The following is a 72089-nucleotide window of genomic DNA, read 5'->3' on the forward strand; positions in this document are numbered from 1 at the left end:
ATGTAACCTTTATGAAGAAAGGTATTGAAGCAGTATGGCACGTGATTTGTACTTTCTGCTGAAAGAAAATATAGAAATAAAATTTGAGGCATGAGTACTTGTGAACATCGAAATCAGGGAATAGACCAAGGGGTGCGTTGTTGCTTGAATGTTTGAACCAAGGGATTCAAACCATTAAACTTTCAAAATGTGAACAAAGAGCAAACCAAGATATCTTAAGATAGCTTTTGTTGACCAGTCTACAAGATCTCCGATCAAAACATTAAAACACTTACATAACAGTATGTGTTTCATTCAAGCGTATATGGCACAACATGCGTGGTTGATACCATTTGCTGACTATTGCTAGTCACCTTGGGCGAACCACGAGTATGTGGTCGGCATCATTCGCCCGGTTTTTTTTTTTCTTATGATTGAGACAGGTCAAAAATATTGCTCTCAGCATAGTGTTGAAGATATTTTCATGTCTGATTTCTAACACGATTTTCCTATTGATATTCAATATTCAAACTTCGGTGATGTGAATGATAATAAAATTAGTCGTTTAACATGAACAATTACAATTACAAACTATATCTATTCACAAACTTGCACATGCTGAAGTACTTCGCTTTTGATGAAGAATTTAAGAGACATTCGGCATCAAATTATTTCCTTCTTCCGGAAGAAAAAAAATTCCGGTAGCTCGTAAACAGCGGAGTTTTCATCGAGCAAATAGAACTGTATTTACCCGACACTGTATTGTACTCGTTCGTGTATACTTGAATGGGAAAGGTCCCATAGCAAAATCACGTGACTCGCACCGTGTACCTTTCTGTACACAGCTCAGCTGTGAATAGGTGGATTTACACCCTCGTTTCTTCGACTGACCGCTAATTGATCCCCTGTCCCCCTTTTACCAACTTATGCACACAGTAAGCTTTTCTATTTTTTTTCTTTTTTCTTTTTTTTTAAACCTGGGCGTGTTTTGTGCCTCGAATCCAATCTCCGCCTTGGAGCGTGAGTATAAGCAAACTATATAACCCTCTTATTAGGACCAGTTATAGCGGGGGTATTGTGTGTTCAACTCAATTTGAGGGCAAACAAAATGATCAATGGGCGAACAACTCTCCACGGTCGAAAGGATTGGAAAGATCAAAGGGGGCAAGAAAAGGTGTGCGAGGGCAAACGAAGGCGGGGCATAAAAGGGATGAGCCCATCAAACTTTAACAGCCTTCGAATCCAATGAGCGGCTTCTGATTTGTAAAAGTGGCGAACTTTGAGGTTAATAGCGGCACCGAGACGCCAAAGTGGTCCAATTTGTCAGACGAATGAATCGTCCTTCCAGCGGCTTTGGGTATTTATCCGGTGGCAATATCATTGTTACATCATTTAATTTGAAGTAGAAGAGATATCTATATATGCATCACTCATCTCCTCTCTTGGGTCAAGCCGGGAACCTCGGTTTAGTGTTCAAGTTGACTTTGATGAGAAGAATAAAGTAGACCCGACAAGGCGGTGATAGATTTAGCAAAGTCGGACAGGAAATTATAAATATAATGCAATTTTAGAGTGGAACACGTCTTCGTGAAGCAGTGATACTGTCAAGATCACATAATAATGCCAATAAGACAAGCCGATATATTATCGTCTTTTAGCTCTCCCGTTGCATTGCACGTCAAATGTTTAAAATCATTTAGATATCTAAATCATTCAAAATTAATTAGCAACAGCAAACTCGCCCAACTTCGTTTTACAAAGTTATTATTGTTCTAAGACAGTTTCAATTCAATTCAAACATTTTTATTTCCATGAAAAGTAATACAGGGTAATATGATATCATATAACGCTTTGCATGAGCAAAGAATTTAAAATCCTTAAAACTTCAATAATACATAATACAATCATAGTAATTTCAACTTTATTTTTCAATAAAACGTAATGCACAAATAAGCAAGTTTGAACAAGAACAAGTGATGTATACGGGATATATTTTTAGACAGGGTTTACAAATACAAAGAAATTTAGTAAAAAAATTATATACAAATGAATGGAAGAACTCAAGTCGAAGATTTTGTACTGTTCTGCTATGTTGACGTTGGATAACATTGTTATTATGATGCTGACGCTATAACATTAATTGGCCAACATTAAAGCGTATTCTGGTATCACACGTTGGGTGTGGTCTTAAAAAAAGGAGAAAACTTTCACTCTCACACTTCTTTCGTATCTCACTTAGATGAGTCGAGCGACAGGTGCCGGTTAGATCTTTGTCTACCATACCTATGTCATCATGATACTGTACGTCCACATTAAAATACGACCCTTGATTGTCCTTATATGAAATAATGATTACGGACATCCAGCTAACTTTGTCCAGTGAAACATCCTACTCAGGTTTTCCACTGTAAACAGCTAAACGAACAAACAATTAAACAAAGTAAACAAGTATCTGGCAAACAAACAAAAGCATTTTTTTTTTGGGGGGGGGGGTGGAGAGGAGGCCAGTGTCTCCGTCAATTCTCCCTCTATGATTGTTTTTTTTTTGCGCGTATTGTTGTTGTAGTTTTGTCAACTGTTGGCACACTCTCTGATATAGCGAGATTCAATCTTCATTGCTGAAAAATTCATTAATACGCAATTCATAAGTCAATGATGCATAAAGATTGCCCCATGAATATCAGAAGAATGAGTTTACGGGGAATTGCCTTTCCTTCTTCTCAGATCAAAGTAAAATGGAGAATTGTCAACATGAAATAAAAAAAGAATAAAATAGATGTATATACGTGAGTCCTCAGACGGTATTACCTCGCCTACTTACAGCTGTCTCACTGATAAGTCGACTAAACTTTTTTTCGTCTCTTTTTTTTTTTATTCGAGAAATCCCAAAGAACTAGTTCAACGTGATGAATCTCCAACAGATGTTATATCTGATCTTGGCTAGACGTCACAGGTTAAATGTGTTCGACGAACATCGTACACGTTTTATGTTGTTGTTATTGTTGTTCTTATTTTCCATGTCATTGCTGTTGTAATTGTTGTTGTGGGGGTGGCCAAAATTCCGTTTCTCCGTAGGTCGACGGCATGTACGGTGACAGATAGGCGGTCGTGTCCTAATAAATCAGGCAATTTGTGACTGTTCATTTCGTATCAGCCTCGGCTTATCGTCAGCTCGTGTGACATTAGACTTGGCAATGTGGTACGCACGCCGTAATGGGAGCGGTGACCCTGAGTAGTCTATCGGTATCTATCTATCTATCTATTTACCTACCTACCTATACCTATCTATCTATCTATCTATCTATCTATCTATCTATCTATCTATCTATCCATCTATCTACCTTTCTGCTATCTCTCTCTCTCTCTCTCTCTCTCTCTTGTATTTAAAGACATAGCAATGAAGCATGATGTCCTCGTTTACTAAGTATCGTTGATTGGATTATAATTTTCTTCTACTACTACTACTACTACTACTGCTGCTGCTGCTGCTGCTGCTGCTGCTACCACTATTACTACCACTTCTTGCTGCTGCTGCTGCTGCTTTACAGGTCTTACTATTATATTTTGGACCAAAAATTAATCCTCAAGTGATTGGCCGAAAGAGTTTCACGTGATTATATACAATTTCGGTATTTTTCTATGCTGGCCTGTTTGACACTCCATTATATTACTATTTGGAAAATGACGTCACTGTTTATGACGACGCTTTCCAAATAACGCACTATTTGTGAAACGACGTCAAAAAGAAATTGCGACATCACAATGCAATCGAATCTGACATCGCGCTCTGCTTCGTATGGTAGCTCTGTGAAATGTAACAATTTCTAACAAAGTAATTGTGACATCACAAAGCAATTCCGACATCGCGCGCTGCTTCGTATATTTTACTACAATGTACTACTATGTGAAATGTAAAAATTTCTGACAAAAGCAATCATGACATCACAAAGCAGTTCTGACATTGCGCGCTGCTTCGTATGTCGCTCTGTGAAATAAAACAATTTCTAACAAAAGCAATTGTGACATCACAAAGGAATTCAGACATCGTGCGCTTTTTGGTCGGTCACTTTGAGAAATGACACATTTATACAAAAGAAAAAAAAGGAGAAGAACAAAAACAACCGTGACATCGCTCCCTGCTTCATACTGTCACTGTAGGATCTCTCAACAACATTGCATCCACCACACGACTTCTCGCCTCACATTTCCCCTTCTTTTGTTTTGAATTTTGATCCAAAATGTAAAACAAAATGTAATCTGCCTAATTTCGAGTTTCTGGTGAGAATTATGGACCTTGCATGGTGTCTACAAAAGTACTACAGGTACTGGTATTCATTACGGGGCTGCGCCCCTATCTAAAGCTCCTCAGTGAATACTGAGTAGGCCTAATATTTTGGAGTCATGCACCTCTGCTCATATAGTTTGAACCAGAAACTCTCAAGGCAAAGTATATTGATTTTGTGTACAATTATACTACTACTGTTACTACTATTACTGTTACTACTATACTACTACTACTACTACTACTACTACAACAACTACTACTACTACTACTACGTAACTATACTACTACTACTACTACTACTACTACTACTACTACTACTACTACTACGATACTACTACTACTACTACTACTACTACTACTACTACTACTGCTACTACTACTACTTTTAACTACTACATGTTATTATTTACTACCTACTACTGCCAGTACCACTACGATTACTATACACCTATACTTCTTCTGTATGAAATTAAACTCTGCCTCTCTGTTAACTCTCCACCACTCTGTTCGGAAGAAATCTTACTCTGATAACATGTGACAAAACCCAAATATCTCTTAACTTCATATCATTTCCCGCACCCTTCATACCGCCAGTGTGCTTTCTAATCAATTTTTACTACATCGACTCATTTCCAGCGTGATGGAGCCACTTTGTGAATCTACACGGGCGTGGAATGAAGTTGTATATTTCATTAGCTCTCCACCTGTCGCATAGAAACGGACAAGCTGTGCCACGATGTTGCTTTTGTTGTTGTCTCATATCTCCAGCTTGTATTTGATTACACATGCATAAACTCCATGACAGGATGATGAAGCCACTTGTGAATCAACAAGCGTGGAATTGATTTGCGTATTCCATTACATCTCTTTCAGTCACACACACACACCACACACCCACACATGCACACACACACACACACACACACACACACACACACACACACACACACACACACACACACACACACACACATACACACGCACTGATACACACACACAGACACACACACACAGGCACACAATTTGAATATATATTAACTGTTGCCGTTACTTCCCTAAACATGTCTAAGGTCGTGTGATATCGTGAAATAATTCATACATTTTCTATCTAATGGCTGATTTTATTATGAAGTGACAGTAAGTTCGTTGATGAGGTTTTTGGTTGGATTCACACGTTAATCCATCGATGCAGACTGCTTCTTCATGGCAGGGAATGCAACGAGATGTGTCTTTTGACAACGCAATTCGCGATGCTCCATTTACCATCAAGCGTGTTACTGCCTGGGCTGAACACTTAAGCTTGCGGGTTGATGTTTAAAGGACCCCCTGTCAACTCACGTCCATGTTGACTTCCACTGATGGGATTAGGTCTAGACAGAACGCATCATAAGTTCTGGGACTGTTTAATCAAAATATTAATCGCGGATTTCATTCATTGTTTGTTTGTTTGCTTGTGTTTTTTTTTGTGTCTGCACCCACTAAGGTCCACCCCTTAAACATCATTCTTGTCTTTCGTGATTGTCTTAAAAAGTAACAGCATCAAAGAGGATATTATGCGCTTTAACCTGAAACACAAATGCACAAGATTTTTTTCCTCAACTCTCATTTTAAAGTAATGTAAACATTGTGTTCTGATTTTTTATTCTTTTTCCGTTTGTGAGTGTAGTGTGTGTGTGTGTATTTGCGATATCTCGTGAAAATCTCGTGAAAAATCATATTCCCTATCAGGACGCATTCAAACGAAGAAATCGTCTTGTATGTACTTACATACATTGCTTTTTCTTTTTTGTTCTGTCATATTCACACTCCTATTCGTTACAAATCTAAACTTTGGTTTCGTCATTTACTTGAAGGTATAGCTTTGTGTTATCTCTTTTCTCAGATATCACTGCATTTACTTTTGTAGCTAGTTTTTATGTTTCGAATGGTATATGTTTATCATTTTGATATTGTTTTGTCCAGAAATATGTATTGTATTTTCACTTGGTTGCTGTTGTGGAATTTGAGTAAATGAACTGAACTGAACAGAGTAATAATTTCAATTCAATTCAATTCAAATTCAAGTCTATGTGGTTGGTTTTGAATAATGTTTACCGAACAGAGCAGTGCACTATCTAAAGGACAAGTTCACCTTCATATACATGTGGATTGAGTGAATGCAACAATATTAGTAGAACACATCAGTGAAAGTTTGGGGAATATCCGACAATCCGTTCAAAAGTTATGAAATTTAAAAGTATCTGCGCAATCACTGCTGGAGGAGAAGACTACTACAGTGTATGGTGTCATATGCATACAACGATATAAGGAAAATAAAAATAGAATTTCACAAAACTTGACTTTTTGAATAAGTTCACATTTCTTCGACTTGTTACTGACGTATGTTAGGGGTAATATTATTCCCCCTGACTTCTGAAAGAGAGAAGTCTAGTGTTCTTTTGTTATGTGAGAAAAGTGAGAACATCTTGAATTTTCTTTATGCTTTCTTTATATTGATGTACACTTATGACATCACAAATTATAGTAGTCTTCTCATCCAGCCTTGACTGAGCAAAAACTTCAAAAATTCATAACTTTTGAACGGATTGTCCGATTTTCCTCAAACTCTCATTGATGTGTTCTACTAATATTGCTGCGTTCACTCAACCCACATGTATGTGAAGGTGAACTTGTCCTTTAAAGATCGGCGGTGTGAATTATGTGATCTTACATATGTATGGTTATAATCATCGACATTAGGTTTTGGCTTGTGTCACACAGTTGCCCATGCATTTCATATGAATTTCGGCAAAGTTAGATTCGCCTTTCCGGCTTTAAAGGGATATTCCAGACGATTTTCATAATTTCACATCATGTAGTACATAAATCGAGGACTCCATGTATAGATTTTTGGAATTTATTGTGGTTCTTGAGCAGAGAAACAATACTTTGAAAAACCTTAAACAGATTACACTGAACAAGGATGATGACATAGGAGGTTCACATAATTATTTCAGAAATGTAGCAGTGTAATTCCATTACAATACCGCTTGCTTGCGAGTTCACCTGTGTATAATCTATGCATGCCTTCTTCTTTTGTTCTGCTTCCTTGAGCCCCAACTCATGCATTCTTATGGTGGCTCTGTCATGTCATCATCCTTGTTCATTGCAATTTGTTCTAAATTTTGAAAATATTCTTATTCTTCATCCCAATTATCAAAAATTCTAAAACTCTGTCCTCAGTTTAATTAATTTAAATTAATTTATAGTTGTTCAAATGAAAAAATCTGAAAATCATCCGGAGGTCTCCGTTAATTACCTTAGCAAAATAAAGAATGCTAGTTCTGTTGTATGTTGTTTCGGCTTTTAGACGATAAAGTACCTTTTCAGTAGGTTCCATCATATTTCTTTAGCATTTTCAGATTCAAACTTTCATAGATTGACCACCATGCTCTATATGTTTGCTATATTCTGTTATGCTTCCTTGATAGCTGGATATCTTGTATAACAGTTGTATTTCATTTTTGTCATATTTGATGTATTTTTCACAGAGAAATATGAAAATAAATTGAAATAAATCATATCAAATAAGGTTAGGATACGCACACATCGTAATGTACGTTCACTACTCTGCTATTGTCAACATTTAGACAAAATGTTCCCCTTCACCCCGAAACAGGACTGTGGCCTGGGCCTATATAAAATGCCATTGACTCTGTGCGTGTACGACTAGGTTTGTTGTTTGCAATGAGATGGCTAATCAAATTGGAATGGACTAAGGCGTGGCGACGATCAGTCACAATCAAATCGTATAACGTGCGATTCGATGAAGAATTGTATCATAAAATCAAATCTTTTTCAAATTGTCTTCTGTATTCCATCATTTCTTGTCTTCAATAGCGACATAATGAAATATTTGTATTTTTTTTCGACAGTAAACTGCGATAATATCTCACTCTTTGAATACGCACCTAAAATGGTTGAATGGACTCGGTGCTTCGATGGAGTTTTAACACTAATCTAGAAAGATGGCGGTTATTATTCATCCTCGTCCCCTCCCTCCCCCCCCCCTTCTCAATTCGACGCCGTGAATGGTCTAAGCTCCACAAAATATAACGAAACACGGTCTCAGTTTCAATGGGGCTTTCCTGCATACTCTCATGTTAAACGAAAATCTACAAAGGTATGGGATAAAGGCTTGCAAAAACACAGAGAACAGCAACAACCACGATAAAAACAACACTATCGTTATACCATCGTTATTTGGTTGAAAAAAAAGCCGGCCCATGGCGTGGCCGCTGTGTGTTTTTCTTTCTAAATCTCCAATCCGCGATTGTATGACATTGCTGGTAAAACGAGCTCAAACTAAACAACATGGCATGAATGCCACTGACTCTTGGTATAATAGCAACATGATTTGCTCTGCCCACCCATGTTATTTTATTTTTCTGAAGACTTCGTTGTAATAACTGTGCCCGGGTGGGAACTGCTATATAGAATTCTTCAGCCCCACCGCCCCCCCCCCCCCCTCTCTCCGCCTTCCTTTGTGACAGGTGTCACGATAGGTTTGGAGGCTAATATATAAACAGGGGACTAAATGTTATAGATCACCACCGGCCAGATGTCGTGCGAAGTTCAGTCTGATGCGGGGTTTTGAACGTGAGTTGAGAAACGTCCAAGACTGAGGAGAAAAAGAACCCAACACGAGGAAAGAGAGAGAGAGAGAGAGAGAGAGAGAGAGAGGCAATGTCACATATAGTTCGTCCAAAAAGGAGTTTTCGGTTCTGACGACGAAAGTCCCCCCCCCAAAAAAAAAAAAAAATAAAAAATAAAAAAATAAAAAAAAAATAAAAAATGCGAAAGGTGAAAGAAAATGTGAGGGCTTAAAGGGATTGTACTCTCTAAAAAAAATCGAGTGAAAATTTTCACTCTAAAAAGAGTGAATACAAAAAAGAGTGAATTTCGAGTGAAATTGGAGTGAATTTTGAGTGAAAATGCTCATTTTCACTCATTTTGGAGTGACGTCAGGGATCATTCGAAGATTTTGGAGTGATCCCTGACGTCACTCCAAAATGAGTGAAAATGAACATTTTCACTCAAAATTCACTCCAATTTCACTCGAAATTCACTCTTTTTTTGTATTCACTCTTTTAAGAGTGAATATTTTCACTCGATTTTTTTTAGAGAGTATAGTTTTGGTTGAGACCTAATTTCGGATTTCTAACATTTTTTTTTTGGTGAGATAATGAGAAACATCTTATGAAATATGAAAGAGCATGTAATTCCATGAGGAATTCAACGTTTATTTGATGAAAATTGGTTTTGAAATGGCTGAGATATCCAAAACAGAGCGATTCTAATGAAGTGTGGGACCCACCTTTTATTACGATCGCTTTGTTTTACTTTGTTTTTGGATGTTTCATTCATTACAAACCCGATTTTCATCAAATAAACTTTGAATTCCTCTTAAAATGGTATGCTCTGGACTATTTCATAAGTGTTTTGTTGGTATCTCGCAAAAAGTTAAAAGCCCAATTCTCATTTCCACCAACTGAATCATTGGGACAAATTTACGAATTATGGTGAAAGTTGCTGCATGCTGATTTTTAGATTAAAGGTGATCCCATAGCGCAAGAAAACTACATGTACTTGCAAAGCCTCATATCTCCTTGCACGTATAAAATTTGAATTTCTTTGTGTTCCACATTCAGTTCCTCTTTTAACAGCATTAATGACAGTTCGCTATACAGAAATCTCATCAATAGTTATGAACTTTGGATGGGAAAAATACAAATAATTTCGACACCAACAGAGCAAAGTTAGCACGCGTCACTTACAATCACATTTCGATTCAGGAAAGTTTCTAATTATGAGCGAGTCGGATATCCGAAGAAAGAAAGAATACATCGCATAATTAATTTAAAAAAGCAAATTAATCATCATAACCATGTATGTATATGAGCACTCTGTGTGCGTGTGCATGTATAATGTGTGTGTGTATGTGTCTGTCTCTCTGTGATGTGTGTGTGTGTGTGTGTGTGTGTGTGTGTGTGTGTGCTTATGAACAAAACAGTTAATGTAGGCTATGCGATCAAACAGGAAATTAAAACGTTAAGTTAGACCGAGTTACACAGATCATGGAACGCGCGCCTTCAGACGAATGAACCGAGAAACTTCAAAACTATAAAGTTGTACTAATGGTAAAGCAGTGGTGTTTGAACGAAACATATGCACACACATACCTACGAACAAAGACGTAATAACGACAATATCTGAACCTATCAGAGAAACGGCTTTTTTCAGCTATCAGTGGACAGAATATATTTTTTCCTCTGTCTTAACGAGAAGACGTATTTGGTTTTAGAATCTGCTAATAGTCATTCAGTGTTCCGTAAACAACGAAGTGCATGTAAAGTGTATCTGCTGTTATAACAATATACAGCCCTAAACTTACATCAACTCATTTTTTTTTTTCACTTGACTTGAATAATAAGTGTTTGCTCGTTTTTATTTTTTTTCCCGTTTCACATGGTTCCTTAACTGGGCAATACAGACTATGAAGATATACAAAATAGTATACTTAGACATGCCGATATCCACATCGACATATCACTATCTCGGCAAGTCTGAAGCACGTACACACAAACACACACACACACACACAACAAAACCGCAAACTGTGTGTGTACGGAGTTGGGCTAATGAGAAATCAATACCGTGAAACAATTACATGATTTGGCGACATCATCTTATAAAATAGCAGCAAACGCAATTTTAGGTAAAGCGATAATTAGCCCTCCAATTAACCGACCACGTCTCTTAATTGGGAAATAATGAGGGAGGGGTGCACCAGAATAATTGATTCACAAGAGAAGGAAAACTGATAACTTAAAGGGATGGTACAGTATTGGTGGAGATGAAAATTGGGCTTTAACTTTTTTTGCGAGATACCAAGAAAACACTTATGAAATAGTACAGAGCATACCATTTTAAGAGGAATTCAAAGTTTATTTTATAAAAATCGGGTTTGGAATAGCTGAAACATCCAAAAACAAAGTAAAACAAAACGATCGTAATAAAATGTGGGTCCCACACTTTATTAGGATCACTCTGTTTTGGATATCTCAGCCATTTCAAAATCAATTTTAATCAAAACGTTGAAATCCTCATGGAATTACATTCTCTTTCATATTTCGTAAGAGGTTTCTCACTATCTCACCAAAAAATGATAAAAAACCTGAAGTTAAGTCTCAACCAAAACTATACGATCCCTTTAAATGGGAGTATTAGGGCTATTCTGACAAACGACAAATTCACCGAGAGGGCGTTTCATCAATAAGAAACTAATGATAAAGCTCTCTGCAAGACATTATACCGTGCCTGAAGTGTCGTTGTGTGTAAGTTGCTCACGTACTCATCGTTTGCTGGTTTACCGGATCGACAAAACGTTGTGTGACTGACACACTTTTTAAAGTGTAATTCCATTTCATGTTCTAGTGAAAGTTCTGACTCTAGTGAAACAATAGTCAAAAATTTATGACTTGTACTTTTTTTTTCAAATTGTTCAACAATATGAGTTGACAAATGTAAACTTTGTATAATGTATTGATTTTTGTTTGATGGAAATAAAGTAAAATTGAATTGAATTGAACTGAAATTAAATGAATTGAAACAATGACAAAAATGCCATTGAAATCGAAAATAAAGGACATAAATCTGATTTTAAGGTTTCACATGCCTTTAAAGAACAGTTGTCATTAGTGCCAACCATGCGGAGTTGAAGATAATGAGGATATCATCGCTCCCCTCCCCTCCTCACGGAAATATTTGATTGAATAAATCAATAAATCAAATCAAATCAAATAGGTATCAAAATATATTATATAAATATTTATTTTCATAACATTAAATCAAGAAGAAAACATGTATTTTTCTCTTCATACCATTGTTGTGTTTAAATGACCCAACAATAATGAGTTTTAGGTGGAAGAAATATTGGAATTTGAAAAACATTAACTTCAAAATTTGAATTTCGCCATATTTTGATATAGTGTACATGCATGTATGTATGTACCATATATGTATGTATGTGCATACTAGTATGTATATACGGATATGTACGTATATAGTACACACACACGCACACACACACACACAAACACACAAACATATATATATATATATATATATATATATATATATATATATGTATACATGTATAGCTACCCTCTCTATATCAGCAGATTCTCAGTCTGTCTAATTGTGCCTGCATGCCTGTCTCCCTTTCTTTCTCTTTTCCCCCTCTGTTTTCTTTCCCTTCTTGTCTAACCTTAGCCTCTCCATCACCGTTTGATCTAGTGATGACCGAGAAAATAAACTGAGCCCGGTTCCAATCCCTGAAGCAGATCTTTTCTCATGCTTTAAACGAATCTGGCTCTCATTTTGGGACTACATGCAATTTCGAATAACACTATAGCTCGCCGAGACTTGAGATAACAAAATATAACTATCGGTGACTACTAGTATCTTGCCCATTCCGTTCCTCATAAGGATGTAGAATTCACATATAATTATAATGAGCTTCTCTACTGTTTTTCTTGCCACGATTGGAAGATGTCACCGGCATTAGGACAAATCCAAGGGAATTTGGGACATACATCTCTCTGCTTTTTTTTTCTTGGCTTAATCATCGTGTGAATTGAGCTGAACTTTGTATAATATGTCGTTTTGAAGTAAAGAGATGGTATATATATTTATATCTATGTTCTGAAGCTACATGTGAGATATCATAACACATATACATCAAAGGAATACGGTAGACCTTTATCATGATGCATTCATAGCCCGTGCATGCATAGCATCATTATAATATATCTTATTTACCAAAACTTACCCCGAAATCGGCCCTAATGTTATCCGGAGGGCCATCACTATACACGTATTACAATATTGGCAAAGGTTGTGTTAGAAACATGCATTCTAACTGATAAATAGGCAATCCACTATCTATGAATTCGCTACTACACTCATGTATTGAAACAACTTACATGACTGTTTAATTGTCTAATTTTGTGTCTATCACTATGATTTGTCTAAGCTAAAAAACCACTATTACATTTTCGTTATGAGGTTAAAGTTCATAAAACATTGAGTTAACGAGGTGCACATGAATATTTTTGTATAATTCGTTTAATATAATTCATAAACCAGTCTGCTTCCTGATCTAGTCCATTTTATTTTTAGAAACCGAACAAAGGCAGTACTCACATTGTACTATCAATGACTATGAAATAATGAAAGGTAGATAAGTCAATGAAATGTTTAAATTACTATGTAATAGTAGCGATCATTGTTATAACTACATTCCGCAACAACCGCTCACCCCTTCCCCCGTCACTGAATATACGCCATGAAGTCTTTCTCAATGAGGCACTCTCTAACAACAACCGATTAATTGGCACTGTTTTAAAGTGACTTCTGTGGCGTTCGAACACTAATTAAGTAATCAATCACCGCGTTCAAGATATGTCTGTGGATGTTCTCAGTCATCCAGGTTAAGTACACTGATATAGTTCATGCTCAATTACCGCGTTGACATCAGGGACCGCTGAGCAAAACGCCACTAAAAATTGTCTCTCATATTCCAATGCTTCAGCATGGCCAGGACGTTGAAAGGGTGGCAAATATGATTCCAGCTGAGTGCCGATAGTATGCATAATCACCACCCCACCCCTCCCATATTCTAACAAGAACAAGAAAAGAAGAAGAATGAATACAAAAGCATAATAAAATCAATTCGAGCAGAAAATGTCCAGCATGACAATCAGACTGCAAGGTGGATGAGACAGGCAGCTACAGGGCTCGCCAAATTTCGAAAGGCGCGAAACCCGGCGCGAAACCGTCTCGATCCAATTTGCCGGATTCGCGGCTGAGAGATTAGATGGGCAGCAGACTGATTTCCCGGGAGATGACGACTATGATTAGGATGATGGCGGGAGGAAAAAGAAAAGAATACAACCCCAACTAAATCGATTGAATCTGAGAGGACATTCTCACTTGGAAACATTCATCTGTTCCCGGATTCACAGCTGACGGCATGCGTGCGTTTTTGTCCTAAACCTGTGACATCTCGGATTCAAGATTATGATCTGCATCACTACTTTTCTCTTTTCTTTTTGAGTTCTTAAAAATTTCAATCAATGTTTTCAATACAACTATATGAATTAGTGGCCTATCAGTTATACGTACTGAACAAAGAGGTGCTCCATGGGAATTGAGAAGGAAGCATAAAGCAAACAAACGACTAAGCGAACAGAACAAATTTACTAATTTCCTTATCTAGAAATGTCATCATCGACATTTCTGTACAACTGTAGAGTAATTTGATGCGAGCGATATGATTTCTTCGTATTTTGAAGATAATCATCAAGAAATCATTTCAGATTGTGAGCTCTCTTGTTATGAAGGTTAGTCAAATCACGGAGTGAAGTCTTCCTTGAATAAAACCATGACAGTGAAAAACAAAAGATCACACAAACGAGTAGTGTGATTGTTTTCCATTTTCTCGTCATCTCACGTTGGAAGGATGGAATTCTAAAACGTACGACCATCCCGCCCATCTGTACGGAAGACGCATTCCTTTCACACCCAATCCATGAACGGGCAACGATGCCATAAAAACATGAAAGCTGCAGGGCGGGAAAAGAAAATAATATGCATTGATGACTACCACTCGAGAAGACCTCACACACGCAATCTCTGAGAACATGACGTCGCCTCGAAGCTCTCTCGTTCAGCCGTGACAATAAACAAATCGGGATTACGTGAAATCTGCCATTTGACAGGGAAGAATTTACTTCACGGGAGGACAAATCCGGGATTACCAAGATGCTGAAATCCACTGCTGGGGCAATCACTTTATTTTTATTTTTCGCCACACACACACACACACACACACACACACACACACACACACACACCTCTTTTTGTTTTATGATATTCGTTATTTGAATTTCATTTAATATCAGGTCTATGTTAACAACGAAATCAATATGAACAAAAATAATGGCAGCTGTATTCTTTTCTCTTGTGCTGCTAAATCATTTTTCCAACAAAAAGTACACACACACACCAGCTGCACACGCACACACACACTTTCTTTTATATGTCCATAGGACAGTAATCTAAACTGGCATTTCTGTACAACATTATTATAGGTGATGACTGGCGGGGGAGGGAACATACCGAATTTGAAATGCTATTTCGGGAGGTTATAAGTCCCTCGACTTCGTCTCGGGACTTATAGCCTCCCGAAATAGCAGTTCAAACTCTGAGGATGGAACGTTTGGTACATGTTCCCGACAACAAAAGTCATCATCTGTTATATTATATTGGTTAGTCAAATACGTCAACGTCAACCACCAGCACAACACACTCGATCGCTCGTTCGCGTATTGCAGAGCCAAATTCACTGTGCGCGCGCGGTCCTAGGCCTTCTGTCATTTGTTACGTGAAAATGTTTTCCCATAGGAGATCATTACAAGAAATGGGCGAACATAACGAATATGCCTCCATCACGTGACTGTGTTTAACCAGTCACTAACTGGTATTTGACTGACCCATTTAATATAACACAATGTTCTCATCACTCGGACACAATCAACAAAGATATTACACACACACACAAAAAAAAATGTAGGGCCTACATCCTTACTGTGCACTTTTTTTTTTTCTCACGCATCGAATGTAAAAATTGAAGTTTTTTTTTTCTCTCTCACCAATATACATATATATATATATATATATATATATATACACACACAAACGCATACCAACACACACACACAAACACACGCACACACGACACACATACAACACACTAAATCACACACACAGTCACATTCGAAGGATTTTCCTCATTAGCAAGTTTTATATGAGAAAAGATATTACAGTGGTTTGTGCAGAACTCCTGTGGTAGGGAAAAAAACAGAGGAATAATTCTTTTTAATAATTATTGTTTGCCTCGAATGATTATACTGATCTCATCTCATCGTCCCTTCTGCATGCATGTACAATTTCAAGCCATGTTTGATTTCTTGGGTATGTACATAGAACAAAAAACCCCCCCCCAAGAATTAAGAAGCATCTAATGAAGCACGTTTATAGCGAAGCATACTACTTGTTTTTACTCAATTTTTGTTTGCTTAAAATTGTTTGTTTGTTTGTTTGTTTTGCTTGGTGGGTGGGCTTGTTCCTTTTCTATACTTTTTTTTTTTTGGTTCAGTATGCATATCATGGCGGGATAGGACTTGTTATGTGCATTCCCGACTGATTTTGACAATCGCATTAACAAACATTATTTTGATCAGCACGTGTGTCCTTACGTATGACAACAGTAAGCATAATAAATTAATTGACACGTGCTTAAAAATTAATAATCAAAAATTCTTTATTTTCTGTCTGGCTTCTTCCATACAAATGGCGGAAAGTGAGATTAGGGCCTATAGGCCTATTTGCTAATGTTATCATGGACTATGGGAAATGATGCTTCATTTCGTGGACGCCATAAAAGTGCCTGCATGATTGCACAAAGAGTGGCTGTCTTGCTTGGATAATCTTGGTGATCAGACTGATGCCTTTCTCTGTGTTCTTTACTCACGATTATTTCGTCTGCAATGCAATAGTTTATATCACATAATACATGTAACCCCTTCCCCTCCCCCCCCCCCATGAAAATGTGATGTGCATACTAGTAATAGAAAGAAAACGCCATCATGTATACACAGCTCAGTGCGTACCCAGCACTCTCTCTCAAGCTCAGTCGGAATTCAAGGCTCAAAATGTGAAGACCGTTTTTTCTTTTTTCTTTTTCTGTCATGATCCATCGTCATTGGGTCACCCCCCCCCCCCCTTCAGCGAAAAGCTAGATCAGCCACCGCTTTGAAACTATTTTGTATAATAGATCTGCTTGCTGTGACAAACTTTTCACTGGTTCTACTCACAGAATACTAGTACATCGTACATTGTGTACTATACATGCCTCACTGGTAACTACCAAAGATGTAGTGGATTCTACTGCGGCTGCCTTAAGGGCCGTTCACACTGGAGCGGTTTTGCGGCAGCGGCAGCGGCAGCGGCGTGCCGCAAAAATCCCTCGCGTGTTGTTCATGTACAACCGTTCACACTGGAGCGGTAGCGGTGACTTTTCAGAGCGGCAACCGCAAGCGGTTTTCTCGAATCGCTCCGCAGAGCGATTTTTCTAGTCTGCCGCTGCGGCGAGGTTGCTATTGACCAATCATAATAGAGTATAGTTCGTGACGTTATTATGTGGGTGGGGTCATAAACTTCAGCTTGAAAAAGCTAGAGTCTCGCGAAGGTACAACACGTCGATCGAAGAGCGGAACGAAGACGTCCAGAAAAGACAACTTTTGTACAATAAACTCAATTATGTTCACAAACACACTCCTGAGGAAAATATCGAATTGGAGACCATTGGTGATGAATTCGGGCTAAATGGTAAGTTGCTCGTTTGGTTTTCTCAAGGTTTTGCCATTTGTTTCGACCCTTGACAGCGGTCACTCTCTTGCAGAGGCTACATTGCAGATTGTAACTTTCCACGTATTTTGCCATAGACGCAGACTCGCCAGCGAAAGAAAGCAGTCTATCAATATCACAGTCCCATATACGCCTATTTATGTCTGATATAGTATTCTGCCAACGTGGTACCGAAGCCTTGAAGTCTAGAGTAGATCTAGAACTACTAGGTCCAGTAGGAGCACTCCTACTGTCCGGCTAGTTCCACACCTACTAATGACCAGTAATGAATGGGGTCCATATGTGGGAAGGGCTTCTCATATGATAAATGCCTATGGACCACAATATGGGCGATTGCATACCGGTAGGCAGGCGGTAGGCCTAAGATTATAAGTAGTAAGAACATCCTCATTTAAAAAGAAAGAAAGTACTAAAGAAATGTTAGTACTGGTTACGTAGGCGTATACAACCTATTTATTATATGCTTCTTACTAGACTAGACACTCTAACGTTAGTTAGATATGTTTGATATCATAGAGTATTTTTGAATTATTTCTAATGAAATTAAAATAATGTAGAGCATCTACACTAGGCCCTGCCTAGGGAAAATTTTGGAATTAAAGTAATTCGTAAGTAAAATTTTGGCATAAATTAATACGGGGAAAAAATGATCAATGATAAACGGCAAATAAATTCAAATAAAAACAACAACAGAAACACCTAGCCTCTAGGCCTGATACTCTGATACTTTATAGTACTGTTATTGTTGTTAACATTAGACATAGTTTCTAGACCTAATGCACGTTAGGCCCTAAAAGGTATGTTCTGGGTATTAACTCTGCCTCTTCTAATCTATACAGGCCTAGATCTAGGTCACGTACTACGTAGGTGTTTTTGTACTGCCATACCGCCACCGCACTGGTATAATAACCACAACTTTGTCCATTGGCATTGCATTGGCATGACAAAGACGATCTACTTGAATTTACTCGCGTTCAGTCTCGCATCATCAGACAGGCAGTGAAGTAGGACTGATTTATCTTGTTAGAAAGTGAATCAAATCCTCTCAGGCTGAGTCTGACCAAGTTAAGGGTAATGTTTTTAGATATCACTTTAACTGTAACTGTACTGTAGCTGGTAAGCATGTGCATTATCTTGTCTTGCCTTTCCAAAGATGCCCACATTTCCCACAATCAATAGACTTGGACGGTTTTCTTCAATGTAATATGGTATTAGGGTACCAGCTATCGGCAGGGTACATCGACACCCTACGTATCATGGCTGTTTGCGTATAGAACAAAGAAAACAGTAACAGAGAAACGAAAATCAAGCCAACAAAACAAACTGAACACGTTTCACTTACACATCCACTCAGCAACAACGCATGACTATGAAATTCACATGTATTACCTACAGTTGTATGGAGGGAAGGGGTGCAGATCGTGAGGTACCCTTTTTCAACCACGCAAAGAAAATGCATCGCACGCACTAAAATTGCATAATTTTACAACGGAGATTCAGAATCAACAGAACGGTCACGAGATTTGAAACTGCAGTATTTACAGCTTATTTGAGGAAAAACTTAGGCGAATTTGTTTTATACTTTTGGAACAAACGAGCTGCAAATTCATAGGGGGCCGATAGGTGGTACCCTCATTCATACAATTTAAATGCCAGTGATGCAGTGGTTAGTTAATTGCTGACCCTTGACATATTGTATCAAGGGTTGAAGCAGCCACTACTTCTTCTGGGAGGCTGTGCCAGTCCTTTGTGTTCCTCGGTAGGAAAGATGACCCTCTGTATTGTGTTCTGCAGGTAATTCAGTGCGTTAATTCATGTTGGTAGCAATACCAAATGTATGTTTTCATGAATAGTTTCATTGATAAAAGCACTTGGCATTTTAGTAGCACTTACACTGTACTGCAAAATGAGCGATTTAAGAGCAAAAAATCAGTATCAAGAGTTCAGGCAATCAATTCCTGCATGTGGTGTTGGTTATGGGGGTGAAGGGCCAAGGTGCTTTTTAAAAGAGACCTGTTTATATTACATTTTTCTTTGTGCTGAGTAAAAAGTTCCCCCTATTCATGTAAGGAAATAATGTTATAATGCATTGTATAAACACATCATTTGTATAACACCTCACTTGTATGAATATCATTTACCCTCAGGTAGACAGTGATTGAATCTGCTTCCCTCCTATTCAGCACATGCGGAAAGACCATGCAAAGGAGGCTGCATCCCTGATCAGGCTTTGATGCAAGCTCACTCATTGACTGGAAAACTGTGAGTTTCAGCTTTCAGGATTTACTGAAAGTGCATTATTCAAAAGATTGACATTCTAGGTACATTTATACCATAACCATTGTTCAGAACTTTACCTTACTCCTGTGGGGGGGGGGGGGGGGGGGGGGGGGGGGGGGGGCAAAAACAACAACTTTTATTTTGGAAGTGATGGTACATGTATTGCACCGTACCTGATAATTCTAATGACAACACAGGTACATATATTTTGTATGTCACCTAGAACTAAAGAGTGAACTTAACTTAAGAGTGAAATTTCTGTGAAGGCACATCTTTTAATCTTTACCCTGCCCCCTTCATTCCAAGGAAATGTACATGTATGTAGATTCTTCTCTTTCTTTATAATGTATATGGCAACATCCCATACATTTGACAGCTATCACAATATGCAGCATGGACCAATCAATCATTTTAATAGTGTATCAATATCATAGTGTACCATAGGTGCCTAGGTCTAGTAATTGGCCCATACCAATTTGATCAGTTTCGAGAGGACATGAAAATGCAAGTCAAATGTAAATTTGAATATAAAATTGTCTGTCACTTTTATTTATTTTTTTTTTTTTTGGGGGGGGGAGGGGGGGTTGGTCCAAAAAAAAAAATGACTTTAGACAAAAGTTACACTTCTTTGCAAAGATAGTTTCTGGTTTGTAATTAAGCTAGACATGGTGAAAAAAACAAAAAAACAAACAAATAACACCATGAAGGCCAGAAATTGTGTGAATTGTTCTGTTGTGATCTGTATCTTTCTTACAGGCCTATACTACCCTCCCCATTCCCTTCTGAAAACAATTTTTGCCTCCTGTTTCCAGATATCATGTTTGACTCACTCCTGTATGTGCATAGTAGATCTTCAGCTTTAAAGAATGACCCTTCTGATCTTGGTCACTCTTGCTCCTAGTTTGCTGGAGTTGCTAGTAAATATATGATACAAAAATTACTGGAAATATCATGTGTATAAAGGCATAAGAAAATAGTGTACATCAATATGTCTTCAATATGTTAACACTGTTTCCATATGCTTGCCTTTTTCATTCTTCCAGGAAGGACTGTTTTAACTGCTCATACGTGGTCGACACAGAACATCCGCAGTCACAGCCCTTCATCCTTCTTATTGGAGAAAGCAAATTGTACCCTCTTCAGGTACATGTATCTGCAGTTGTGGAGCACAGGGCACAATCCTCAAGGCATTGTGGGTGCAGCTGATCTTGTCTTCAAGTTGATCTTCGTTCTAAATCGCAACTGCTGGCCACATTGCATTGCAGTGAGACCATTTTAAAAGGGACTCCTGTACAAACAAGGAGGATTTGTAACTTTGGCATCCATCCCTTATTTTCTAAATTTGCCGAGTCAATCATAATGCAACCATTTATTCATCATCTCCACCCTTCGCGTATCAAGTCTGCATAATAAAACAGCATTTGCTTGAGAAGTACATACAATGTTATAGGGAAATAGGCACTGACCTTTAATTGTGGTTTCCTCATATCAGTGACCATTTTATTTCACAAGCCATTTGCCATATGGATATTGTTGTATTTTTGACTATACACCTGTACCATGTATGAATGATAAGGTACATGTATATTGATACTATTAGTGGTCAATGCTTCTTTGAAACATGTATTCACTTTTCAAGGAGTTTAGTTTTACTTATGATAATGTAGACAAGTATTGAATATGTGAAAAGCTGCTAATTCCATTATTACACACCATGCCCACACATAGTGTGTACAAGTTGACAAGGGATGTATAGAGCACCAAACTGTGACATCGCCATGGAAACTAGTTCTAAATGACCTCACCTGACCCAAATATCTGTCAACGCTATTGTTGCTAACCATGCTTGCACCTGGTTCCAACCCAAGTTACAACAACTCTTGCTTTTTTAGGAGCTGACCTAGAACTTGGCATATGTGGCCACTATTGCAATGTGGTATGTAATTAATGTGTTGCCATGGTAATGAAAAAAAAAAATCTATAGAAAATTTAACCAAAATATTGTGGATCAAACTACTTTCAGTCTTTATAATGTGAATGGTAATTTGAAAACACAAGATATAATTGTCTTCAACTGGCATCCTTGAATCACTTGAGTAGTGAAGATGTACCCCAAGCAATTTCATCTATGTTCGTAAGAAGTGATCAAGTTCTTCATGATTATCATACAAGGCAGGCTATTGTGCATCACTTCGCAGTTAGAACTCGACTCAGGAAATGTGATAGCATATACATGTACAGGCCCACAACACAAGAATTCTTTGCATTGCTCCCAGGTAGGCCAGTAGCCATCATACTATTCAAACATATGAAATTCCACCTTTCCACTATGCACCTACATAGTACCTGTCACATGTGTGTATTTGACTTTGGAGTATGCATGGATGCAATATTGTATTCTGCATGGCAATGAGTAAAATAATTAGCAGTAGAGCAAGCACTTTATAGTGTACCTGAAGCATGTTACTACAGATTTTGGAAAGCTTCAAGTTTATCTTGAAACCCAAATCTATAAATGTTGACATGGCATCAAATATCATTTTCATTACATGAATAATCTTGAACACTCAGTTTGTACTTTCCTTGCATTAAATTAGTATTTGATGTCAGATAACTCATAACGGGTCATTTGCACTAAATGCGTAATATGTTGCTATTCTGTTTGCTACTTGATTTTGTTATCTGACTAGCTAAATTGAACCATGTAAGCACCTAGGTGCCCATTTTTGTTGTATTCCTTTGCTTATCCTGATTTTCTTATGTTTGTGTTTGTAACTTCAATACATGTCCATATCATTGTAAATCTCAAGCCTCATCCACCCCTATGTATCCGCTCTTTCTTGCTCATTTCATTTGATGAACTCTGTTCTGCTCTTTTCTCTTAATCCTATTCTCTCCTATATTTTCCCTGTCCTACATGTATATACGCGCATCCGAGCAATTGCCCCAGAGGGCAATTACCCCCTGGCTAAATACTGGTTAGTGGTAAGGTAAGAGTAAAGATTAGGTTCAGGATTAGGATTAGGATTAGGGCCAGGGGAAGGGTCCGGGGTAATTGCCCAGGGGGTAATTGTCCTAGACCCATGTACATGTAATACAAGTACTTTTTGTTTCTTATTACTTAGAAATATTGGTCCTTACGAGGTTTGAAAGGTGAAATGTAAACGACTGATTTGTTTTATGTTGTAAAGTATGCATTTCTGCTAGGAATTTGCACTGAATTAATTCTTCTTCTTTATCAGATGTAGGAGATGAGAATAATATGCTTATAGAAAATTGGTCCAAGATACAAATTACATTGGTGTTAATTATCATACATGTACTTCAATCATTCATAAAATCCAGTACCATACTACCATTACTGTATTGTTTTGACAACTCATGTGTATCCATTCAGAATTACAAAGTTGCTCATAAAGTGTCAGATCTTGTGAATTTTCATTTTACATGTGAATGTGCTATATTACTTCCCTTCGCAAATGTTAACAGTATATGTATGCACTGTACTTTATTTCTGCAACAGACTGCCATATTAGAGCACATCAAATGAAATTGTATGTTACAACAATTGTCCTGAATTAGCGTCTCAAGTGCTAAATTTGACATGTGTGGTTTGTATGAGTGTATGTACATTGTTTGATGTGTATTTCGAGTGATGTTTGTCATTTACCGATATAAGTTGGTTAAAATTCCTGTTAACTAATGTTTTCATTCAGTGGTTGAATTAATCAAAGAAAAGATTTAGTGCAATTCCACAAAACTTGCTTAAGATAAAACTGACCTCAGTTGGCTTTTGGTAATCACTTTACCCAACAGTTGTGTGGTTGTGTGGTGTAATACAGTCTATGTATGAATTTGAAATCCAAACTGAGATCGTGTGTGTGTGTGTATGTGTGTGTGTGTGTGTGTGTGTGTGTGTGTGTGTAGTTTTTGTTTTTGTTTGTTTGTTTGTTTTTTCTAAGAGGATGCAAAACTGCCATTATTTCCTTCCCCATGCATGATATAAAACACATGTTGTGGAGAGTGAAAATGCTACTCTTGTTTTTCCATAGCTGGGAGTACAGTATGTGAGTGAGTTTATTATGGGCCGTTTGTGGATTACATTATACTCTACATACATAGATCTAGTAGGTTTGAGTAGGAGAGTGAATGGTAGGCATATTACCTAAACATCCCCTCACCTTTGTAACTACACTTCCAGAAAGAGCATGAACTGTGACAGAAATCAAATCAAACAACATTTCATCCGTATAGAGTCCATCGGTAAGTACAGCATGTTACGTACACGAAGAACACGCGACGGAAATGCGAACAACGAAAAATTTTCAATAATCATGGGAGAAAATGTATCCAAGGAGAGGTGGAAGCTGTCTTGAGTTGATTTTTTTTCTTTCCTCTATTTCTCCTTTCTTTTTCTCTCATTTTTCTATTGTGTGCTTGCCTACATTTTTTCCTAGGACGTATCTCCCTATTAAAGCATATGATCGGTTTTTTTTCAGTTCCTCCAACACATAATCTCTATACTTCAAATAAAATTGTAGGGTACATACTTTAGATTAATTTTAACTGTATTCTGCGATTTGTTTTTGTATATCAAACATTTCTTTCTCTTTGCTAGTCTTTAATTTCTTTTGTAACTATAGTTGTTAATAATTGTTTGATGTTTAGGTGTATGCTATGATTTTTATTTGTAGAAAACGTATAGGTCATACATCCCCCAAACGTGCGCTAAACGTTCGCGAGAATGTCTCAAAAGGTACGCGAACAGTTTGCAATTACGTCGTAAAATGATCGGAAAAACTTCGCAGATTTCGCGTAACATACTAGTACGCGAGACATTCTCCACAGTTTCGGAGTCTGTTTGGGGTTTCACGAACATTTTTCGAACATCGCGCGTGTCTTGCGAAGGTCTTGCGCATATGACGAGGCTTTAAAGAAACTTTCGAGAACAACTTACGAGCAAATCACGACCAAGTGTGCGGAAAAGGTTCGCAGAAAATTTCAAACTTTTTTGAAATTCTCGCCAAAGTAAAAACGACATTCGCGAACAATTGACGACGCTTCCGAACCCTCACGTTCGTTTGGCGATCTTTTGCAGACCAAAATGCGAATGCTGGATTTTGCCATTCGCGTCCTTCGCAAATCGTTCGCGTGCTCCGTGAAATCCCACCCTAATAATGATAATACATGTAATACAGTATACATTTAATGTGCCAATTCCACATGACTAACGTGCTCAAGGCGCAGTAGGAAAAGTGAGTTACATGAAGTACAAAAATCATTTCACAAACATGCATATGCAAATGAATGACACAGTTATGATGATTAAAAAAAATATATATATATATACTATATATATATATATAAATATATGTATATATATATATATAAATATATATATATATATATATATGTGTATATATATATATATATATATATATATATATATATATATATATATATATATATATCATAATACCGGTATACTATTCTATGGTAAAAGATTGGAATGACAAGTAAAGAAGTATGTTGCTGGTTTTTCTTTTTTTTAAAGAGCTCATCTTTCATACAGTTGACTACTTTGCCGACACCAGAAAAAAAAAATACTAGTCATTTTCTCATTAACACGAAACAAGATAAGATATCATTACTTTGGATGCTGACTAATTTTGTAACAAAAAAAAAAACAATGAACAAACAAAAACAAGGAAAATGTGACATTCGCAGATCATATTTGAGATATTGAGGTGTTGGATGTACATATTTTATGTACCGCCTTCTCAGTATATATGGTAGTGGTGCGATGCAATGATTTCTGCCTGCATACCAATATCAGTAACACAAGGAATATTTTGCAGTTTCATTGAACAGTCTGTGTTGAAAGTTTATGTTTTTTTAAGCAAAAAGTTGAAAAGCTGAGATTCCAGTACTGATTGTCTAATAGTCTTCTTGCATGTTACGTATACTTGATTTCCTTGATTGTTTGTTTCGTTTTGGAAAAGTGATTTTGCAAATTCTCAGATCCATGGGGAATGTATTCACGGTAAACATCACTGTGCATGATAATTATGTAATTGATTACTATTAAACTGCAGGTGCCAAAGGGCAACAATCTGATTTGCATATTACGCGCGGCAAACCGCTCCAGTGTGCACAGCGTGCCGCTGCGGCAGAGTTTAGCGGCAAACCGCCGCCGCTGCCGCTGCCGCAAAACCGCTCCAATGTGAACGGCCCTTCGGGTACGATGAATATCGCCCTCATCGGTGACTGGATCTTCGTTGTTGATCGGCGGACCTTTTGAAATCGGAACAGGCAACGGTTGCGAGTTGATAAACGTAAGTAATTTTCTTCTTTCTATACTTCTGAGAATCCCGTAAGTCGATTTATGCATGTGCGAGAAATAATTGAAACATATTTGCTACTTTATGTTTATTTGATAAGTGCTGGCTTGAAATTACCCTAAGCAACATAAATGTTGTCGTGCTTTGTCTTTTATGGTCCCACCCGTTCGGTTTGATGTATGTAGTACGTCACTCGCCAAATCAACAGTAGAGTTCTATAGGTAACACCTTCGGCCTTCCCACATCTGTACATGTATGGTTAAATTGGACCTACTACTCATCGACCGCCTAATGTTTATTTGCTTGATAAGAATTCAACACTGAAATTCACGTAAAAACTTGACCTACGTGATTGAGAAAATCCAGCACTATCAAATGCCGATGGGCGTTGTTCCCTTTTCGATTCGAAGTTTCAGTGCAAAAAATATCGCCGTCGAACTTGCGTGGCGTGGCCTCGTTTCAGCCCCCCGCGGTAACGCTCCTTATTGAGATCGACCACTGTTTTTGCATTGACAATGCACGCAAACCGAGTTGTATTTAACACCGTGTTGTACGAAGCTGTTTAGAAACTTCCATAGACATTACATTACGATTCGGTGAAAATGTTCATTCAAAATTTTGTCCTTGATTAATTTAAAGGGTGTGTACAGTTCAGTTCGGGAAACCCACTCACAAGGGGGGCCCCTCCTTATAAGTAACCCGTCTCCCTTATAAGTAACCCCGTCCCCCTTATAAGTAACCCCCGGGGCACCCCTTATAAGGAGTCTCCACGCTTTTTTGCAATGCAACGCGAAAATGAAAGGACTGCGGCAATTCGCTTGATTATGTCCATAAAGCTTCACAAGTTTCCTAGTTACTCACGAAATTTGAGCAAAATCGGTTCGAGGCATCATATCTAAAATCATGGCAAACGACCCATGCGAATGCTGAAATGCGAGCGATTACTGGCGTGAGTGTCGCCAGGCGCGGCTGCGCGGCAATGCTTGAGTGCAGACGTGGCGACTGAGTACGTACTCAGTCGCCACGTCTGCACTCAAGCATTGCCGCGCCACCGCGCCTGGCGACACTCACGCCAGTAATCGCTCGCATTTCAGCATTCGCATGGGTCGTTTGACATCGCATTTAAATCCATGATTTTAGATATGATGCCTCGAACCGATTTTGCTCAAATTTTGTGAGTAACTAGGAAACTAGTGAAGCTTTATGGACATAATCAAGCGAATTGCCGCAGTCCTTTCATTTTCGCGTTGCATTGTAAAAAAGCGTGGAGACTCCTTATAAGGGGTGCCCCGGGGGTTACTTATAAGGGGGACGGGGTTACTTATAAGGGGGATGGGTTACTTATAAGGAGGGGCCCCCCTTGTGAGTGGGTTTCCCGAACTGAGTTCTGGTCGAGGTGAAGATTTAGCTTTTAACGTTTTGTGAGATACTCAGAAACCACTCTATGAGATGTCAAAGAGCATGCGGTTCTAAGGGGTGTCAAAAGTTTATTCGATGAAAATCGGTTTTGAAATGGCTGAGATATCCAAAAACAAGGTGAAACAAAGAGATCTACTGATAAAGTTGGGGCATGTCGCCTTTTATTATTAGCACTTTTTTGGATATCTCAGCCATTTGAAAACCAATTTTCATCAAATAAACGTTGAATACTTATTAAAATTACATGCTCTTTCATATTTCATAAGAGGCTTTTCATTTTCTCACTTAGGAATGTTCAAAACATGAATCCCTACCTCAATCAGTACTGTACAGTCCCTTTAAAACCATGAATGAACAGTGAATTTTCGCGTTTTCCCACACCATCCTCATCAACACTACAGTCAAAGCCAATCCATTTTTATGTGCTCTGCGCGCAGTGAAGTGCGTACTACAGCGGGGTGTTCTGTGCGCCAACACTAGGCGGTCGGTTTCAATAAGGGCGGTCGCGATATGTAGTAGGGTTAGGTCCTACCATACTTTATCTACATGTATTTGTAAAGCAAACAATGCAAAATAATCGCCTGACACCTACCCATTTACTGTGTCATTGACGAAGTTTCTTTACCCTAACGGTAATTAGTTAAATACACAGATATTTTTCTAGCTCTACTCTCCATTGTTTGAGACAATATTTTAAAGAAATAAAACACTTGTCACTGTAAAAGATGGGATGCTACCACCGCGGGTACTGGACTTTGTTACTGTTATCAAGAGACTGTCACATACTTAATAGTGCTCTAGCGTTCATCAGGCAGGAAGCAATATTTATAATACATACTTGCCAACATTTTCATTTGAGAAAGTGGTAGAATCCAGGATGCCTATGCGAGCAGCGCTAGCTTGAATGTTAATGAAATTTTTCAAAAGCAGTAGTCTACTGCCAAATGTGGTAGAGTTGACAAGTATGATAATATAAGCCCGAGTTGGCTGACCTTGAAAGTAGGGCAGAAAGGTAAGTTATAAAATCAGACAAATTGGAAAGTCTAATAAGAAGTAAGAGCCCCCAAAACTACTGTAGAAAACATCAGTTGAATTTTACAGTAGTTATCATTATTTGAGTAAGCTACATAGTACATCATTAAATGATTAGATTCAGATCATAAATGTACAGTATGCTATTAGATTCAGATCATAAATGTACAGTATGCTATTTATTTACATGCAGTCTTCAGAATTGGGCTAGAAGAGGAGAGCATGGGTGTGTCAACAATGCTTGAATGTTACACTCACTGTACATTCTATTATTACTTTCCGTCTTCTTTCTACAGCACGATGAATACACGAAAGAGAAAGTCTTTGTCTTCGGTAAGAATTTTTTTAATCAATCTTGCAATATTTTATCCTCCTGTTATGAAAACTCAGCAATGTTTTGAAACAAGCTGACACTCTTTTTTGTAACACCCCCCCCAAAAAAAAAAAACAACAACAAACAAACACAAACAAACAAACAACCAATCTAACAGGAAGATATTACAAGTAATTTCTTCACACCTTGCACACCAATCACTTGAATATTTATTTTTGAATCCTGTGAATTGATAGGCTCTCTAAATGTTAAAAGTTAGTTTGAATGAAATCCATAGCATATCAGGGACCCATCTGAAAAGGTCTCAAAGAAACATGTTTATTTGGCAGTTTAATTATGAGTAACTCATCTGAAATGGCATTATGCAACAAATTACAATCTCAATACAAGTAGCCTTGTTGGCTGTGTGATTGTAGTCATTCTCAGTGTTCCTTCAGCCAGTTCTCAAAGAAACTTTGCCTCTGCCAGAATGACCTGCAAGAGCACCAATTGTGTGTTTCCCCAGTTGAATGTATTTTCCTCAGGTGTACCAACCACAGAAACATTCATTCTTTTTCTTTCCTCACATACATGTGATATCAATATATTTGTGTTATTACCATGTGATGTCAAATATTTGTGTTATTACTTCTGTCTCTCAGTGTTCTCCCTGTGCATTTTCTTATTATTATTGATAATGAAGGAGGTATGCACTAATTGATAATTGGTGTGATGATAATTGTTCTGTATTTACATAGTTGTACTGGACAAGTCACACCTGTGCTAATGCTATACATTAACATTCACCATGTCCAGATTTTGAAGACACAGATGTCCCCCTCTCGGATGGCCCTTGCTGACCTGAATCCAAATCTGAACGGGCCAAGTGATGAAACGACACAGTTTGAAATGTAAATACATCAAGAGAGCTATATCATTTCTTTGTTGTGTCTCTTTTTGCATGCACTACCAATGTACAAACTTGTATGCATGTAACTGGTTGCATGGATTCATATACAACTTGTAGCATGTACATGTCTGTGTATTTTGGCGAGGCAGTGTGATATTATAAGCTGCAGTTTATACCACACATTGAAGTATCATGCAAGTTTCCTCATGAATATGTACCAGTATGAGAGTATGTGTTCACATATGAATAAGTTTATATGTCTGCCCCTTGCATCTCAGGCACTGATTAGCTTTTCACAGCATTTACTACAGCAGACAAGCAGATTACATACATTTTTAGAAAACTTAGGAATATGATTGCTGAATAATCATGAACATTCCAGAACATGGAAACTTATCTGAAGATTGTGAGAGACAGTATTTTGACAACCCTAACTGAATGCCAGAACCGATCTTGTGCAATTCGTAGCAGTGGCAGAATTCTTGACATCAGATTCAACAAGGTCTGAATGTACATCACGATCAAAATCAGATGTTTTAATGGTTCACATAAGGAAGCTGCAGAGAACAAACACAGTGCAGAACACACACTGATAGTGCACTGCTCTACAGCTGTGCAGAGATTTATGTCTATGCATAGAATGATGTTACGCTCACCAAAGATGGGTGCTTGGAGTCTAAAAACGTGATGTACAGCAGTAAGTTTTGATTTGCGATTTCTTTATGGCATGAATGGTTTCAAATAGATGATATTGATACCCTGCTTCAGGAGACCTTTCCCTTTGCTGTGACACCAGTTTTAAAAATAAATATGATTAGTTTGTTACTATGATTATGACTACCTCTAAAGGATTGATTATTCCTCTGCCTTGTCAGGGAACCCAAGAAGAGGAGGAGATCCTCACGGAGGGTCAGCTTTGCAGAGACATACCAAGTGAAGTAAGTTTTGCTTCTGTTTGGAGGTAATGCAAGGACTAAATCACTCACCATGCAGCAGATATATGCTAATGCAGAGACTCCAACTCTCCCGTTTTTGACGGGAGATCTCCCGCCAAAAACCCATTTTTGCAAAATCTCCCGTTCTCCCGCTTGAGATTTAACTTCTCCCGCCCTGGCTCTGTGTCTCCCGTTGGAAATTATTTCTTACTTATTGCTATCGTATGTTGAAAAAATAAGCCTTCGATAGCACCAGAGAGCATCCAGAACCCTAGGAACTTCGCGCTTCGCACACATGAACTTGGAGTCTCCCGTTTGCTAGGGGTTTCGGGCGGGAGAATCTCCAGATCAGAAGGTGCTTGGGGGTTGGAGTCTCTGCTAATGTGACAAATACCCTGCAGGTGCATCAAGAAAATATTGAACTAAATCATACACAAATGTGTATCAATTTAGAAATATGAATATACTCTCTGCCCATTCATTCTGAGTTGTGCTTGTGCCAGTGAAATCTCAGATCAATGCACAGTACCGTAAAATGAGGTGAATAATTGTATTCTAGACAAGATTCATGTTAAAAAAAAGTCACTCCATTGTTGCTAAAAAGCATTTAGAGTTTTGCAAAATTGTCCATAGAATTTGCCCACTTCTTCCATGCTACATTTGTACATGTACACTCTCTGTTCTGAAGGGAACATCTACAATGTGGTTAGGTGAAAATAAGGAATATGGAGATTTAATCAACTATTAAACTTAGCCACTTTAACCCTAACAGGGCCGGGGTGGGGCGCAGAATCCGCCCCCCCTCGACGTTTCGCTATAATTTTGTAATGCCAGAAGGCCTCATTGCGAGGCTTCTTAACTTTCTTTGTTCAAGTCTCGCGCAACTTTTGAGACCAAATTTGCTACGTCCGCGCATGCCTTTTTGAAGCCACGCCCATTTTTGTAACAGCATGTTGCCCCAAAATGGGCACAATTTTGTGATTTTGTGTACATTTCCTATGGAAAACAGTGCTCTGTCATGAAAGTCATAAAACCTGATTATTACAATTAAACACTTTCATTGATTGATTTTATGCTAATTATGGTAGAAAAGTGGTTAGTGACAATATTCAATAAAAAACAAAGAAAAAACAAGAGTTGAAAAACACAGAAATACATAAGAAATTCTGAAAACAATAAAATACATAAGAATTGAAATGAGTTTTGGAAGTTTTTGTGATGTACAATTGTTGAATATGCTAAAACAGATTTACAGACCAAAAAGTAGACTCTCAATGCGTTTAATTAGGCTAAAATATGATCTTGAGCTTAATTTGCATAATTAATTCATTAAAATTAGAAATTGATTGTTTCAAAAAATCTTATAACACAATCTTGTAGATTATGGCATGCGTGTTGCGATCACACCACTGATGGCCGAGATCTTGGGGGGGGGGGAATCTGCCCCCCTCCGGTTTTAGCATGGCCAAAAAAGCCTGGCCTGATTAGGGCTAAGTTAGGACCCAACTGACCATGCAAAATATTTGTATTCACAGTATATTATCTCATACACGTAATGTGGGGAATTTTTAGGCTATAATGATTCTCAGTCTACACTGCACTTCGGTTTTAATTTGGTGCATATGATGCACATGTATGATGTATTTTCATATCTTCTTGTTGTGGTCACTCTTACCATGATAATATCATAATGCATAATGCAGGATATGTTTCTTTTTTTTTCTGTTAAATGAAAATGAGATGTAAGTCACCTAGGAAAATTTGCAGAAATTGCTACACAGTGTGATGCTCAAGCTGTGTCACAGGATGTTGGCTGAATCTTGAGTTGAAAATGGATTCAATTTTGCATGCTTTGTCTCCAGGGAGTTTTTGAAGGACTCGGAAGCAAAGCAGTTGGGTCTCTGGAACGACTCCAACGACAGCGTCAGCAACCCAGCATCAAGTGGCGAGGACAAGTAAGCCCGTTTCTTGTGTGGCGTCCAGCTGTTTGGCGGAGGATTACAGAGAAGTTTGCTGCCAAGTTTGACAATGGGTTGACGTCATCATCACATCTGATGACATTGCGTTAATGCTGCTGATATTTTGTTAAAGAACTTGTTGCAGTAATATTGATCATAATGTAGAAAACAAAACATATCTTCAAACACTCAGTGCTAAAATTTCTCTCTGCACTGTAAGATTTTCCTTCAGAGCAGTGTTTTAGCATCCTTTTCATTCATCAAATACAAACATGCAATGATTATAGTTTAAGCTAAGTTGTTGGAATGCTTCATAATTTCTAACTTGAAATTGAATCATATTGAAACTATGACACTTGCCCTTGTCCAGAAGGTCATACTGTATACACTTTATATTTCAGAGCATATCGTCTTGCAAATCTGATAATTGACAATTGTACAATTGTTTGAATTCCCAATAGAGAACCACGTTTTAATGGAAGTATTATCCCTTGACAAGAATAAAGTTCAAGTGATTTCCAACCCGCTACTTTTCTGATTTGTTTATATGGCAAATGTCAGTTGGCTTGCAAATTTTATGAGAGAAAACAGACTGTGAAATAAAATTATACAGCATGATTTTCTTTCAGAGTACTTCCAATATTCTCTGTCACAGTGCTCCTAGTCGATGAGTACTTGTGATACCTTGTTTGTGATGAATTGTGCGTTATATGTTTTGTAATCTGTATTCCAGGAATTCAAGTGCACCACCAAGTGAGCCAGGTCCCAGTGAAGGAGTGTCCGTGGGACCAGGCCACCATATTCAAGGTAAGTCAAACTAAGGGTTACACCTTATTGGGCTCCACACTAATTTGTCGGCTGAGATTGAAAAGGGTGTTAAGTTGCCTTGAACACTATGGGTTTAGTGGCAACTTCATGCCCTTCTCATTCTCAGCTGACAAGTCTTTCATTTTTCTCTGGTGGCCGTACAGGCCACTAAATGTCTTAAAATTAGAAATTCTGATGGTCCGAAATAAAACAGACACATGACAGTCAATTTTGAATGTTGAGTGCCCTATCGCAACACCAAAAGATATCCTTTGTGGAAATTTGTTGGCCCTACATCAATTTTTAGTGACTAATTATGTGATGTGTTAACTGTTTTTTCCTATCTCTATGTAAAGGCCTTGAGACCCTGCTGTCTGGACCAATCAAACAAGAGGCTAGGACAATGACACTGCTGGCCATGCAGGAACCAAGTGATCACCCTCCGGACGCGCAGACCCTCAGGTGAGGAAAATGCACTTCCGCACGATGCATGTCACGGCTCCCAAATCAGATCGATATTCTGTGAGCGTGTGATGTCATAATGAGTTACAGTTGGTATTAAACCCAGTGTTAGTTTGTTAAAGTGACATGCACCTCAAGGACTGTGTATTTAGCACTTTCTTTACAGAGCTGGACTGATGAAAATTAGATTTGGGCTCATAATCTGACATATATTGTCATTTGATGCTAGCCAGAAATAAGCCAACAAGTTAATTTTACTACCACGGTAGTTAGTTTTGGATAAGTATATGAGAAACCAGAAAAAGCAGACTTTTGTATTTTAGTATTTCATATTTTTTCTCTGACTTTGAGTTGGATTGCTTATTATATGGAGTGTTCAGTTTGTACTGAGTAGCTCTGTCTCTGTGTGCAAGATATGTACGTACTGGAAGACGGTGACACATCATTAGATAAGTATGCAATTTATCAATGCTTCATCTATGCATAAAAAGTGAGTAAATATGAAGTACTTTGTGGTTAAGTGGTTAGGCCTCATGCTATTAATGACTAGGTCCTGATTAACATTGATTCTTCAGGAGAAAAACATCAGACCGATCACAATGGAAAAAAAAAAGATGACAATAACATTGTGGCATTAGCACAAATAACTCTAATCAACAACTTTAGAATATCAAAGCTGCTTTGTTACCACCATCTTGAAAAAGATCAGATATTGGGTTGACAGAGATGAAAATTTGCACAGTTATGAATGCATATGTGTTACATGGTAAAGAAAGACAAAAGCTATCTGTGTGCATTATCCCTGGCAAAAGCATGGAAACAACTGTGAATCTATGACATTCTGAAATATGCTTATTTGTTTTTGTTTTTTCCAGTCATGGCACTGTGAATCATCTTCCACTAAAGCCTGAAGACGACTGTTCACTGAAACCACTCCAAACTGACAGCAATGATGGTGGCATCACAAGCAGTTTTCTGAAATCATTTATAGCGGCCAGTCCAGCCACGACAGAAAGCTGTAGCACCAGCGACTTCCTCGTAAATGTACCAGTGGAGAAACCTTCCACGCGGGTGTCAAATGCTGCCTCGAGTTCAATGATGGGTGCTCTGTGGTCATCTGAGGGTGCGGCTCAGCAGCAGGATGGTGGTGATGAGGAGGGGATGAAGCCGGGAGGATTCAAGAGCAGTTTCCTCCAGTCCTTCATTGCTGCCAAACCAGAGGATGGACAGGTGTCGTCCATCGGCAGGCTGCAGATGGATGCGACCAAAGTCTTTGAGCAGGGAGATGTTGATGGAGGAATGGAATTCACAGCTTGTCTGAACTCCACTGCAGCCAGGGGCGACGGAAAGAGATGGAGAGATGCGGATGAGAATGCGGGAGAAATAACCAGAATATTCGGAGGTGGACTCGGAGATGTCAGTGGCATGGATATGACGACTTGCATTGGCGGCTTCGACACCACAGAGTGCAGGGAAAAGCTTGAGCACCCAGCGGCAGAGTCAACGAGGATCTTTGGCAATGAGCTCACAGACAACATGGACTTGACAGGTTGCCTGAGGGAGTCTGAGGACACTGGGAGGAATGGGACCCAAGGGAGAGTGATGAACACAACCACATTCGAGAAAAGCATGGACTTCACAGCTGTCCTTGGGAAATTTTCAAAGAGTGATATGTCAAACTTGCCTGATGAATCCACAGGAAAACTGCTAGGTCGAATTGATGCTTTTCTCAATCCTCAGGAATCTAACGAGGCTGAGGCTGCACCACCTTCCAAGGAACCTAGCAGCTCCAGCGAGACGGATGCAGCTCTCTACAAGCCAGACCATGCAAGGAGATCGGTCGTCCTGGATACAATACATGAGGTGTCCTCTTCCACAGCCTCCATGCTCAATGTGACGTCGGGGGAGAAGTCTGGTGCATCCATCCTGGCATCACTTACATCCTTGGATGTTTGTCCAGAGGGAGATGACATGGAGATGACCACATGCAATGCTGTGCCACTTAGCCTCAAGGATGCATCGGAAGCAGAACAGACAAAGGTGTTTGAGGGAGAGGATACAGAAGCCATGGAAATGACCTGCGCTCTCGGCGGAAAGGTCCAGTCAGTTGTATCGAAGCCTCAGCCAGTGCCAGTGGGAGATGCAGGGGACGAAACCAGGGTGTTTTGTTCTGAGGATGCGGCTGCGATGGAAATGACCTGCACTGTCCATGAGCACGTTCCTGCTGCAATTCACGAGTCAAGGCGTGGAGGAAATGAAACCAGAATCTTTGATTTGGAAGATACGGGTGCCATGGAAATGACATGTACCATTAGTGAGCAAGTCCTGCCCGCAGAGACCAATCCCATGTCTGCTCAGTCCAGAGATGTGGGGGATGTTACTAGAGTGTTTGACTCGGAAGACACTGCTGCCATGGAAATGACATGCCCTGTTGGGGGACTGCTTTCAGCAGGGAGCAAGAGTCTGTCGCTTTCCACGTATGAGAAGACTCTTCTGCCCAGAGACAGCACCTCAAGGTGCCACTCTATGGATACGACCAAAATGGAATTCACGGCATGCTTGGGGCACTTAGGGGAGGGATTGGCTTACCAACTTCAGAAGAAAGGCGAGAGACAGGTCCAAGCTGATACGTCTCTCCCTGCAGATCATCAGACAAAAGATGGTGGGGAAGGAGAGCAAACATGTTTCTTTGACAATGAAGATGCTGGCAAGATGGAAATGACAGAGTGTCTCAGTCAACATGAGATGAATAACAAAGCAAAACAAGCTAACTCCATGAACCTCAAGCCTAATACAGCTGCAACTTCTGAGAGTCTTTCCCAGTCAAAATTTTCCTTTGGGGAAGAAACAAGGTTTTTCAGATCAGAGGCCACTGCCAACATGGAGATGACTGAATGTCAAACAGGACTTCTACCAGAGATCAGTCTGCCAAGCTCTTCCACATGTCCACTATCCCCACCGAAAGCAGTGATGTCACCCGACCGCACCAAAGTATTTCAGGCCGATGATAACTGTGGCATGGAAATGACAGCAAGCTATGGCATAATTTCCGTTGGAAGTCAGTCAAGCACCAAGCCGGATGCTACCACTGCTGACAAAGAGCCGGAGAAGACCTGTTTTTTCCAATCAGAAGAGACGGCCTGCATGGAGATCACCGAGTGTCACACCTCAAAGATTCCTCTTCAAGGACCTGTATCCATACCTCAGAGCCATCCAGCTCCACACCTTGGCAGTATTGGTAGGTCTGCTGATGAGCACACAAGAGTCTTTGAGAACGAACACACTGCCAACATGGAGATGACTGCTTGCATTGGTTCTCTGCAGAGCCACGAGGGAGCGGCCCAGACATCCGGTGTACGTGCCGCCGTGGAGCCGAAACCCTCTGTAAGCAGTGATGATCATACGCATTTCTTCCAGTCTGAGGATACAGCCAACATGGAGATGACAACCTGTGGAGGTGTTCCATTGAGCCATGTCAACAGTAAGGCTCTTCCCCAGGCTGATAGCCACTCATCCAAAGATGCCACGAAGCATTCTCTGTCAGAAGATGAAGCTACAGCTGCCATGGATATCACAGCATGCCAGGATAGGGTCAGTGCAAGTTCTGTACCAGCAGCCCATTCGTCAGGCTCCTGTTCACGTGTCAGCAACATCCACACAGACCACACCACAGGCAAGGATCTTACCAATGTTGGTAATCTTGAGTTGGCAGCTACTGGGCTCCTTAGTCGTTCCATCAGAGAAGACACACTTGATGCACAACTGACTGGTGTCCTAACAAATGAGACTTCCAAACAGCATGACAGACTTTCTTCTGATGGAAATCTGGATGCCATTGGTGAGATAACACTTGATAAAACGTCAGACACATACACTCTGAGCAGCCCCACCACTGGACAGGAGAAACAGCAGACAAGGTCAGACGAGTCCAAGCTTTCTATCTCTATCAGCAACGATGGCAGGAGATCAGATACCTTCACCATCGAGACTGTGTGCCCAACTACAGAAGGTGAGGGCGAAGGGGAGAGGGGACCAGGGCTGTCCAACTCAAATCCTGTGCAACCCGCTATGTGCCATAATTCAACACTGCCTGAACTAAGAATGGAACCCAAAGCATCATCCACCCTGTCCGGTGATGGCACGAATCCAGTCTCTGCGGTTGATGGAGCAGAGGTGAACAAGTCCCTCAAAGACAGCATCCTTCCGGACTGGGTGTGCGAAGAGGACGATCGAGGCATACTGGAAGAGCTGCCCATCGACAACGATAACACAGAGGACCTGTGCGTGGCATCGTTGGCCAAGAGAACATGTCTGGATGAATGTAAGTTTTGTGACAAAGATACACTGTTTTTTCTTTCTTTTTTTCTATGTTTTTCCTCCTTCAATGTGCATAGAGACACTAATTGATTTTTTATGATATGCACTATATAAATATGTTCTATTATCATTATCTTTGTTTGTTTGAATGTTTCATTTCCATCTGAGAAGATGGCTGGATAGCCCTTATTCAACTGCAATAGCTTGTCTGCCATGGGGTTCAGTTAGATGTATGGCAGGACCACTTTAATGATATTGTAGAATGCAATGGACATTTTTTTTTGTGTCCATTATCCACATTTTCTAAAAAAAAGAAGTCTTTGTATTTTGATGCATGCAAAATACTTTCCCACCCTCTCCCCAGCGGCCTTCTCGATGTCTCAGCTGAATGCATCCGCGTTGACGTGTGACCTGTCCCACCTGCCCAGCCTCCCCACCACTGGTCCCGTGTCCCTCTCCACGTTCCTGCAGGAGTTTGGCGACTTCAGCGACCTGCCAGAGGGAAAGCCCAGCATCATGTGTCCTCGTAGGGTAAGATGCTTCTCTCTGGTTCCTCAGGAATTTCCCACCATATCCACCGCGTGCTATCTCAGTGTTACATTTACAATGCGATGGCCCATTGATTATGGTGCGACATTGTACACATCCAAATCTCTCTCCACATCTACCACAAAATACCTCAATATATCAATTATGCTGTACACTGGTCTATTGGTTAGGGCAGCAGACATATGATAAAAGGCCCTGAGTTCAAGCCTGGATGTTAACTCTTTTCAGCTGCTTGTAAAATATTTTTCTTTGTCTTTGTTTGCCTGTTTAGAAGATTATTGGTATCTTCAATGGAGCAATCAACTTTTTCATTTCAACATGTGAACTTGTTGAGTTACACACCATTTAGTGATTTATATGTACATTGCATTTTGATACTTGAGGCATGTATCTGGCCTCAATCGTGTTTGGCTTGAGTTAGTGTAATAAATCAATCACTTTGACAATGTAATTGACAATGTAGAATGTGAAGTGGTCTAATGCCAGAAGGGTTGCAGTGAATGTGGATGCTGTCAACTACAGCTTTATCATTTTGAATGTGTTTCATCATCCGATCACAATAATAGTCTGAAAGAAAAAATGACCAGCAAATGAAGGACAAGCCAGCTCAGCTACTGTTTCTGTAGTCATACACGTGCAGCGTTTAGCATTAGATGTAAACTTCTCGTTCCATGCCAGTTTGATGAGCCCACAACGCCTGCAGAGCAGCTTCAGTCATCTTGCATCACCAAGCCCAAGGGGGAAATGTTTGAGTGGGCCATCAACTTTCTCGCCCCTTCCACCAAGACGTGAGTGCAATTTTACTCTTACCATTCTCAAAGAGCTCATTCTTATCCTTTTAAAACCCTTCCTTTTCCGTAACAATACCCAAAACAGGAGTATGCACAGTTTTCATATTTTGCCGTTCTTTTGAAGATGCTGGATTTTCCAGCAGAATTTTGTCATCTGCATTGCCGCAAAGCAATCTTCCTATTACATCAATCCCATTGAAATCTAAATACTATTGTCAATGAGTGACTTAAAAAATGGAAAGAAGAGCCTTTTTTGAATAATGCAAAAAAAGTGCTAAGCATATAAAGCAACTTTTCAGGAGAATGTTCACCTGGAAATACACATATACAGTAGGACTTCATAGAAAGCATCAAGTCTCAATTGTGACAAATCACCTTTTATGCAATAAACCTCTTTGTTTTGTTTTCATCTCCAGACTTTACAAGCTAATCTGAATGGTGATGAAATTGAACCAGATAAATTATGAATGTATCCTCATGTAAACCATCATTCCCTCATCCTTGTTAATGAAGCATTATCAAGTTCAAATCTACTTTTGCTGTCAGTAGATGCAGTCAATATTTCCTGGTAATACCTTGTATTTCTTATTTCAGACTAAAGGAAGCAGTAGCGAAACAGGAGGCTAAGTACTCTGAAGATACCCCTGCCATAATCACAGAGATGCAGAATGCGATGCCAGAAAGGGTGAGAACAACTTTTTCCCTTTGATTTTTTTTTTGTGTGTGTATTTTTGTTGGCAGATATATTCCTGATGATGTTGAAATCACATGGAAGAAAGAACCAATTCCACAAATTTCCTGTAGCTTCAAATTTCTGAACATCATCTGCTGATCATCAGTTTTCTTCACCAGTATGTTTGAAGAGTTTGAATGAAAAAAAAAAAACAAAAACAAAACAAAACAAAGCACCAATATACCCATTTTTATGAACTTGAGAAAACATAGAAAATAATTTTCATCTTTTTTTAATTTCAACATATTTTGACAGGATAATAAAATCAGCAAGTGATTGCTGTTTCACATCAAGGTCCTGTACAATCCAAGTTCATAGATATAAAATCACATTTTGAGATATAGAAAACAGGCAGGTTTAAAAGGGCTAAATGCCCAGTTGAAATCACTAATACCTATAACCAGATGTTAAAAATTACAAAAAGCATTGTAGTCAAAAATAGTTATGTTTAGAACAATTATCAAAACATGGCACATATGTAATCCTAACCATTACAATATAAGCTTAAAGATACTCTTCTGGATGGAACTTGAATTCGCCAGCCCTCAATAACAGAAAAGCAAAAGTATATCAGGGTCAACAAAATGTTTACGCAAGAGGTCATGGATAGAATAGATGGCAAACAGTGACACCCATTCAAACTCAATGATAAAAAGCTTGTACCCATACCACACATTCAAGCACTCATGCACATAAACACTACACAAGACAAAAGTTAAGGATATCACTCATGCACATAATTCAGGTTTGTACTGGAGGGCACATTGGAACAAAAAAAGTTGAAAAAGCGTAATGCTATTAAAAACCTACCCAATTAAACAAATAAAAAAATAAAAAATAAAAAAATGTAACGCTGCCAAATCAGGGCATTAAAGTGAAATCAGTGAAAGTACATTTTCTTATACAAAACTTTGAAATTTGTTAGTGACTTTGATTTCTTTAAGACAACATTCGTCTTAAAGAAATCTGTGAGTTCCATAGCCTTTTAATACCTCCTGCAGATCTAAAGCAGCTTTTAAAACACTCAATATTCAGCTTAGGTGGTGCCTGAACGAGACTGTTGAGGAGGGGGTGGAGTAAACTGTTGGATACTAGGCAATGAGTTTGGGCACTGACTTCTCGCGGTACAGGGAGGCATACAATGCACAAAGTTGTAGGTTGGCTATAGGGAGGGATACGTGCATTCTTGAAGATGATTGTTTTGACTTTGCTCATGTGGTGCATCTGGCATCAGAGGTTGTGTCTGGTATTGCATCAACAGCATGTTGAATCCTTTCCATACCCATGCACAGCTGGTCTACACGAAGGTGTAAACTATTGTATTGCATACAAATGTGTTTCATGGCTTTACATTATTTTGAGAACACAAAATGTCACTGATGTTCTGGTCTTCATTGTAAGATGGTATGCACTTCACAAACAAGCTGTTCCGTGAAGACTGAAGTGAGTCATTGACACTACATGAGGTTGTAATTTGCAAAGCGAAATGGCGGCAAATCTCAGAATTTAGATCTGGATATATCTGTGCCAGTTCTCCTGCGTAGAAATCGGTCACAGAAAGTTCGTCAGGCACTGTGCTATGTACCTTCAAAGTGAGATCAATAGAATACAATGAACTGTCGGTGGTAATACCTTTCCGAAGTCGTATTTGAAGGATGAGGTGCCTGGTTGTCCCAAGCACTTATTCGTCCGCAGAGGTTTGAGTTTCACTGTGGTGCCATGTATAGAGATAATGTATCAATGAGTTCGAAATATGTACTCTGTTTTGCTCTAAACTTACAGAGTAATGCTTGATGATGAATGTCATAGAGCATGAACCTCACATTGTAAAAGTTAACTCTCAGTGTCCAGTAATCATAAGCAGAAGAAGGTATGGCAGTCCAAAGTAACGAGATACAGACAAACGATGTTTAATTTTGGGACTATGTAAAAATGAGTACAGAAATTACACACAACGTGGTAAAGAAAATATCCATAGTTTAATGCATTAACCCTAATCAGGCTGGGCTTTTTTGGCTATGCTATATCTGGGGGGGGATTCCGCCCCCTCTTCAGATCTCGCCTATGGAACGCGTGATCGCGCCGAAAATCGGCACACGCGACGCCCGCGACGTATACTATCAAAATGTATGGTTGCTTTCTCCGAAAAATTGTTCTTATATTTTATATTAATTAATTATTGTAATTTATGCATAAAATCAGTTTTGGGCTCTAAATCACTTATTGTCCCCGCCGAACGAGTTCGAGCAGGGGACTATGAAACGGGCTCCGTACGTGTGTGTGTCCGTGTAGGCGTCCGTCCGTGTGTCCGTGTGTGCGTCCGTGTGTGATCAAAATGTTCAATTTGCTACTTCTCTGTCATTTATGAGCCGACTTTGATTCTGTTTGCTTTATATGAGAGCACTACATTGGAGCTTTTAAACTTCTACACAGAATTTCAGTTGTGACCTTTGACCTTGACCTTTGACCTATATTGTACATTTTGCTACAAAATGCTACTCCTTCGCCATTTCTAACCCGATTTCGATTCCGTTTGCTTTATGTGATGGCACTAGTTGAGGGCTTCAAAACTTCTACACAGAATTTTGACCTTTGACTTCTTTGACCTTTGACCTTGATTTTTTGACCTGTATTGTACATTTTGCTACAAAATGCTACTCCTTCGCCATTTCTAACCCGATTTCGATTCCGTTTGCTTTATGTGATGGCACTAGTTGAGGGCTTCAAAACTTCTACACAGAATTTTGACCTTTGATTTCTTTGACCTTTGACCTTGATTTTTTGACCTGTATTGTACATTTTGCTACAAAATGCTACTCCTTCGCCATTTCTAACCCGATTTCGATTCCATTTGCTTTATGTGATGGCACTAGGTGAGGGCTTCAAAACTTCTACACAGAATTTTGACCGTTGACTTCTTTGACCTGTGACCTTGATATTTGACCTATATTGTACATTAGCTACAAAATGCTACTCCTTCGCCATTTCTAACCCGATTTTGATTCTGTTTGCTTTATGTGATGGCACTAGGTGAGGGCTTCAAAACTTCTTCACAGAATTTTGACCTTTGACTTCTTTGACCTTTGACCTTGATTTTTGACCTATATTGTACATTGCATGGCTACAAAATGCTACTCCTTCGCCATTTCTAACCTGATTTCGATTCCGTTTGCTTTATGTGATGGCACTAGGTGAGGGCTTCAAAACTTGTACACAGAATTTTGACCTTTGACTTCTTTGACCTTTGACCTTGATTTTTGACCTGTATTGTACATTTTGCTACAAAATGCTACTCCTTCGCCATTTCTAACCCGATTTCGATTCCGTTTGCTTTATATGATGGCACTAGGTGAGGGCTTCAAAATTTCTACACACAATTTTGACCTGTGACTTCTTTGACCTTTGACCTTGATTTTTGACCTGTATTGTACATTTTGCTACAAAATGCTACTTCCGGCGGGGACATATATTACGCACCGCGTAATTTCTACTTTTCCTTGTTAATGCTCTAATTAAGCTAATTTCTTTTTTTAAATGTTTCTTGTATCATTCTCCTGAGACATAGGATAAAAAAAAATCTGTATCGAAATTAATTTCTTATGTATTTGATTGTTTTTTGAATTTCTTATGTATTTCTGTGTTTTTCGACCTTTTGTTTTTGTTTGTTTTTTGGCCAAAATTTGTCACAGACATTTTTCGAAGCTTTATTATGCTAAAATGAATTAATTTTGTCCATTCTAAGTCAAGATATGAATTTTTATGTGAATTAATTGAAAAAAACACAATTTGCATTGGATTTGTACACAAAATCACGTTTTGGAGCAATTTTGGGGTTGACAAATTTTTTTCGAACGGGCGTCGCGTCAAAACGGTAGGCGCGGGCTCAACAATTCTGGTCTCAAAAGTTGCGCGATACTTGAAAGAAAAAAGTCATGAAACATCGCGGCGGGAGCTTATCGCGCTGCGAAGATATTGCGCGAAACATCGAGGGGGGGCGGAACCGCCCCCCCGAGCCTGATTAGGGTTAAAAGATGTTAAAATGTTCCCAGAACAGTCAATCCACAATGTATACTAAAATGTAAACATCCGATATGAAAGATTTAAGAAGAAAGATAAAATGTGAAAATTGTGAGCTAACCCTTAGGAAATGTCGAACTTGTTGCACATGTCACATGTCAAACATGTCATGATTAAAATGTATGTGATGAATGTAATATCTTCAAAAATATTTCTGATTATGTAATGAGTGCAGTATCATTGAAGAGATTATTAAAATTGTTCCCTTTTTGATGACTGCCTAAATACCCCCCCCCCAAAAAAAAAAAAGAAAAAAAAACACCTTAAAAAAATAACTTTAAAAATGGCATTATCTGTTTTTGGATTCAAACTCGTCATTTGTTTTATCCCTATAACAAGTTATTTCAGCCAAGACTGTATTCCCCCTCTCCTGCGGGATAGTTTGGCTAAAGCAATATGCACAGCATCTATGGTATTCATTCTCCTATGACATGGCAAGTGTCATTCTCATTTACATAACATACTCTCATGGAAATCCAAGAAATAAAAGCTTTTCCTTGGAACTCATTGAGAGAATGATAAACAACACAAAAACTACAAAACATACTGACATCAAATCTTGAATAGGTAATTTCAATTCAAAATTCAATTAATTTTTTTTTTTAAGTAATCAATTAAAGAACACAAAATAACAAGTTATATAAATGAAATGACAATGAAATGAATCAATAAGTAAATAGTATTTTAAAACAAATATCCTTGTCATAACAATGAAAGGTAGGTTTGAAACTTATTCAGCAAAAAAATGGAGGAACCCACCAAAAAAAAAACCCAGAAAAAAACCAGTGCTTGTAATGTGTCAGTCTCTCTAAGGAGAGCCAAACAAATGGATAGGGAGTATTAGAAATATATTTATGGATATAGACATACTGTATAGCCCACAACTCAAGAAGACATACTCTGGACAGGACACAGTTACATATGATAACATAAGCAGTGACAGGACAATACAAAGACAAAGAAAGGATAAATAAATGCATAATTTTTTGGCTCTGAGTTCTGGGTTGTGAAATCATCAAACATTAAGCAATTAGACCAGACTTAAATGAGGATGATTACTTGGATGTGCAGGGCCTCCCTTTAGGTCATAAAAAAAAGAATGAAAAACATGTTACATGTTCTCAATGTATGTTCCAATCAGGTGTACAATTTGTAGTTTCACCCCCAAATTCTATGATTGTCAAGTAGTAGCTCCCCTTCATATGCACCCCCTTTACGTAGAGATGGCTTTTCAGTCCAAAGTGTGTGCTGGGGTATGTTAAAATGGATAAAAGCATGTAAGGACAGCTTTCTTTCCTGTATTCAGCACTCTTATGTTCTCTCTTCAAAACTTGTGAACTGCAGATGGCGGCCATGCGGCGACAAGTCGTCAGTCTGCAGAAGTACTGCACCCAGTCCACCAAGGCCAAGCTCAAGAGCTGGAGGTTGAAGATGACGAAAAATGTCCAGAGCTCCATGGAGGTATTTCACCGTGGCAGAGCTTGGTGCTTTGATTGGTCGTGGTTAAAAGACAAAAGTGGCAGTATTAGGAAGCACCACCATTTGAGAAAAGTAGTGGCAGTGATAGCAGAGCTGCCAAGTATCCCTGATTTTAAAGGAGGCCCTCTGAAAACATAAATATATCTCTTCATGTCATGGTACACTGTAACAGAATATGAGACCCTTCGTGATTTGGAATCATTTTCATCTATTGACCATTAGCTATAGGCCTTAGCTATGTTTTGTTTTTATGCTGCTTTGTAGTGGCTAAATTTTTTGCCCTTCAAATTCATGACTGTATTCTCTGATGTTTCACATACATTTTGATATGCTCTTTTTTTGTAGGTCTGGCTCATGGTTGTGGTATCAGATTACAATTACTGATCACAAGTCGAGCAAAATGATAAGATTCTTTATTCGTCTCTGTGTTAGCCTTTGGCAAAAAGGAACGTCATTTCTTATTATTACAATATCAAATATGTTTTTGTTATGAATCACTAATGCAGTTTCTAGTTGGTAAAACAATGAAAATCATTGCCCTTTGGGTTTTAGCCTATGCCAAAGTGCTTGATCTTGGACACTTCAAGGTATAAATTACAGTACTTAACTCCTGGGAAGACTTTTAACAGTAAACAAGTAAACAAGTAAATCTTGGGTGTCAGGGCATTGCCTAGACCTGCACTATTTAACTTTTTTCATCCCATTTTTTAGTTTTAGTTTTAGTTTTAGATGACATTCTGGCCCACTTGTGAAAGCTTTGTGGCCCACAGAAAAACAAAGACAAAAAAAGAATCCCATCCCCCGCCAAAAAAAAAAATGAAATACATGTACATGACATTCGGTTTCGCAGTGGTAGAGCCAATGTGAGTGTGGCATGATATGTATCTTTTTCTCTATGGCAGGATTCTTGCAAGCGTCTGGACAGCAAGTTGGCCAAAGTCACTGAAAGCCTCACCACCATCGAACAATGTGTGGAGGACATCAAAGCCTGTGAGTCCTTGTGAGATGATAACTGGGGGCTTCATTCTTGTGTTTTCTTGTGAAACTCTCATTCACTTGTTTCTCTGTGACTTTTTTCCCCCTCAAAATAAGTACTCCTGCATTGGCAAATACCCCAGGCCATATGTGCTACTGTACCTGGGTCAAGATGGACAATGTTAAGAAATAAGCTCATTGAAGCATGCATGCACTGAGGGGATTTGAACCTAGATCACTCTTAAATCTGTTATGTCAAAGGGTTAATGCCCAGTGTAGAGGAAATAGAAAAAAAAAGTAATGAAGTTGTCTTGTATCAGATTCCAAAGTGAGTGGCAGTTTGATGTCACTGTAAATCTAGAAACATTTGCGGCAAAAAACTTTTGCAAATGGGAGCCGATGACCTCTTTTTGTGGCATGAACATTTCTTGAATTGACAACTGGCATTCAATACATTCTGTAAGCAAAAACTTTTGCAAATCTCAGCTCCTTGCAAAATTTGTGAAAGTTTCATACATTCAAAACTTTCTGATTAACAGTATATGTTTGTGACAAGCATCAGGCACCAAAAAGATAGTAGTTGGGACAATGCTGATGTTACTATAGTATGTGTATGTGTTGATTCATGTACAAATAGTGGAGGCTACCCTCGACACTACCCTGGCAGACCTAGAGCAGATCCATCCTCCATCTGAGGAGGAGAAGGCGGAGCTACTTGAGGGACGGGCCAGACTGGAAACCATGACAACAGCGCTGAGAGAGAAGGAGTCGTCTGTGAAGCATGCTGAAAAGTAAGAACTGGATTTCCCATGTCAGTAATCCCTTGGACAGTTGTCCCTTTTATTTGGTGTTTTGGTACATTGAATTAATGACCAAGCCTATACAGTGAGGTGGGTTTGAGGTTCATGCCCCCACGAGGGCCACCATAGTGCTTAAATCCTTCAACAAAATTCATTCTCCACAATGTGTCTTCCTCCCTTTGTGTAAGTATAAATAGCCAGTAGAAAGTTGACTGCTGCTGTAGTAAGTTTTGTTGTGTGCCAAAATGTGGCAGCTGGGCTGGAATGTTTCCCCTCATGGAGTTAAAAGAGTGGCCTGTAGGTGTTAGGATAAATTCCTGTGATCAGGGTGATATAATTATATTACATAGTGCTGTGAACACCACATTGAATTTGAAATATATACATATGTGAAAATCAGGTACCTAGGTAATAAGCAAACAAACAACTACCAAAGCAAAACAAAACAAACAAAGACTGACATAAGTGTCAGTAACTTCCTCACACTATGTATCCCAAGACAATCAACCCTTGATGCTTGTTGTTGGATGATTGTCTAGTAGGCAGAAATGAGTTGATAGTGCTAGATGGTTAGCAGTCAGTCAACTGTCCAAGAATCTTCTTGACAGGTTTCTTTTCTATGATTTTCTGTTTGTTTACAAGGGGACTCTGACTTTCAACATTCCTTTTCATCTTTCCCTCCATGTTAGAGTTTTATTTCAAAACTCTCCTTGCCTTTCATTTCCATTTCAATAAAAAAAAAAACAGCTGGTACTTGCTGTGCCATTATTGCTTCCAACATTTGGATCAAATCCACCTGCAAACCTTTAGACACCAAACTCAGCTGACGTCTCTCCCTTCCCAATAAACAGCCCAGCCTGCCCCAATCCCTGTACTTGTTCTGTCACAGATATACAGAACTTTGTTTATATGTAAAAAAAAAAAAATGATTTAACTGTCGTGATGTCAGAAAGCTCAGCAGAATGCTGTCAACATGCTTAAAGATGTCTTTAATACAGCATTTCATAAGGGTGTGTTTATGCTGAATTTGCAAAGGCAGAATTAGTATTTTGAAACAGTGATCCAAAATGCTGTTCACATGAGTACTGTAAATGCTCACTTGTTTCAAGCTCAAGAAAGAGATAATTTCCTGAAGATGCATTGTGCATTGTTTAAAAACTGTAAATTGCTATTGCAGCGAGCTGTTCAGCATACATGTCCACTTCATGTGACCCAAAAAAGTGTTGAGATGATGTCAAAATAAGCATCTTTATATGTGATTTTGTGTATATGCTTCCCTGTTAAACACATTTAGAGAAAATTGCCATTCGTATTAAGATGCACCTTTTTGTGCATTTTGAATCAGCATGTTGAAATGCTGTTTATATCAAAATACATTGGGACACAACCGTGTTCAATAACTAAATGCTTTTCAAAATTCTGATTATAGCCCCCAAATAATTGAGCATTGACCCACTGAAGACGAGTTCGAGTAAACTCGGGTTGGTGTCTATGGGAAATGCACGTTGTAGCAAAATCAGCCCATCCTCAAGCAGTAAAAATTTCCTCACTTGAATGAGTATCCATTTTTTATTTTCATGAATCTTGCAGTGAAAGAGGGACCCTTGAGACAGAGAAATCACGACTGCAAGGAGAAATTAATGAGCTGGAGACGGAGAGGGAGGATCTGAGACAGTGGGCGGGGAGAAAAGAGGATGGCATCAGTGAGATGGAGACTGAGCTGGCGAGAGCACGGCAGGAAGTCATCATGATTCAGAGGTAGAGCATGTTGATTTTTATATAGGCAGTTAAATTTTCAGACCTTCCAACCATTCCTAATATGGAGGAAAGAATCTGAATTTTGACCATTTCCAGCTCTTGTTTCAATGAAAATTTCCTATTTTTCTCGATAATTTTACTACACACTTCTGTGTGACCTGCTCTTTTTTCCTATTTTTGAGTCAGTTCATCCCTATTTTTCAGTTAGTCAGGTTGGGAGGTCTGCATTTTTGCTGTGTTTTGCTTACTTCACCCCCTTCATAATTCTTAATCCTTTCTGAGCCAGGAACTTTGAACAATGTGTACAACAGTATGGAGTTTCCTGTGCCCGTCGCACTCAAAATATAGAAAAGGTTTAACAACGTGCATCCTTGCATTTTCAAATCCTTGTCAGTGCTTCTCACAGCATGGTTGTGAGGGTGCTTCTTTATGGCACTGAGCAAATTCCAAAACTGACTACTGTACGAGATGAAATTTTCACATACAGATATTTTCGCGAATTGCTACTTGGAGGACATTTTGGCGTGTTGTTTAATAATTTCGCGGTTGCGAGGGTCTAACTGAACTTACTTACTTGTGCGTTGTTATTTTCGCGTGTTTTTTTTTTCGCGGTTCGCGGTTGAACACATTCAAATGTCTATGAAGTAAATGTGATGCCCTCAAACTGATGAGATTGCGTTGGCACTAAGGGGAAAAGAAGAAGGAGAAGAAAACAACTTCCCAAGTGTTCAAGAAGTTAAAATGATATCATACAAACATATTTGTGTTGGGATCTTTTTTTGTTTATTTTTTGTTTCTTTGTATAAGAGTGGCAGAAAATGCATTGCCATGGTAACAACATTTTGGCAAGAAATCTACATGAGGTGTAAATGCTTGTGGAGAAAACTATTTCTAATGTTTTTAAACTCATCAAATAAATTTGGAGCTCATATCAGTCTTGAAATTTTCCTGTGCAAAGTACTCTTATGGACAGTTGTAATGGAAAGTATGTTACTGTGGTAATGGCATATCATCCAAAAATGAATATGGAAAAGCACTTTATCTCATGCATAACTGCTTCCTTAGGTCAGATGTAGTTTTAATTACCCGCACATGGCAATAATGTTGGACAATGGTGTGATAATCCCCTTCAGTGATGTTCAATTTCTTTTTATTTGATTCTTTAAGTTTAATGTTCGATTTTCTTTTATTTTTAATCTCAGATTACAGGAATGGAAGCTAAGGGAGTTTGCTGACAACTGCTACAAGTTTTCCTTCCTGTGTGACTCACTGATTGTTGTTGCACAATATGGTGAGTTATTTTTCATCAGTATCAAAGATGAGGATTTATTCATTTAAAAAAAAAGTATGTTTTATAATGTGGGGATTTATCATCTTTATGAAGCAGACTAATTGTACAACAACAGACAATATCTGTCATTTCCTTAGCTTCTCTGCATCCCGCATCCACGTATGTCTGGTATCACAACCCAAGCAATTGCACAACATTTTTTTTTCCATTTTTTTTTATTTATTCATTTTTTTTTTAATCTGCTGAGACCAGGAGAAATCAAATTGATGAAAGGTCTTCCAAGTTTTCCAAGGTTTTCAGAGTTGCAGCCTTGACTTGTTGGAAATCTTTAGTTTCACTGTTTTATGTATGGTTTCCTGTCATTGTGCCCACTGTTTTTGTCATATCGTGGTTAGAAGAGATCAGACGGTCAGCCTTGAATGACCAGTACCTTGTCCAGTTCATTGTTTGCTCTCATTAATGCTTTACTGCATTTGTATGTCATCCTTGTCCAAGGTGTTTCATGCTCTACATTTTATGTTCTTATGATTTTCATGAGACTAGATAATGACTCCTCAAGTGTTCGCCAGATGCAATGAAGTCATCAATTGTTAGATTTCTGTGGCTGCCCAGTGCTTCCTATATCTTGTGACTGCAAAATTTTTGTCTGTCTTTACTTTTGTGTGGTTTCAGAAAATGACAATGAATATATCATACATTTCATGACCACTGCAAACATTGTTGCGTTTTCTGCTCCCTCCTTCTGTATAGTTTGATAGAGACCAATGAAGAAAGATACTTCTTCTCATATTGCTCATAACAAAAAAAGAAGAAGAAAAAGATACATTCCCGTAGATTTTACATGGGTAGTGGTAGCATAATATGTTATTCCAGTTGACTGTTTCTTTTGTTAATTGGGTGATATAGGTCATAAGGAATATTACAGTTGTGCTTTTGATCCTTTGCTTATTTGGTAACACTTCATCATTTAAATTTTTGTTTCCATCATGTAAATAAACTAGGGGCAGTCAAATTATTAGTGTTATTCATTTGAAATTTTGCCCATCTGTATAGCTTTGATGTTAGTAATTTCAAGGCTACTTTTGTTATATTTACGGTTATAGGGACACTAAAGCTCACAGAAAATATACCGTAACTTGCATGAAAGTGCCACTACAGACATATCTTTAAAAAAAAGTAAAGTGACAAAATGTGCAGGTCAGGCAGGCTAGTGTTGTTGGTTTTTTTTGTCGGTTTGTCTTGTGCCAAGCTATATTACAGGTTCATAGCTTAGAGAGAGAGGGAAAAAAAAATTGTTGCTTGACACTACTTACTGCCCTGTGAAAAACTCACGGCAGAATTAAAACATGTATTTGTATTATATTTTTGTCTTCTGTATTTCTCTTATTTTGTCAGATGATGGCACAGGGGATGATGCAAAACTGTCTGGTCTGAAAATGGAGAGCAGACTTGCTGGTGAGTGACATATCAAAATAAGATAGATAAACTCCTGGCAAATACAGATATAGAAATTTTATTCAGCATGGTTTATGTGTACTTCACATTTCCCAATTTTTGAAAGCAAAATATATATGTGTTTTTGCATGCATTTTATGTTCTTTATATCTTTTGGGGGAAGGGAAGTCAGTAACATTTCTGGACTACAGACATTGTCAGCCGTAATGATGTTCAAAATATGAAAGTCTCATGTGGAATATAACTTTGCATTCTCATTGGTTCTCACAAACCACTTGTAAACAAGAATGAACCCGTGTGTGCAAACAAGAAGTTTGAGAGACACGTTGTCTCATTTATACTAGATACTTTGTGCACATCATATTACAGCTCTTTCCATTTGATCTGAAAATGTGTAAAATGAGTACAGATGTAATTTCAGAACTTTAAATGTTTATTGAAGCCTTCAGCATCATTGCTCCTGGAACTTGTGACAGTGGTCTTTGATGGAAAGAAGTTTACTTGGACAAAAACAGCAAACTACAAAATTTTATCTCAATAATTCATCCATCTTCATTATTCCCACAGATGACGCCTGTGCCTCAGCCCAGATGGCACACTCTGTGTTCTTCAGCAGCGTCGATGGCGAGAGATTGAAGTCCCTCTACCCCACCCGGGCTGCCCTTCCGCTGGTATGAACTCTAATCACTTACCACTCGATGCAGACATATTGTTTGTACTGCACACAATGTCTCCAGTCAGCACATACGAAATGCTGGCTGGCTTGAGTACATCTTTTATTCCAGACATGTTGACATGTGTCGTACTGGTTCCTGATGGTAATACCTTCCACGCACTCCCACTTCACCTTCCCCTTCCTTGCCCTGGAATTAGAGACATCGCAATTAATCCTTTAGAGACCTTCAAACCTCCATGGAGATATATCTCTCCCTCTTGTTTGTGAGAATCTGAAGTCTTGGCTTCTTGTTAATTATGCTCAGTGACTTTGTTTCATAATCTCTTTCTCTTTCTCTCTTTCTGTCTTTGCCTTCAGCATTCAGAAATAGATTTAGGGATGTTGTGTGACCTACCAGTATCTGATTGATTTGATCGTGTGGTAGTAAAAAGAAAAAAAGATGAAAATTAATATCTACATGGTTTCTCAACCTATTTAAAAACAGGTCAGTTGACCTTAGATGAATAGTTCAACAAACCAAGATCTTCGTGGTCTTTCCTCTTTCCCTTTATTGGTATGGACCACCAAGATGTGCTGATTTTAACACACTGGTTATTTGAAATACACTGTAGTAAAGCTCCCTTCACTAAGGAATGTTGACATTTAGCCTAAATATCCTTTAGTTTAGAGCTAAGCCATTTCTCTCTTTTTTTTTCTTTGAATGGAAAATTTAGTCCTATTTTGATGAGGCAAGTTGTGCAGTTGAGCCATATTTGCTTGTAATTCTATATTTTCCAGTCTCCAGAAAATGTGATAATACAAAATACAATTTTGCTTTTGTTTCATTCATCACTATGATTAAACAAAGCAACATCATATCATGTAGAAGAAAGAGAAATTGTTTCTTATCTTGAGTTCTCTGATTGTATGTGTGTGTGTGGCAGGGTGGTCCACAAGGGGTTTTAGCATGTCGCTGCAACATGCTAAAATTCTTGCGCAACATCCTCAAAAGCCAGTAACATGCTATGCAACATCCTCAAAAATTTGCAACAAGCTCAAAATAAAATGTATTCAAACATGTGAAAAACATGTGAAAAACATAAGAAACATGAAACTACCTGGTACTTGGATATTTGTATGCAAAACGTGAAAGAGAACATTGAATGTAAGCAGCATGGAGAGCATGAAGAGAGATATGCTGCGAAATACTGCGTACTACATGCTCATGATGTGCGCTCCGTGCACATACAATTTCTGCAATATTCTCAGATTCTGAGCTTGCAACATGCTAAAATTTCAAGATGTGGACCACCCTGGTGTGGGTGGGTGGGAGGGTATTGTCTGTTGGTCTGGAACAACATTTCTTTAAACCCCCTTTTTGTGTTTTTATTTTGTGCTCATCCAGAAAGCCTCATGATGGAAAATTGCAGATCTCATTCACAGTTTAAAACAAAGTACACTGTAAATCAGACATTTTTGAGTTTGGACTGTCAAACCCCACAATGGGCGTGGAGATGGAAGTGCCCTTGTAGTGAAAGTTAATGACCACTATCTTTCCCATAAATTTCCCCCAATCAGCTGATGCAACACCTTTCGGACATGGTCATCCAAGCCAGACTGCTGGAGGCGGAGTGCAGCGAGGTGGATTTCTGGCATCCTATTACGGTAACCAAAAACAGGTGAGCTGGCAGTCAAGTTTTTTCTAGCACCTGCTGTAAAAGAGGACTAACTGTAGAATTATCACAATAATGTCCTGCAACTTTCCCTCACCTCAGCTGAAACTATGTGAAATGGAAAGGAAAATGACCATAACAATTTTTTTTTTTTTTTTTTTTCGCTGTTGGTCTCTGTACTTTCTGGTCAAAGCAGTAGGTGATGTGGGTTCAATTTGCAGGATAGTTACTTCTTTTTCACTTGGTTTTCATTATGATACAAATTGAGAATATGGTCTTATTTACAGAGAGTAACAGTCAAAATAGGAAACCTCTTTACTTAGATGAAACATAGTCACTGTCATTGTGTGGTGGTCATTTTTGGACAAGTTGGAGAAAGTTAACACAAAACTGTTAATAAACATTTGTGGGATCAAAAGCATTATTGTTTTTCAGTCGTCATTTACAGCTTACTTGCATGTTTAGTGTCCCCATTATTATTTTTTTTCTGTTGTCTCAGTCGAGATGAAGTTCTATGAGATTTCATGTAAAATTGTATCATAAATGTCTGATATACAAAGTGAATACAAAATGCTCACAAATGAAAAGGGTAACGACTTGTAATTTCTCCTAGAATCTGATCCATATTGCCTCCTCAAGCATTCATGTTATATCCCTTCTCCTTTCCCTTTCTTTCATCCATTCTCCTGCTCAATATTCTTTGCACACATCCATTCACAAACTGATTGACGTTCCGCTCTTCCAGGCTATCAGTCAAGTTCTTCAGCGAGGAAGCCCACTCCATGTTCTCTGTCCATCTGGACTTGTTGCCGGGTCAGTACCCCGCCACGCCCATCCCCTGCACCTGTACAGTCAGATTTGGTAGCATCAGGTAAGAGCTGGTTGCCACTCCTAGCAATAACTTCCAGTATGAGGGTATTTTTTATTGCAGAGATCCCTTTTCTGCAAGCTTTGCTGTGTCCACAGAATCACACATAACATGCACGGATGGCAATTGTCATAGATGGAATTACATTTGTCGACTTTTATGCTTTGGCAGTGATAAAATGTGCCATCAATTTCCCATTTTCTCAGAGTGCATAGGATTTCTGGTTCCATGTGAAAAATCGTGTGTTTATGATTTTCTTTGAAAAAAGACACACATCAAGATGCTTTTGCATGCATATGAGGGCTACTAACTTTGTGGAAAATGACTCATTTTTAATTGCAGTCACTTGTTTAATGTGTGAGTGCCTCAAAAGAATACAGAATAATCCATTATGATTGAATTTTCTGTTCCCTTTGTTCAAAATAGAATAGTGGGAACATTGATACACCTCTTTAATCGATTTCATACGGGAACCTCTTGTACTAGGTTCCTGTGGCGTCAACTCCTACCGGTAAACGGAACCTGGTATACCAGGTTCCCAAAATGTGTACAAGAGTTTCAGCATTCATGGCCTAAATTCATGTTTGTGATATACTAGTACTCGCCAGAAAAATGACTTTGATTGAAATATTAGAGTTTCTTCTATCAATATCTGTTCTTTTTCTGTATCAAAACTGTGTATTTTTGTCTAAGTTACGTTTTCCAATGTTGTAGTGTGCTTGTTCTGCTACAGTTGTATACAAGTCTTATGAAGGCGTATGTACTACCCTCCCATGACAAAAGGAAGTAACTCTGAATTTTATCAAAATTATTTTTCTTTTCTAGATTTGGGGGATTTTTTTTGTATGCTCTACATGATGGTGAAGAAATTGAGGTTGCATGACCCCAATTTTCAAAATATGAACATTCAAAAGGGAGCAACTCTACAGATTTCCTCATGAAACAATAATATTTTCTTCATTTTGAAACTCATTCCACAGAGTTGCTTCCTTTTGTCATGGGACGGCAGCTTAGCAATCAAAGCTGAGCTCACTAGATTTGACTTTCGATGATGAGTCCATTTGGGTACCCATGTAAGGTATAACAAAAGAGTTTGCGAGCCCATCAGCGCATGCTGTATTCATATCTCACATCAGATCCATATTTTGCATTGTTCAATGGCACATGCAGTTGACAGCGGAAAGGGGAAACATGTACTTCTTGACTGCTTTCGCACAGGTGGATTACCAACCTGTCCATTCTCTGTCGACAGGCAAAAAGAATATAGTTTTGGTGGCATTGAAGGCTCGCGAAGCATTGCGGGAGGAAAGGGTTATTAGACTGGGATATTTCCGTGCTCTATGGGGGGTCTGGGGATGGGGGGGTGGGGGGAAGCTTACCTCATGATATAAGGAAGTGATGACCCAGAAACTGACCTTGTATTCATGAAGTTTTTATTGCTTTCTCTACCAATCCAAATCTAGGGAGGAGTCTATCTGTGAGGTCATGAACAGTGTCACCCCAGGCTGGAGATATGTGACCAGACTCATCAGTGCAGTCAAAGACCTCATACGGAATCACCATAGTGTTTGATCCTGATCGTGGACACGTGTGTGTATATGTACTAGACAGGATTTGACATCTTTACATTACATGCAGTATCATTAAATGTATCAAGTGTTTCTCCTCAAAAGTGTTCAGAATGATGTATTGCAAAGGAAACTTCATACACTAAAGGTTACAGGGAGCAGAGACAGATACTGAGGGACGTCTGTTTGAAACTTTACTCGATACCAAATCCTGACATGATTCAGCATCCTATGTGGTTGAGTACTTTGGTTAGAAAAGGCACTTCTACTTTGATAGTATTTACATGTCGCCCCCCTTTTTTTTTAATTGACGGCATAAAAGATTGTCTTGTCTTGTACTATGTGACTTTCATTTTAGGATATTCGTGGAAGACAGTTGCATTTTTGGGAAGACTCTGACTCTGACTTTGCTTCCATGATGTCACTTTCGGAAGATTAAGGTGTGGATGAAATATATCAAAACAAGCTGATCATTTTTTTGTGTAGTTCTAGCTCCTAGAGTACTGATACAGCAGTGTTCATGCATATTTCCAATTTGCCAATACCATTGTGTCAAGCCACCGTTTCTATTACTTTCCGGTAAAAAGGTGTTTATAAAGAAGATGTAATTATAGATTTGATTTGACTAAGGAAACTCAAAACATAAGGACTTAGGAAGAATCCCTTCAAGTACATGTAGGAAGGTTGGATCGTTGAAGGGAGAGCTCCTGTTCTAGCACAACTATGTGTGTTTGGAATTGGTGTATATCTCATGTACTGAATTCTGGACATTTTTTTTTTTCAAATACCCATGTTTACTGATACTCTCAAAGGCATACCAGTTGCAAGAACAAGCATTGTCTGTCTGTCTGTCTGTCAGTCTGTCAGTCTGTCTGTCTGCCTGTCTGCCTGTCTTTCTGTCTCTGCCTCTCATACTCTCAGTTTCTTTCACTCAGTGACAGTTTGGTGTATATAATTTTAAGATGGTTTGATTTCATGGAAATGGAAATGTATTTCAGCAACATAAAATCTGTTAACCCTATATAGCTGGGGCTATTTTGAATTTGGATAGCCATTTTTGGTGCTACATGTTGGCAAGTGTGCACTCAATTTTAAAATTATCTGAAAAAAACTTTTAAGAGGAGGCTTATCTAGCCCCCCAGGGCGACATAGGGTCAAGGATACCAACAAATTTTATCAAATGGTTTGGGATACAGTGCACTCCCGTTATAACGAACACGGTTATAACAAAATTCCAGTTACAACGAAGTAAAAATTCAGGCTGTAACACTATCTGGTCTATGTATTTTCTTCGTTTATTTGTTGGGTTATAACAAAATTTCGATATAACGAAAGAAAACTGCCGGTCCCGAGGACTTCGTTATAATGGGAGTCCACTGTATTATGTTTGTTTTTAGTCAAGTATCATATTCCTTGCATTGGTGAAGATGTCGTGAAACTGATGATGCTATACATCTCTCTCATTATGCAGCGAGAAAGACAATATTATCAATACATAATGCATTTCTTAAAGATATGACTCGTGATATGAATATGTACATAATGTGTGTTTATGTGTAAAATGATTTTAATGCCTGGATATCTTTCCAAACTCGCAGATCAACTTTATCAACACAGGAGAAATGTGATAATAATGTTATCTTCTTCAGCAATTTCTCACTGCAGAAATCTTAAAAAACTGGCAAAATTATGTTGAAAATGTATCCTGGTCAAGTTTTTACTTTGTGTTTTTGAGCTTTAGTCCAGTGCATACATCTATGGACTTTGTTGCTCTGTTCTGTAAATTTCTTCTGTATATTTATGTTCATACGTGTATGTGTATTTAATCAAAGTTATTTTAAGAGAAATCAACAATTCTATATGTCCATACATACAGCGTGTGTATAACCTGAGTTTGCCTCAAATCCTGACAGAAATTATTGTGAGTATAACCTTTTGAAGGGTTTTCATGCAAAGTTAATTCACCTCCCTCAAAAAAAAAAGAGTAATAAGAAATAACAAATGTAGTTGCACTTCACATGCTGTGGTACATGTATATGGGAACAGGTTTAGACGATATATATAAATGATAGTCCCCATGGTCACATTTGCCTAATACCAAATATTTGCAAATTTGAGCCAATGGCCTTTACGCGGCATGAATTTTTTGTTGTGCAAATTATGCCACTGGCCTCCAATGCATATTATAGAGTAGACAAGAACTTTCACCTGCATTTAATTTTGTAAATCTTGGCTCTTGCAAAATTTGCAAAATTGAATAAGCCCAGCCCACTAATACAACATACTGAAATATAAGACCATTCAAACAAAGATTCTACTGCCCTACCCTGACTTGCTGATGCATAAAGTTCACCTCACTGTTTTATGTTTGAATGCCCAATGTTTCGATTACCAACACTGCACATACCAGCCTGTGTTTTTTCTATACTGAAAAGGAAATAATAAATTTAAGATTTAGGCCTGCAGTGGGAGCAATCCAATAAATCGTCTCTGTAGGGATCATAGAGTGATGTGGATGTGCCTGCCACAGTAAAAGGAGAAGTCCACCTTCAAATACATATGGACTGAGAGAATGCAGCAATACAGTATTAGTAGAATACATCAGTGAAAGTTTGAGAAAAATCGGACAATCCATTCAAAAGTTATGAATTTCTGAAGTTTCAATGCCGCCATTGCTAGATGAGAAGACTACTGCAGTTTTTGATGCCACATGTGTAGAACGATATGAGGAAAATGAAGAAAAAAAAAAACACCAACAAATCATTTTCATCTTTCTGCCGTAGTAAAAGAGCACTTGACTTGCCTCTTTCAGAAGGCAGAGGGAATATATTACCCATTACTAACATGTCAGTGTATGTCACAATATGTCTTCAAAAAAAAAATTGTGGAATTCTCTTTATATTTTCCTTATATCGTTCTACACATGTGACATCATACACAGTAGTAGTCTTCTCATCTAGCAGCGACTGCGAAGAAACTTTAAAGATTCACATTAACTTTTAAATTTTTTTTTTCCAATTTTCCTCAAACTTCAATATGTTCTTCTAATGTTGCTTCAGTCTCTAAATCTACTTGTATATGAAGGTGAACTTGTCCTTTAATGTGGTGTTCAAGTATCTGTTTCACCTTTGTTTATCATTTTTTTTTCTTTACATTACCTGTAATTTGATTTGATTTGGAACACATCTTTTTGAGAGTGTTTACATGCACTTATAATGTAAAAAACACGAATGTATTCTGTAAATAATACTGAAGTTGTACAGTGGAACCTCATCATAACAGGGTCAGATATAGAGAGATACGTGTATATACACGTGTACTGTACAGCCGATACATGTGTATAGATAATAAGGTAATTTTGCAGGTTCTATTCCTTTCATATTCTGTTTTTTTTTTCACTGTTAAATCTGTAAAAAGAGATACCCAAGCTGTTTGAGACCACTGAATTCTTTGTCATACATTGGCAATGTATGACAAAAAAAAAAAATTCAGTAGTCCCATACAGCTCGTTATGATGAGGGTCCTCTGTGATATTATCCAGGGACTTGGCACTGTATAAAGATTCTGAACACTCACTCCATCAGAATGGCATTGGCACTTTGAGAAGATGAACTGTAAATAAAATCAAGATACCTGTGTACAGACCTCAATAAAGTTGTGTCCAAAGCAGTTTCAAGTATTGTCCTGTGTAGTTCATGTGGGGCAAGGGGTTGGGGAAGGGGAATGGGCAGAGGAAAACTGCCAATAGGGCCATATTCAGTGGAAACAGACGAGATAAGAGTATACAGTTGTACAATAATTTAGGAACAGAGTGAGGATTTCAGCTTTTAACAGCCTTAGTTTTAACTTTTCATTGTCGGGAGACTCTACCCCTTTTGTAAACATACCCTTAAAATGAAACCAAAATATACACAGGATTGAGTGAATGCAGCAATACAGGCGACTCCTGCTATAACGAAGTCCTTGGGACCAGCATATTTTCTTTTGTTATTATTGTATTGAAATTTTGTTACAGCTACTCGAATATAAAGATATGGAAGTGATAATTCTGGAAATTGAAGAGAATTTTATTGTAACCAAGACAATAGTGTTCATTTTGAAAGGATTGCACTGGTACACCTGTATTAGTACAATACATAAGTGAAGTTTGAGGAAAATCGGACAATCAGACTCTACCCCTTTTGTAAACATACCCTTAAAATGAAACCAAAATATACACAGGATTGAGTGAATGCAGCAATACAGGTGACTCCTGCTACACTATAACGAAGTCCTTGGGACCAGCATATTTTCTTTTGTTATTATTGTATTGAAATTTTGTTACAGCTACTCGAATATAAAGATATGGAAGTGATAATTCTGGAAATTGAAGAGAATTTTATTGTAACCAAGACAATAGTGTTCATTTTGAAAGGAGTGCACTGGTACACCTGTATTAGTACAATACATAAGTGAAGTTTGAGGAAAATCGGACAATTCATTCAAAAGTTATTTGTTAATTTTTGTGCTGCCATTGCCGGATAAGAAGATTGCTACAGTTCATGATGTCACATAGTTATGGAAAAGGATTTAAAATATCAAAAAAGAAAATACAAATGTGTACCTCAAAGTTTCATTTATTTAATGAAAAGTACACATTCTCTCAACTTGTTACTGACATACATGTATGTTAAGGGTAATGCTATTCCCCCCCCCCCCCAGCTTTTCTAGAAAAGTGAAAATATGTTGAATTTCCATTATATTTTCTTATGGTTTTCCATGTGTGATATCACAACCTGCAATAGTCTTTTCATCCAGTGATGGGAGCACCAAAACTTTAAAAATTCATAACTTTTTAACAGATTGTCAGATATTCCTCAAACTTTCACTGTTGTGTTCTTATTGCTGCTGCATTCATTCAATCCATATTTATATTTGGGTTTCATTCCACTTTAATGCCATCAATATTTTGCGAGCATATTGTATAAAATATTGAGTGCAGATTTAATTTGTAATTGAGACTGGGAGACTTGGGAGATAATGTAATAATCTTTTGCTGTTATTTTTATGAATATCAGGTCTACTCCGAAATTCATGAAAATACTACCACTGTGAAATGCCAGGTATATGGCAAATACATTGTGAATCTATGATCCATGGATATGTCCCTGTGTGTTCATGTACATATACTGGGATACATACTTGTTATACAACTTTAATACACATAGAGAAACGAATGTATCCCACATACTTGTAGTTTGTATTGTACAGGGTTTTTATGCAACATTTCTGTGACTTTGCTCAGTTTTGGATCCAGATTACATGGTAGTTTGTGACCAACTTCCAGATTACAGCACTTCAGGCGGCGAACGTTTCACCGATTTTCATTTTCCATCATGGTCCTGCCAAGAACTGCTCAAAATAACTCTTTTGACATACATTGCGCACATACACTTCAAAATTTTCATTAGTTCCTATGCTTGATTTTGAAAAAAAAAATACAAAACAGTACAAATACAAAACAAAAATGCCCTGAAGAAGAAAAAACATGATAAACAATGTGTCCTTGCTTAATTGCATTACAAACTTTAATAAATACAAACAAGAGAGAATGAGCTGATACGTACTGTACAAAGAGCATTATGTACATTGCTGCTACACATACACATACATTTTGTAATCATAAAGGCACAATTAATCAAGAATTCTCCATCCCCAAACTGCATGGAGATATGAAGCTATTATTGATTATGCGACAAAGTCATTCTGTTTTCTATTGTACTGTAAACAATTTAAAGAAAAACAGAGATGTGAGACAAGATATGTTCGCATAAATCACAGGAAAGCATGAACACTTGGAAGGAAGCAAGTGCTGTTACATTGCACATGTACCTTCTTCATAAAAATCAAAATTCTGCAATTGCAATACATCGTCTGCTTGCCAGAAGCAGCTCTTTCCTTTCATACATTCTATTCTCCAACGACATACAATGTAGACCTCGTCCAATGAATCTTCTGTTTGAAGAAAGTCTTGTTGAGACCACAGTAAAGGCTTTGTGCTCTGCAACTTTGGCATAGTTGCACAGTGATTCACTGTACAGTGACAACATTGTGGAGGTCCTACTTATGCAGTAGCTGATTACATGTATTTGACTTGTGGAGCTGAATGAATTTGATTTATCACCAAGTAAAGCTGAAGTGCCGAGCATACAGCTGTACGTAGGCATTTTGTATAAAAGTAGAACCTTACGTGAAATGTGAAATCTTTTGCTGATACCTGTCATGTAGCCTACATGACACGAAATGCAGCCTCACAATGTGGCATAACGTGTTTTGAGTTGCCAATTTACACGAGTGATTAAGGAGGCACTAAAGTAAAATGGAGGGCGAAAGAGCTTTCGGTATTCACACACACACACAAATATTGTAAGATGCATGGCGCTCACATTAAAAAGAAAATCTTCAAAAAGACAAAATTTAAACTCATGATTTGAAAGCCATTCCTTTAAATTGAGAAAAAAATGGTTTAATTGTGCATCAACTTCATTTTTTTCTTGCGGTAAATTCATGTAGATTAGACTTCATTCAATTTGTGTGTAATGAAAGTGTATGTCTATACTGTATGTACATGATATTTGTACTTTTCAACATCTGACATCACCAGCATATTCACAGATTTTTCCATTTGTACGGATTTGAGCAAAAAGAAAACAAGCTCACCAAATTTAAGGGAATATAAAAAAGAATGAAATTAAGGAGGAATTATGGCACTTGAATATCTGCAAAAAAAAAACATAAACGACAAAAAGAAAACATTGCAAGATTGTTCTAAGACCATAATGTCCAGATTTACCTTATCACAGGAGCTGGAGGATTTATCATTTGTCAGTATTTCAATTATACTTTTCTTCTTTTTTTTTCTGTACAGTCCACTTCAGTATAGTCCTATTCATGAACATGATGGAAGAAAATTTGGTTTCCTTCCTTCTCCTTGCAGTAAGAAGCATGCTACTGGTATTCCCCAGATTGGATATTGTCTCTGCGGAACATCAGGCTGCTCTGGTACTTGGACTGGGCGGTGTGGAACTCGGGACGGAGGGCGTCATATCTCTCCAACACTGGGTGCTTGGCCTCCACCCGCTGGCGCGGCTCCACTTCATTCATGCGCTCCCGCTTGTCAAGGAAGAGGCTTTCATCATGTGGGCCCTTGGGGATGATGCCACTCATCTCACAGTTCTTTGGTGGTTTCAGAGGGGGGGGGGGGGGGGGGGGGAGGAAAGAGAGAGAGAGAGAGAGAATGTTAGGAAGTACATGCATGTCTATATGAGTTTTTTTTCCAAAGTTTTCTTCACCCCTCTGCTTTTAATCTCTTACTTTCATTTGGCAGCTATGCTAATCTGGTAACCTTTTATTGTGGTATATATTCTCTCACCGTTATCTTTTCATCTGATCATTATATGATTGCCATCTGATCATCATTATGATTGCTTTGATCATCATTGTCAGCATCATTATTATCTTGTCACCATTACCACTAAGTTTTAATCATTATTATTATCATTTCTACAATCATGATCATAATCATCTACATGTAATATAAAAGCTACTTGTATTATGTTGTTCACTTCTGTTTGTTTTATGTGTTATCACAAAAGGTTGTTTTTTTTTTTTCTTTGGTTTGATGGTGAAATCTTCCTTCATTTTGTGAAGTTTACATGGTCACCAAAGCAATGAAGTATGTCACTATGGTTCAAGATGCACAGGAACATCTTTCATCAGTTTTCGATCTGTAAAGTTGTCAGAATTTCAGTAATGTTGACGATTTAGCAGTTTCTGACTTTTTGGCATTAACTAAGTTTAATGAACAACAAACAGAACAAAAGAAAAAAGATATTGAGAACAATCACCCAGTAATAGATGAATTTATCAAGGTGTACATACATGTATGTATGTACGTATATGTATGTACTGAAAGTTGTAACAAAATCATGCCAATCATCAGACTCTGTGGTCTCAAAGAGGAGTCATAATTTTACTGCTAGTCCTGGAAATGTGTTTGGAACAATTGACATTGTACATGTAAAAAGTTTAAAGGCCTATTTGCTATTGATTGCAAGAAAGTACACTCAACCTAATCTACATTGTACATTTAAGTCAGTCTCAAATGAGTTGGAAACACATCAAACTCAAGATTCAGTCAAATTTTGTTTCACGAAATAAGAACTGTGTGCCAGAAATTAAGATTTTTGTGATGTGGTGACTCACCATGACAAGCAGCTCTCGATTCTTCATGTCATTCTTCCATTCCGGTACGTATCGTCTTGGAATCACAGGGTGCAATTTGGAAAACCTTGGGATGCTGTGACAAAAATGGAAAACAAAAGAGTTGACACAGATTACTATTACATAGTTTTCTTCTGCATAATCTGGAGAGAAATTGAACTACATGAATAGATATAAATATTGGTATATATGTGCTGTAGGGCCTACACAAATGAATGTTCACCTTATGAGGACAGGCTGATTTTGCTACAACACATATTTCCCATAGACACTTGCCCGAGTATACTTGGGACTCGTCCTCAACGGGTTAATGGTTACTGAGGTCAATACAATACATCACAAACGCATCAACTTGTAATGGGTAATTTTGCCAGTTTCTTGGACACAGAAAAAAAGTATAGACGCCTATCTATTGACTCATCCATGAATAACTGCTGAATTAAGTTCTTGCATGCCTCAAACTATCAAGCTACAATGTACAATTGTACATTAATACTGTTACTATTGTATGACTAAAATTGCTGAGTAGGTCTACTGGCAGTTACATGTAGCACTGTCTAGTAACACTAACAGTATAAAATGTAAGTGGATTTTATTCATCTTTTGTTGGCTTAATAGAGCATAGATTTAGTCAACCCTCTCTCAATTTCATGGCAAAACTGTTTTTTGTTTTGTTTTCACAGCGTTTGCTTCACACGTACCAAAAAAAGAATGAGTCATATACACAGAGCTACTGATTTTGATGTATTACTTAGAGTTAGATCTTGTGTATTAAGCAAGGTAATTAAAGCCATGCGACAAAGCCTGACTGAACACCTACAAATAGTACAAGCGTATCCATCTGCAACCCACGCTCGTCAATCTCCTACATAAACGGAGGGAGGAAAAGGAGAAGAAGAAGAAGGGAACTTTTGCACAATTTACACTTACTAAAGTACACTTATTATGTGTCACAGACGCTGGAGTTATGGTTGTTTGATTGTGCAGAAATTGCTTGGTTGCAGTAGTGTTAGCGTTAATAGACTCTTAGTCTTAATGTTAGAGGTATACAGATTTTGCTCTAAAATATCTTTTCTTTAAACTTCCAAGTTTAACTTAAGACCGATAGTTTGATGATAATAAATCAGTCACTTACCTCTGGTAGCTTGTACCCTTGTCTTTCGTCGCCACTTTATCAGCCATGATGATCGGAACAATCCACAATCAGAAAAATAAAGTCTAAAAACACTGCCGTCTAGCCAGTGGTAAACTCACACAGCAACAGGCACAAGATTAGGCCCAGAAAAAATTTTACCAGATGGTTCTTGAATCTTGTGTTCTGATAAATGTGTAGTAATAGGTTTCAAAATTTGTTGAGATTAGATCCCTTTCCAATTGGCCTCTTCTGGATCAAGGAAATAACATGGAACCTGAAGGAACTTACAATACAATACACTCGACTCTTTGATTCGAATCGTATACAACTCCTCCGCACATGCTTTTTCTTATCTCGCGTACACACAACAGCCAGCTGGCTAGCTCTATGCCAGGCCCACCTGTGTGGTGTGTCGTTGTCATGGTGAGGTCAGAAGTTATTCAGCGCTTGCAGGTAAAGTTTCCGGTTCCGGGTTGAGCACTTGCAATCCCTCGACGAAGTGCCGGTGGCTGTATGTGTGCGAGGTGAAAGAGTGACGCTATTTTCTGGCTGGCATATTGTAGAAACTAGTTGGATTTGAATATGTGAGTATGATCAGATTTCGGGTGATTCTATGCAATATTGTGATAAGAAAAACAATGGTACATGGCAGTAGTGGCGTAAGTAAAGTGATGACTGCCGAGCACCTGCTGTCCGCCTGTAGATATGTTTGTGTGTATTGAGTGTACACATGAAAGTGCAGCAGAAGTAACACGTTTGGCTACGAAGGAGCGAACTTGTCGAAGCTCGGGAATTGACGACACGACTAGAGTAACTGCGTCAGTAAGCGGCCGTGCAGCCGTTCGCGGCAGGTACAACATACACGGTAATATACAGCTAAACACAGCATTGCACTGTTACATGCACACTACACATATACTAACACACTAGCAATCAACAAAAACCAACCGATAAAATGGGCACGATCTCTGACGAAAGTGAAATTTTCTCACCTAAATGACAACATATCGCATCCAAAATGAAATTTTCGGTACTTCTTAACATAACAGTTAACAGTGGTTAAGAAACAATGGTCCAAGAAACTGGAATTTTTGTCGTTTTCTCGATGTTCATGGATTTTGAAAACATATCAGTTCGGGAAACCCACTCACAAGGGGGGCCCCTCCTTATAAGTAACCAGTCCCCCTTATAAGTAACCCCGTCCCCCTTATAAGTAACCCCCGGGGCACCCCTTATAATAGGGCGTCGGTAGCGCGATGCGCTTTGTCATCCCCTTCGAAATTCACGCAAAAGTCGCGAGTTCACAAGTCATCTTTGACCTAGATTTTCTAGGTCTATATGCATCTACAGAACATAAAACTACTTCAAAACATTTTTTACAATAAGAGAAATCTATCATATCATCTTCGATACTAAATGATATCACGAAAGTCACATTTTGAATGCAAAAGCGCTAGCATTTTCAAATAAACTTACGACTACCAGATGCGTTCAGTGCGTGTTGGGCAATGGGCAAACGTAGGGCGCGCGTTCGGTCAAAAAGTGGACCCACAATTTCGGCTTAAAATTACCTTTCAGGCATTTTCGCGGGTTTATCCCGGGAACAAATCTCCATAAATTTGGTATCATATGAAAGCTTGTGGTGGTCTCATTCTTCTCGTCCTACGCCGAGTTTAGATATCAAGACGTATTGCTACCTAAATTCAGATTTAAGCCTAAACATCGCTATAACTCGGCTGTTCAGTCCGACTGTGAAACTGGCCATACCGGTGTAGGAGGATTCAATGGTGCTGAATCCAAAAATAGCATTGGTTTTTCGCTTATTCCCCAGGATAAACCCGCGAAATAGCGATTAAGATACCCTTGTCAGCATGGTAACAGCATCAGCGAACTAAGCGAGGCGGGGCCTACAAGTCCTAGACACGTAGTTACACGCCATGACTCGTGGTTACGGCGCGCGCTTACGCGAAGCTCCATACAGTCGAGTCGGTTTTGCATGCATAGGTACGATGTTCAGCCTCCGCACAGCTGCTATAGCGCACCGCCGGTACGTAATGTGAGTACCGGTACATGTGCGCGTCTCCATGTACACTGTACTACATATTGCACATGCACCACTACTGTGTGCGCTTTTACTCCGCCGCGCTGTTAGACCTACGTTTGTGATACGTTTGTGTGTATGATGGGTCATCGGTCTCGTAAACCCGTGTGTACAAATCGCGTGCGAGTGCAAGTACAAGTGCGTGCCGCGGGATCGAAGCGGGCCTCGCACAGCTGGCTGGGTAGGTGTGTGCTAGCTGACAAGGATGCACGCTTAGCCTTAGAAACACGCGCGCTTTGAATGTGATAAACGCAGTGAATAGCACCGCCCACTGGAGTGCGCTTGACAGTGAATTTCATTACGCTCGCGACCCACTTTTTCGCCAAGGTTTTGACAGCGTGAGGATGAAAAATACCCTGTTTTTATTTGCTCATAACTTCACCATTATTCATGATTATGGTGAGAAATTTTGCACATGTATTATGTTAACTATGGACATTATGGATATGTATGTTTTAGTGTGAAATGACTTGTATTTCTCCAATTGCAAAAATCTACCAGACACCCTACTTATAAGGAGTCTCCACGCTTTTTTGCAATGCAACGCGAAAATGAAAGGACTGCGGCAATTCGCTTGATTATGTCCATAAAGCTTCACAAGTTTCCTAGTTACTCACGAAATTTGAGCAAAATCGGTTCGAGGCATCATATCTAAAATCATGGATTTAAATGCGATGTCAAACGACCCATGCGAATGCTGAAATGCGGGCGATTACTGGCGTGAGTGTCGCCAGGCGCGGCGGCGCGGCAATGCTTGAGTGCAGACGTGGCGACTGAGTACGTCCTCAGTCGCCACGTCTGCACTCAAGCATTGCCGCGCCGCCGCGCCTGGCGACACTCACGCCAGTAATCGCTCGCATTTCAGCATTCGCATGGGTCGTTTGACATCGCATTTAAATCCATGATTTTAGATATGATGCCTCAAACCAATTTTGCTCAAATTTCGTGAGTAACTAGGAAACTTGTGAAGCTTTATGGACATAATCAAGCGAATTGCCGCAGTCCTTTCATTTTCGCGTTGCATTGCAAAAAAGCGTGGAGACTCCTTATAAGGGGTGCCCCGGGGGTTACTTATAAGGGGGACGGGGTTACTTATAAGGGGGACGGGTTACTTATAAGGAGGGGCCCCCCTTGTGAGTGGGTTTCCCGAACTGATATCCTCACGTAAAATATAATTTTCGCGAGCCGATGTGGGCCGCCATATTTTTCGTAAAGTGGATGTTACTATCGAAAAAAAATGAGAAAAACACGAGAAAGACATCAACAACACCGCCAGAATTGCGATCTTGTTTGCGGCCAATGCATGTGCGCACGCTATTTTCATGTGCTTTCGCAATGGGAATTGGCGCTTACGCAATGTTCGCGAGACATGTGAAGGCATTCAGCTAAAGATTGCGGAGCACGCGCGTATTGCATAGGGATTGTACATCGTGCCGCAAGCAGAAATACTACGTCGCATATCGCCCTTATCAGCGAAAATTGTGCCGGGTTTTGCCCTGGTAAATCATGAAAACTGCGTTGGTCAATGGTAAATTTCTTTCATGAAAACAATTGCGTTAATGAATAATCTTGTCTATGATATATGAAATGGTTGAAAATAATTTGCCTGCTTTGTTTACAAGCTGGAAAAACTCTTAACAATGCTTAAACTGCCGCAAACAGGATATTTTACTCTACATCATCTACCCTTGCTGGTCGATCCCTGGACCATGGTTCACCATGTCATTGACTTAGAGCTAGACTGTAGAGGCCAGAGGTAGACTTTACAGAATAAATTACAGAATACCGGCTAAATTAGCATATTAGTGCGTATAGAGCCGCCGGAGGCGGGGCCTTCGGCCGCCTCCGGCGGCTCTCCCTTTAAAATAATAGAGATGAATTTCAGCCCGAAAGGCTGAAATTCGTCTTTCCCGTCGTCTGGGGCCCCCAAAAAGGCCAGAAACGGAACGGCCATGAAAAAGTAGGTTAACCACACAATTTTTATGAAAATTGAGTGGTTTCAGAGGAAAACTGCTCTAAATCAAGATAACTCGAGTAAATCGTCGATAAAGAAATCGAGCCGATTTCGACGGAACTATTTTAATCGTGATGACGTCATCACATCTGGCAGTCCTCCTTCCTTCACTCTTTTCGACACAAGTTATTCACGATCAATCACTCTACACACTAGTTTGGCAAGACAGCGCGTATACGCGTATTGTCAAGAGACATGTGCGCGCTCAACTGCTATACGAACTATACACTGTACAGGCATGTACTAGTAAACATGCGCGCGTTCTGCAGACTCAATACGCGCTACCACTGCACACGTACGCATCATAAGCTGTTTGTGTAGGTGTTGTTGTACGACTGCATAGAGTCAACATGGTGGGCAGTCAAGAGCACCCACACAGTGCGTAAGCAGCTACAGAAGCTAGCACCAGCAATTAGATAAGTGATTGTTTTCTTGTCTCACCTAATTGCTATCGATTTCTAGGATATGGACTATCCTCAACTCATAAAAACGTGAGTATACATCGTAAATTCGAGTAAATTTTAATGGCTAGTCTAGACTAGCTATCGTCAGGATCTAGAACTACATTATTCGGGGGACACCCCCGAAACCCCCGTAAACAACGTATGAATACCACACTTCTCATCGCACAGAGCAAGGAAAACACACGTAAACAAATGCAATCGTCGACAGCCGAATCACGAACTGTATCGCATATCGGATTAATATTTTAATGGTTGCTATCGGCAAGCGTAATTACGCTCTTTTTAGAGCGATTTGCGCTCTCCGTGATTGGTTGCCGGTATTCTGTAATTTACCACTAACGATAAACCTGTGATCACAAAAATTCTGTAAGTTCTCGAAGTTTTTCCACGCAGTCTTCCTGAAAGCATCTTGTCTTGTGCGTGTGGAACTTCTTGCAAAACTTCCCTCCCACTTCACTTCTAACGTTTTAGATCTGTAAATTTAATTATAATTAGAGAGCTAAATATTATGTTCACAATTGTTAAAAAACTGGATCTGATGTTTATGAAAATAGATTTTAGCCGAGGACGTATAAATTAATATGATAATATAGTAGATATCTAGACCCTATTTATTGTATTCCACATAATAAATTTAGATCTAACAGTAACTAAGATTCAAAGAATCTTGCTATAGGATTGGTCAAGGTACAACTAGTGTAGGCTCGTTCAATAGAAATCAAAAAATGTTCTACGTTCTTCGAAAGAACTCTCATTGCAAAGTAAAAAACCACAAAATTGTACCTTGTGCCTTGAAACTTCAAAAATATGATTTTAATCAGTAAAAACTGACCCCAAAATTTGATTACAGTATGCAAGAAATTACGTGTT

General features: G+C 38.7%; 2 protein-coding genes across 2 annotated transcripts; one reads left to right on the plus strand and one right to left on the minus strand.

The window, feature by feature from the left end:
* The first annotated feature begins 29166 nt into the window (after window positions 1–29166).
* LOC139734107 (uncharacterized) lies at window positions 29167–57247 on the plus strand. Its single transcript, XM_071644921.1, has 20 exons — window positions 29167–29202; window positions 29999–30093; window positions 30968–31030; window positions 32890–32982; window positions 33719–33792; window positions 34149–34254; window positions 35130–38575; window positions 38936–39102; window positions 39799–39908; window positions 40506–40596; window positions 46066–46182; window positions 47103–47190; window positions 47813–47966; window positions 49566–49733; window positions 50936–51024; window positions 52432–52479; window positions 53047–53150; window positions 54713–54813; window positions 55553–55678; window positions 57139–57247. Exons 1-20 carry the CDS (start codon window positions 29170–29172, stop codon window positions 57245–57247), a joined length of 5382 nt encoding a protein of 1793 aa, XP_071501022.1. The 5' UTR covers window positions 29167–29169.
* A 6983-nt stretch (window positions 57248–64230) lies between these two features.
* LOC139734100 (sperm-associated microtubule inner protein 10-like) lies at window positions 64231–66830 on the minus strand. The gene is made up of 3 exons (XM_071644914.1): window positions 66641–66830; window positions 65488–65581; window positions 64231–64458 (listed from the first exon to the last, which is right to left on the minus strand). Exons 1-3 carry the CDS (start codon window positions 66685–66687, stop codon window positions 64231–64233), a joined length of 369 nt encoding a protein of 122 aa, XP_071501015.1. The 5' UTR covers window positions 66688–66830.
* Window positions 66831–72089: the final 5259 nt, after the last annotated feature.

This window comes from Diadema antillarum, unplaced genomic scaffold (genome assembly GCF_040938485.1).
Source record: "Diadema antillarum isolate AM-2024a unplaced genomic scaffold, OU_Dant_1.0 seq00000510_RagTag, whole genome shotgun sequence".
Lineage (NCBI taxonomy): Eukaryota > Metazoa > Echinodermata > Echinoidea > Diadematoida > Diadematidae > Diadema > Diadema antillarum.

What these genes read in the sequence shown, in the direction of transcription:
- LOC139734100 (XM_071644914.1), bottom strand. Translation starts at nt 66,687, where the DNA reads ATGGCTGATAAAGTGGCGACGAAAGACAAGGGTACAAGCTACCAGAG. An exon ending in AAGGGTACAAGCTACCAGAG is followed by an intron (nt 65,582 to 66,640) that starts GTAAGTGACTGA and finishes TTTTTGTCACAG; the next exon opens with CATCCCAAGGTTTTCCAAAT. An exon ending in ATCGAGAGCTGCTTGTCATG is followed by an intron (nt 64,459 to 65,487) that starts GTGAGTCACCAC and finishes AAACCACCAAAG; the next exon opens with AACTGTGAGATGAGTGGCAT.
- LOC139734107 (XM_071644921.1), top strand. Translation starts at nt 29,170, where the DNA reads ATGAATACACGAAAGAGAAAGTCTTTGTCTTCG. An exon ending in GAGAACATGTCTGGATGAAT is followed by an intron (nt 38,576 to 38,935) that starts GTAAGTTTTGTG and finishes CCCTCTCCCCAG; the next exon opens with CGGCCTTCTCGATGTCTCAG. An exon ending in ATGTCCAGAGCTCCATGGAG is followed by an intron (nt 46,183 to 47,102) that starts GTATTTCACCGT and finishes TCTCTATGGCAG; the next exon opens with GATTCTTGCAAGCGTCTGGA.